General features: G+C 41.1%; 1 protein-coding gene and 1 long non-coding RNA gene across 2 annotated transcripts; one reads left to right on the top strand and one right to left on the bottom strand.

Annotated features, from left to right (window-relative positions):
- Window positions 1-12,085: 12,085 nt before the first annotated feature.
- On the top strand, window positions 12,086-57,019 carry LOC140738302 (uncharacterized). The gene is made up of 3 exons (XR_012101349.1): window positions 12,086-12,277; window positions 51,623-51,716; window positions 56,142-57,019. It is a non-coding gene; the product is annotated as an uncharacterized lncRNA (long non-coding RNA).
- Window positions 57,020-60,536: 3,517 nt separating this feature from the next.
- Window positions 60,537-69,081, bottom strand: lhx5 (LIM homeobox 5). Its single transcript, XM_073065481.1, has 5 exons — window positions 68,554-69,081; window positions 66,581-66,804; window positions 65,577-65,854; window positions 64,710-64,875; window positions 60,537-62,037 (listed from the first exon to the last, which is right to left on the bottom strand). Exons 1-5 carry the CDS (start codon window positions 68,721-68,723, stop codon window positions 61,652-61,654), a joined length of 1,224 nt encoding a protein of 407 aa, XP_072921582.1. The 5' UTR covers window positions 68,724-69,081; the 3' UTR covers window positions 60,537-61,651.
- Window positions 69,082-72,089: the final 3,008 nt, after the last annotated feature.

Genomic DNA, 72,089 nt, shown 5'->3' with positions numbered 1-72,089 from the left:
ACTGCCTTTTGATCACTGGGGTTCACTCTGCTGTCGGAGGGGGAGAGGCTGCCACTGTGCCTGGAGAATGTTTGCCAGGTTTTCTGTGTTTTGGATATGGACCTGTATAGACTTGTTTTCAGTCTTATAGTTCTTTTACATTCCTTGTTCTTCGCCCAGTCTTCCTTGTTTTTTGTGCGGGGGGAGGGGATTTGGGGGACGAAATGCCTGTTCCATTTTTGTTTTTCTTTTGTACAGAAGGGAGGGATTTTGGGTGTTGATGATCAATGCCACTGTGCCTTTCTTTCTTGGCTTTGTGTCTATCTGGAGAATAATAATTTCAGAATTGTATACTTTGATAATAAATGAAGGTTAATTTATTGTTACAAATAACAATTTATACATTCACATTGATGTAACAGACTTCAATTTAATGATGCACAGTATCTAAATATTACAATTACTTCTGCTCTGATAAAGGGATATCATTAATAATACATCATTATTATGAAGCATCCAGTCTCCGTGCATCAGTTAATATCCCTTATATTTTAAAAAAATTATAAAGTAAGAGAAAACACAATTTGTATATGAAGAAATTTGTTGACATTAAAAATGTTTCAGGAATGAACTTTTTCTCAAGATATGTTGCATCTTCAGCATTAATAGTTTTAACATGTGACAACTTTACCAAAAAATGCGTTACATCAATGTGAATTTACAAATTGTTATTATGGTTCAAACATTCATTTATTATCAAAGCAACGAAGGAGATTGAAACATCAAGGTGAATACGGAAGGTAAGCGTCAGCTGCCTGCCTTTTGATCACTCTGCTATCGGAGAGGGGAGACTGCCTTTTGATCACTGGGGTTCACTCTGCTATTGGAGAGGGGAGACTGCCTTTTGGTCGCTCTGCTATCAGAGAGGGGAGACTGCCTTTTGATCACTCTGCTATCGGAGAGGGGAGACTGCCTTTTGATTGCTGGTGGGATCACGGCTGGTATGGAAACACCAATGTCTTTGAGTGAAAAATTCTACAAAAGGCAGTGGATTCAGCCTGGTACATCATTGGCACAACCCTCCTAACTATGAGCACATCTACATGAAACGCTGTTACAGGAAAGCAGCATCCATCATCAGCAATCCCCACTACCCAGGTCATGCTCTCTTCTGGCTGCTGCCATCAGGCAGAAGGTACAAGAGTCTCAGGACTCGCACCATCAGGTTCAAAAACAGTTACTACCCCCTAACCTCTTGAACAAAAGGGGAAAACTACACATTTGCCCATCCATTGAGATATTCCCACAACCAATGATCTCACTTTAAGGACTCTCTATCTCATGCTCTCATTATTTATTGCTATTTATTTATATTTGCATTTGCACGATTTGTTGTCTTCTGCACTCTGGTTGATCTTTCACTGATTCTATTATGGTTACTATTGTACAGATATGCTGAGTATCCCCACAGGAAAATTAATCTCAGGGTTGTATATGGTGACCTGTATGTAATTTGATAATAAAATTTACTTTGAAGTATGATGGCTATGAATAATTGAAGGGTTAGTCTTTATCACAGGGACCCTCAGAAACTGCCATTAAATAAAACTGAACGACCATTTCTAATTATTGAAGCGCTACTTTTACATAGTTGTGTTATGCCTGAAAATGATTTGTTTGCTTCCTGTGAAAGAAAGAAGTTTTAAACATTCTTTTTCTTAAGATTTAACCCGTTTTGTATATTGAGCCACCAAAAACAATTTTTTTAAAAAGTTCACATTTTACGAGGAATGCTCCAGTCTAATTTAGCACCAGTACTTTTTTGTCTGTCATTTGACATCATATTTTAAGACAAGACAAAGAAGGAAAGCACTGGTGGAAAGTGTGTTCTTGAGCAATCTTGGTAAAGGTGAAGATTTAAGCAACTTTATTCTTAAGCATGTAATGCAAATTCATCATAACAACAGCGAAGGGTTTTTGTGTGTGAAAGTTGACAGTCTCCTTGGAAGAATTAAAAGCAATTTGCCTTTTTTTCAGCGGTGTATATGAAGTAAAGACAAAGCTCAGTCTTACACAAATGAAGACAGGAACAGATGTTTGCTAATTAAAGGTGTCCAGGTAATGACAGTGAATGTTCAGGTACAGAGCCCCAGCTGTCAGAATGAAAGGGTTTCTTTTGCTCTTGAGTTTCCCTTCTCGAGCACAGATCTGTGGAGACAGATACTTGATCAGTTTATGCCATATGTTGAGATATTTATGCATCTGAATTATTCAGGGAAATAATTACCCAAGCTTAATGTTTTGCAGAAAGTGGTGGGTAGAGTTTAGTGCTTCTTTTAATGGGTCATGAAACTTTCCTGTAGAAAAGCAGCATCCATCATCAAAGATTTTCACCACCCAGGCCATGCTGTTTTCTCACTGCTGCCGTCAGGTAGAAGGTATAAGAGTCTCAGGACTTGCAACACTGGGCTGAAGAATGTTACTACCCCCCAAACATCAAGCTCCTGAATAAAAGGGGTTACCCACACTCATTCTACTTCTGGTGTTCCCACAACCGACTGTCTCACTTTAAGGACTCCTTGTCTCATTATTACATGCTCATTATTTATTGCTACTTATTTGCAATGGCACGGTTTGTTGTTGATTGATCCTCTTGACTGTTACTGTCCTATACATTTGCTAAGTATGCCCATAGAAAAAGAATCTCCAGGTTGTATGTGGTGACATGTAAAAACTCTGATAATAAATTTTACTTTTTGAACTATGAATACAATTTAACAAAGACTTCATATTGCTGTGTGAACTTTTCACTGAGATATGTTTCTTATTTCCAGATTTGAATGTTTTTTCCTACCACAAAGTATTATTCGAAATGCACTTGTGAATTTTGCACATTTTAATAAAATGGGTATAAATAGGAACTACTTTGTAAGTATTGCCAAACACTATCAAAAAAGGAATTACCACTCATTTTATTGTGGGCCCAACATTAAGTAACATCATCATTTTGCACTTTGATAACAATCTTGTTGCCATCAACTGAAACAATATCGCCACCTACAGGTTCAAGGATGAAATTCTGACTCTAAATCATAGAAACATAGAAAATAGGTGCAGGAGTAGGCCATTTGGCCCTTCGATCCTGCACTGCCATTCAGTATGATCATGGCTGATCATCCAACTCAGAACCCTGTACTTGCTTTCTCTCCATACCCCCTGATCCCTTTGGCCACAAGGGCCGTATCTGACTTCCTCTTAAATATAGCCAATGAACCGGCCTCAAAAGAATTCCACAGATTCACCACTCTCTGTGCGAAGAAGTTTTTCCTCATCTCGGCCCTAAAAGGCTTCCCCTTTATCTTTAAACTGCGACCCCTCGTTCTGGACTTCCCCAACGTCAGAAACAATCTTCCTGCATCTAGCCTGTCCAATCCCTTTAGAATTTTATACGTTTCAATAAGATCCCCCCTCAATCTTCTAAATTCCAGTGAGTATAAGCCTAGTCGATCCAGCCTTTCTTCATATGAAAGTCCTGCCATCCCAGGAATCAATCTGGTGAACCTTCTTTGTGCTCCCTCTATGCCATCAGTTCATAATCCATCATAAACATTTAATCTTGGATTCAAATTTCCTGAAGATATGTCTGTGACTAATTATGAAGCACAGGTGCTTTTTCTTAGAAAGTTTTCAAGCCTGCTTAGCTACAGCAATGACGACCTCTTCTAAATTTGCCAAGCAATGTAATTAGTTGGGAAGTTTTTCAACATGATGCTTTCCAAAATTGATTTTATTGGAGTAAATCAGATTAGTGTTCATGTCTGAGTGAAATTGTGCCAATTGACTGGGCACTCATGTCACTGTCCTTGTTAGCACAACTGACATTCTTAATTCTTGAAACAAGAGTGAGCTTTATTATTATTATCGATTATCGAGATTCAGTGCTGAATAAGCCTTCGAGCCGCGTCACCCAGCAATCCCCCGATTTAATCCTACTCCCCATGCATTAACAACAGACACCATCCAATGTTCAGACAATTTTATTCCAGATCAATGATAAAGGTAGCACTCGTTGTGACAAACCGTGTCAAATTCCTGCAAGAGTCCCCATCGTCTATTCAGGATCTCCAGTGTTTATTACAGCAGTATTCATTCATAGGCTTCCAAGAAGTTAGCCTTCATCCAATTACTCCCTTTTAAAATGCTTGCTGCCTCTGTACTCAGGCTCCTTGGAGTAAAAAAAAAATCTTGCACTGCTAAGCAGGGAGGAGAGCCTGGGCCATAACTCTAAGGCCCTTTTGAAAAGCCTCAGTGTTAGTTGAAGCAGGAGGTGTTTTAGGCCATTATTGTGATGTCGATCATTGATCTGTACAATTTCTAACAATTCTTTTAAAACTTTTTTTTTTACGAGTAGTCAAAACTGCACAATGCATCACCAGTACCTGTCTATCCACCGTCAAGGGTGTAGTATATACAGAAAGGTGCTGGGAGTAGGCCAGTAACATTGTGAAGGATCCTACCTATCCTGCTCATGGCCTGGTTGGCACACTCTCCTTAGGGATGAGGCTAGTAGCCCCCACTCCAGGACCACCAGACTCAAAAACAGTTACTTATCCCAAGCAGTAAAGCTGATCAACACTTCCACCCAGCAACCCACTGCTCCAGACCCCCAACCACAGCCACTTTAACACTTCCTGTCAGTCACCTTATGTACAGACACTCCTGTGCCTAGCGTCACATAAGAAATAGGAGCCGGAGTCGGCCACCTAGCCCGTCGACCTTGCTCCACCATTCAATAAGACCAGGCTGATCTGCCCATGGACTCATCTCCACCTGCCTGCCTTTTCCCCATAACCCTTAATTCCCCTACTGTGCAAAAATCTATCCAACCTTGTCTTAAGTATATTTACTGAAGTAGCCTCCACTGCTTCATTGGGCAGAGAATTCCACAGATTCACCACCCTCTGGGAGAAGGAGTTCTTCCTCATCTCTGTCGTAAATCTACTCTCCGGAATCTTGAGGCTATGTCCCCTCGTTCTAGTCTCACCTATCAGTAGAAACAACTTTCCTGCCTCTATCGTATCTATCCCTTTCATAATTTTGTATGTTTCTATAAGATCTCCTCATTCTTCTGAATTCCAGTGAGTACAGTCCCAGATGACTCAATCTCTCCTGACAGTCTAACCCCCTCATCTCTGGAATCAACCTGGAGAACCTCCTCTGCACCACCTCCAAAGCCAGTATATCCTTCCTCAAGTAAGAAGACCAGAACTGCAAGCAGTTTACTTTATAGACATACAATCTATCTTTGTGTATAAGCTATCTGATGTATTTATATTTATTGTGTTTTTATTATTATTGTTTTTTTTCTGCTGCATCAGACCCAGAGTGACAATTATTTAATTCTTCTTTCCATGTGTGTACAGTAAGTGACATTAAACTATCTTGAATCTTGAATCTTTATGTTTATGGTAATACTTGGAGCTTCCAACAAGTTGATATTTTTCCTTAAATATCTGTTCCACATACTTTCCTGTATGTTCTACAAAAAACAGTCTGCATTCAAACACTTTGGGAACTGTAACATATACAAACTGATGGGGGATCTCAGCAGGTCAGGCGGCATCTATGGAAGTGAATAAACAGTCGCTGTTTTTGGCTGAGACCCTTCTTCAGGACTGGAAAGGAAGTGGGGGGAGGGGAAGGAGCACACGGTAGAAGGTGATAGGTAAAGTCAGGTAGGTGGGGGAGAGGGATGAAGTAAGAGCTGGGCGATGATAGGTGGAAAAGAACGGGTTTGATAAGAGAGGAGAGTGAACCAGGGGTGAAAAGGAAGGAGGTAATAGGCAGATGAGGATTGGAGGCAAGTGGAGGGCCAGAGTGGGAAAATGAAGAAGAGGGAAGGGGAAGGAAGGGGGAAAAAAACTACCAGAAATTGGAAAAATCCATTTTGCTCCCATGAAACCGTTGGCTCTTTTGTACCTGTTGTATGGGAATGTCCTGGGGTTTTTGGTTTGTGGGGGAAAGTTATCAGTACTCTTACAGAACTAACGGTGGTACAATTACCAATGGACCCCGCTGTACATCTTCTAAATGATGACTCCCACCTTTCCCTTACAGGAAAAACACGTGAAGTCTGGCTGGCAGGCCTGACTGCAGCTAAGAAGATTGTAGTCCAGCGTTGGAAACCTCCTCATGATATTTCAAGTACTCACTGGCTTCAGAGATTTTTGAACATTTCTCACCTGGAATTATGATCAGCAAGAGTAAATGATGCACGACCAAACACAATCTTAATGTGGACAAATTTGATATCTAACTTAAAAGATCATCTGTTAAAATAGGAATGCTCTGTCTGTGTATGCACTACTATTCAGTTGGTTGGTGGAGTGGAGAGGGGTGTGGGGATGAGGATGAGGGGTGGAGAGGAGGGTGGGGATGAGGGTTGGGGGTGGTGGCTGGATTAAACAGTCAAGGTGTAATCGGCAACTGGTTGTATCGAATGTAATTTGTTGGTGTTGCAATAAAAAATAGTGATTAAAAAAAAGAAGTTGGAAAGATCAATGTTCAGGCTATCAGGTTGGAGGCTGCCTAGATGGACCATGAGGTGTTGCTCCTCCAGCCTGAGGCTTGCCTCAACATGGCCAAAGAGGAGGCTTTGGACCAACATGTCAGAAAGGGAATGGGGACCGATATTGAAATGCTTGGCCACTGGGAAATCCTGCTTTTAAAATTTATTTAGCGATAAAAGCTGGAATAGGCACTTCTGGACCTTACAGCTGTGCCGCCCAGCAACCCCTGATTAACCCTAACATAACCACAGGATAATGTACAATGGCCATTTAATCTACTAACTGGCATGTCTTTGGATGGTGGGAGGAAACTGCAGTGCCCGGAGAAAACCCACTCAATCCACGGGGAGAGCGTGCAGACCTCTTTCCAAGGATGCTGGGATTGAACTCTGAACCGTGGATGGAGGATGGAGCGAAAGTGCTTGATAAAATGGTCCCCCAGTCTACATTGGGTTTCATCAGTGTAGAGGAGGCCACATCAGGAGCCCCAGATACACTAGATTGTATTGCAAACCATAAATACAGAATTACACGAGTTTACACATGTCACTACTGTAGATCCATACTGTGGCAATTTTGTAAAATTCTTTTATCTGGATGCTTTGATTTTGATTTCTCCGATTTCCTTCAGTATATCAACTGAAGATTTTGCAATTATCTTGTGGCTGATAATACAGAATCTGAGGCCACAAACCAGGCACGCCCGGGATCCTCTTCAGTTTGCGTATAAGGAGAAGGTGGGAGTGGAGGATGCTATCACGTATTTGCTGCACAAATCCCTCTCTCACCTAGATGGGGTCAGTGGTGCTGTGAGGATTACATTCCTGGACTTCTCTAGTGCCTTTAACACCATCCAGCCCAAGATCTTAAGGCACAAACTAACGGAGATGGGAGTAGACTCTCACATGGTGGCTTGGATAGTGGACTACTTGACAGATAGACCTCAGTATGTGCGGTTGGGAGACTGTAGGTCTGACATGGTGGTCAGCAGCACAGGAGCGCCGCAGGGGACCGTGCTCTCTCCGGTCCTGTTCACCCTGTACACATCAGACTTCCAATATAACTCGGAGTCCTGCCATGTGCAGAAGTTCGCTGATGACACGGCCATAGTGGGGTGTGTCAGGAATGGACAGGAGGAGGAATATAGGAAACTGATACAGGACTTTGTGATATGGTGCAACTCAAACTACCTGCATCTCAATATCACCAAGACCAAGGAGATGGTGGTGGACTTTAGGAGATCTAGGCCTCATATGGAGCCAGTGATCATTAATGGAGAATGTGTGGAGCAGGTTAAGACCTACAAGTATCTGGGAGTACAGTTAGATGAGAAGCTAGACTGGACTGCCAACACAGATGCCTTGTGCAGGAAGGCACAGAGTCGACTGTACTTCCTTAGAAGGTTGGCGTCATTCAATGTCTGTAGTGAGATGCTGAAGATGTTCTATAGGTCAGTTGTGGAGAGCGCCCTCTTCTTTGTGGTGGCGTGTTGGGGAGGCAGCATTAAGAAGAGGGACGCCTCACGTCTTAATAAGCTGGTAAGGAAGGCGGGCTCTGTCGTGGGCAAAGTACTGGAGAGTATAACATCTGTAGCTGAGCGAAGGGCGCTGAGTAGGCTACGGTCAATTATGGAAAACCCTGAACATCCTCTACATAGCACCATCCAGAGACAGAGAAGCAGTTTCAGCGACAGGTTGCTATCGATGCAATGCTCCTCAGACAGGACGAAGAGGTCAATACTCCCCAATGCCATTAGGCTTTACAATTCAACCGCCAGGAGTAAGATATGTTAAAGTGCCGGGGTTGATTGTATTTAATGTATTTAAGTAAACTACTTAAGAACTTTTTAAAAGCTATTATTAATGCTTTTTGAGAGAGTGATTTAGATGCATATCATATTTTTACTGAGTTAAGTATTGTATGTAATTAGTTTTGCTACAACAAGTGTATGGGACATTGGAAAAAATGTTGAATTTCCCCATGGGAATGAATAAAGTATCTATCTATCTATCTATCTATTAATCCAATTCACCATAAAGATCGTTATACAACACAGCCATATTACTGAATGAGAAAATGAACATAGATGGCTTCAGATCAGTGTCCAAAAATATATCAGAATCAGAATCAAGTTTAATATCTCCGGCGTATGTCATGAAATTTGTTAATTTTGCAGCAGCAGTACAATGCAATACATGATAAATATAGGAAAAAATAAATAAGTATATTAAATGGTTAAATTAAAATAAGTAGTGCAAAAACAGAAATAAAGAAGTAATGAGGTAGCGTTGATGGGCTTAATGTCCATTTGGAACTTGGATAGCAGAGGGGGGAAAGCTGTTCCTGCATCTCTGAGTGTGTGCCTTCAGGCTTCAGTACCTCCTTCCTGAATGAGAAGAGAAGAGAATGAGAAGAGCATGCCCTGGGTGGTGGGGGTCCTTAATGATAGACGCTGCCTTCCTGAGGTACCGCTCCTTGAAGATGTCTGGATGCTACAGAGGCTAGTATCCATGACAGAGCTGACTAATTTTACAACTCTCTGCAGTTTACTTTGATCTTGTACAGTAGCCCCACCGCATCCCCACATACAAGACAGTGATGCAGTCAGTCAGAATAATCTCCATGCTACATCTGTAGAAGTTTTCGAGTATTTTATGTGAAAAGCCATATTCCCATATCCCCATATTTCTATTGAAATATAGTCGCTGTCTTGCCTTCTTTATAGCTGCATCAATATGTTGGGACCAGGTTAAATTCCAACATCCAGGAACTTGAAATTACTCACTCTTTCCACTTCTGATCCCTCTACGAAGACTGGTTTGTGTTCCCTCATCTCACCCTTTCTGAAGTCCACAATCAACTCTTTGGTCTCACTGATGTTAAGTGCAAGGTTGTTGCTGTGATTCCACTCAACTAGCTGGTATATCTCACTCCTGTACGCCCTCTCGTCACCATCTGAGATTCTTCCAACAATCATCAGCAAATTTATAGATGGCATTTGAGCTATGCCTAGCCACACAGTCATGGGTATATAGAGAGAGTAGAGCAGTGGGCTAAGCACACATAATGTGTTACAGAGAGAGAGGTTAGACTCTCTTATGGGTAAAACAAGGTTGCCCTTGCCAAAGGGATGCAATATCGTTCTTCATGCACATTGAACTGAAGCTGGAAAGACATTTGATAAAAAGGTAAATATGTGATAGTCCTTTCTGAGGTCTAATACCCCACGATAACATGCAGTAATATTCATTGTCCCTATTAAAATATCCTCTTAATTGAAAAAAAATGTTTTAGTGTATGTGCTGTACTTAAATGTAAGTATAGCTTTAAAAACTGATTGTATCCAGTGGTGATACTTTGATACATTGTTGTATCAGATGCTACCATTTAGATTAGAGTTACTGTTTTCACATAAGGATAGATGTTCTGTCGATAGCTCTCTCTATGTTATTCAAGCAGCAATACAAAAGAGCCTACAGACGCCACGGTATGTAGACATTTGCTGAGCAGCGGAGAGCTAAACACAGGAGTAAATAAGCAGATCTGACAACACAACCTACGTAACGTCAATGGGCAACGCAGCTGGTAACTGGCAGCTGATACCACGATTCAGTTTGGCATTTCCTTAATTCTGAACTGCACACTGAAGTATCTGAACAGTATGCTGTGGCACTTTCAGTTCTGGTGCAATCTTGCAGTTTGCAAAGCAGCTTGATGATCACCATCATTGCTAATCCACTACAGACTTTTTAAAAAGACTGAAAATAATTGGGAAGAGAGCAATGGTGACTATCCCATTTCTTTTTAGAAACAGGTGAACCAATTCTTGGAAGGACTGAAATTATCCCTACCATTGCTTCAATTAAGATGGTCTAGCTGAACAATATATGTGCTGAATTTCTAGACTCCATGAATTGGTAAAATATGTTTATAAATCTACAATTCAATGAAACATAACTTTTCAAAATACTTTAACAAACTACTTCAACCAGCTGACTTATTACTTTTTACCAACAAATCATGGCAACTTCTTTTTCAGTATGTTGGATGACACTACATTTATTGAGTGAATAATATAAAATTTCTAATTAATTCATATTGATGCTCAGCATAATAATGGCCTAAGCAGCAGGAGTCATATCTCAGTTTTCAATTAGTAGCTTCTGTATTAAAAATAAATTTCTACCCACTGTGAGGATAATATTGGAGTCCCCAAAGGTCACATGAATTAGTAATCACATGTGCTCAATATGTATCAATTTCATTCTTTTTACTGAAAAGCATAATTTAGGGCAAGAAGAAAAGGCAATTTATGTTTAGGATGAAATTATATATTGTCGTTGATATGAACTGATGGGAAATAGTTTTCAATGTAAATCCAAGTGCAATTTAGTTCAGAATTGGTTAGTATAGTCATAATGGTCTTCCCCTGTTGTTAAAAGGCACTACAGGAAAATGTGTCAGGACAGTTTCAATCCACACTTCACAAATTGTATGTCTTTGAATGAAAGTTGACATTAAAGCAACAAGCTAAATCTTAAAAGTTGCTACCTTATAGAAACTTACACAACTCACACGGAAGGAAGACTGCTCAGAGTCTTAAGTTAAAAAACATTGTTGTCCTCTCTCTTTGTAGGGGCGGGAGGGGTGGGGTTGAAAAAGCTTCGTCGGCTCGATATGAGTGTGGACCCCGGGGTTCAAAGATCTTCCGTTCTGCCTATGTATTCAGTGTGCTTGAAGAAGAAATCTCTAAAATATTTGCTGAGAAAGCTAAAAATCACGGATTATGAGAGTGCCTTGCTCTTTTCGGTGAAGAGATCTAATCTTTATAATAAGTGATTTAATCGCCCTCAAAATAGAGAAAAATACAAGCCATTTTGGTGTTCACCTAAATTCCAAGATCTCATTCTCACCCAAATCTTGTGTTAATATTTCACCATTTCTTTTCTTTCCACTTAAACTTCCTGCGGTTGAATTTACTTACGATTTCACAGACCGTCGGGCTGAGAATCAAATTCTCGAGAGCTCGGAGTTCGTTTGCCGTGAGTTCCAGATTTGCTGCATGTTATTGCAATGAACAAGCTGTTTCCGTCACCTTCCCAAAAGCTGATGTTGAAAAGTACACTTGCTGCTACATAGCCGCATCAATGTTAAGGTAAAAAAGTCTGCATAAACTTGAGCATGTAAAATTATTCGTGACTCAGACAGGATGAAGAGGTCAATACTCCCCAATGCCATTAGGCTTTACAATTCAACTGCCAGGACTTAAGAACTTTTTTTTTAAAGCTATTATTAATGCTTTTGAATTAGTGATTTAGATGCATATCATATTATTACTGAGTTAAGTATTGTATGTAATGAGTTTTTGCTACAACAAGTGTATGGGACATTGGAAAAAATGTTGAATTTCCCCATGGGGATGAATAAAGTATCTATCTATCTATCTATCTATCTATCATCCGTCCCGCGAGTATTTCCTGCAGCTTTACCGTCTTCCAGGAGGTGGCGGCACGGAGCTGCTGCGCATTAGCGTTTGTCTCCCATCGAAAAACAAACGTGTCCCTTGGAAAGACTCTGCTGGTGTCGGGGTGACGACTGAAGGTTCCCCTGGGGCTCTTGGGCCGAGATCCGGCTTCTGGGACCGGCGGCGTGGATCTTGGAGCTGTCAGGGGCGGGCGAAGTGGTGGAACGGTGTCGCACGGCAGCCCCGAAGAGGGTGAGGGGTAAAGGTAGATGAGTGTCCATTCTTAGGGACAGATATGAAATGGGGGGTGGGGGGGGGGAGAGAGAGACTGATGAAATGGGGCAATGTAGAGAGAAAAGAAGGGGCTAAGAGGGAAAGTGTGAAGAGAGAGTGAGCAGAAAAGGAGGGGAACAAAATGAGGCATTTAAGAGAGCAGATGAAGGAATAAGGTGGGAGTGACAAATGGTAGGGACGCCGGAACAGGATTTAAGTAAGATTGTTTGTGTCCGTATGTTTGGTGAGGATGTGCTCTTGCGCACGCGTCTATGTCTGTATACAGTGTATGTGTGTGCCATTGCCAAGTCTGTGTGGCAATGCCTTGTCTCCACGGGTCTTGGGCTTCCCAGCCACTCGACCAAGGCCTCTCTTGTCAAGACTACGTGACAGCTGGTGTATTCCAGCGACCGAGCGTTTTGAGAATTCACCCACGGGCAACGTCCTCTCTCCGATTCAATCCCACGGCCAAAGGGAAGATAAACCATAAACTTCTACGCTACCCAAATGAGTCAATATGACGCATTTTCCCAGGCTGTAATATATTCAAAGAGCAAATGTCGTTAATTCCTGTTTAATCTTCGTTGAAGAGGATACGAAGGTTGGATTTACTCGTGTTTTTTTCTCATGTTCTCGCAGCGTCTAACTGAAGATCGTTAGGTATTAATATTGAAGTAGTAAAATGGATTCAACAGTGGCTGGATGGGAGATGCCAGAGAGTAGTGGTGGATAACTGTTTGTCAGGTTGGAGGCCGGTGACTAGTGGTGTGCCTCAGGGATCTGTAGTAGGTGCAATGTTGCTTGTCATATACATTAATGATCTGGATGATGGGGTGGTAAATTGGATTAGTAAGTATGCAGGTGATACTAAGGTAGGTGGCGTTGTGGATAATGAAGTAGGTTTTCAAAGTTTGCAGAGAGATTTAGGCCAGTTAGAAGAGTGGGCTAAACGATGGCAGATGGAGTTTAATGCTGATAAGTGTGAAGTGCTACATTTTGGTAGGAATAATCCAAATAGGACATACATGGTAAATGGTAGGGCATTGAAGAATGCAGTAGAACAGAGTGATCTAGGAATAATGGTGCATAGTTCCCTGAGGGTGGAATCTCATGTGGATAGGGTGGTGAAGAAAGCTTTTGGTATGTTGGCCTTTATAAATCAGAGCATTGAGTATAGGAGCTGGGATGTAATGTTAAAATTGTACAAGGCATTGGTAAGGCCGAATTTGGAGTATTGTGTACAGTTCTGGTGTCCGAATTATAGGAAAGATGTCAACAAAATAGAGAGAGTACAGAGAAGATTTACTAGAATGTTACCTGGGTTTCAGCACCTAAGTTACAGGGAAAGGTTGAACAAGTTAGGTCTTTATTCTTTGGAGCGTAGAAGGTTGAGGAGGGACTTGATAGAGGTATTTAAAATTATGAGGGGGATAGATAGAGTTGACGTGGATAGGCTTTTTCCATTGAGAGTAGGGGAGATTCAAACAAGAGGACATGAGTTGAGATTTAGGGGGCAATAGTTTAAGGGTAACACGAGGGTGAATTTTTTTACTCAGAAATTGGTAGCTGTGTGGAACGAGCTTCCAGTAGAAGTGGTAGAGGCAGGTTCGGTATTGTCATTTAAAGTAAAATTGGATAGGTATATGGACAGGAAAGGAATGGAGGGTTATGGGCTGAGTGTGGGTCAGTGGGACTAGGTGAGAGTAAGCATTCGGCACGGACTAGAAGGGCCGAGATGGCCTGTTTTTGTGCTGTAATTGTTATATGGTTTGATGCACCATCAATAACTCTCTGAGACGTGAGGCGAGATATAGGCTTTTATTGGCTGGAAGAAAGAACAAGCAGCAATTGACCACCATACTACATCCTGGAGACTGAGGGCAGGGCCCAGGCTCCAATCACCTTTATACCGGGGTCTGTGGGAGGAGCCACAGTCAGTGGGAGGAGCCACAGGAGCAGTCAGCAGGGGGGGGCGTGTCCAGACAGGTATATGTAGTTCACCACATGGTTATAAGATAGCGAAAGTACGCTCCCAATGTCTTAAATTCTGTGTCCTTTATGTTTCTTTTGCAGTTATTAATGACATTTAATTTTATACATATTACCATTAAGATAATAACAGGTAAAACAATATTCCAGTCATTATTATAACATAATTGAGCCCTAGAACACAGGCAAATCTTCATCCTAATTCCATATGTTTCTCTAATCTTATTTGGAAATCACAAAGATGCTCACAGGCTCATAGACTACTGATCGGACAGAAGGCCATTCAGCCCATCGTGCCCCATGCTATTTCACCTCTCGGCCTTGGAATAGCAAAACATATGGAAGTCTGCCTTTTGTCAATTACAGCCCAGCGTTCAACGCCATCACCCCCTCAACAAGCTCCAAAACTTACACCTCCGTACCTCCCTCTGCCTCTGGATCCTCAGCTTCCTCAGTGGGAGGCTGCAGTCAGTGCTGATCGGAAATAACGTCTCCTTGCTGACAATTAACTCAGCTGCATCTCAAGCAAGCACACTTAGCCCACTACTCTACCTTCTCGATGCTCTGTGTGGCTAGGTACAATCCAAACTCTATCTCTAAATCTGCCAATGACACCACTGTTTTAGTTAAATCACAGATAGTGACAAAGAGCAGTACGGTAAGTTCACTGGTTGATTGGCATCACAACAGCCACTGCACACTCACCACCAGCAAGACCAAGTAATTGATTGTGGAGTTCAGGAAGGAGCAGTTAGAAGAACACTCACCAGTCCTTATTGAAGGATCAGTGGTGGAAAGGATGAGCAGCTTCAAGTTCCTGGTTGTCAACAGTTCAGAAGATCTGTCTTGGACTCAACAGTCATGATACAGTCATGAAGAAGGCACACCAGCAGCTCCTCTTTGTTAGGAGATTTGGTATGTCTCCAAAGTCCCTTGAAATTTTCCACAGATCTGTGGTGGAGTGCAATCTTACAGCTTCAATGGACAGAGCCACAAGAGGCTGCAGAGAGCTATAGAATCAGCCATCTCCATCACGGGTACAGCCTTTCCTACTAGCATGAATATCTTCAAGAAGTAGAACATCAAGAAGGAGACGCCCACCACTAAGGACCCCTACCATCTGGGACTTGCCCTCTTCTTGTTACAACCATCGGGAGGAGGTGCTGGAGCCTGAAGACCAACACTCAGTTTTTCAGAAACAGCTTCTTCTCCTCTGCCACCAGAATTCTGAAAGGTCCATGACCCATGCACACTAGTTATTTCATTTATTTTCACTATTTGCAGCTGTACAGGGCCCTGGTGAGACCCCACCTGGAGTATTGTGTGCAGTTTTGGTCTCCAAATTTGAGGAAGGACATTCTTGCTATTGAGGGAGTGCAGCGTAGGTTCACAAGGTTAATTCCCGGAATGGCGGGACTGTCATATGTTGAAAGATTGGAGCGACTGGGCTTGTATACACTGGAATTTAGAAGGGTGAGAGGGGATCTGATTGAGATATATAAGATTATGAAGGGATTGGACACGCTGGAGGCAGGAAGCATGTTCCCGCTGATGGGTGAGTCCAGAACTAGAGGCCACAGTTTAAGAATAAGGGGTAGGCCATTTAGAACAGAGATGCGGAAAAACTTTTTCACCCAGAGAGTGGTGGATATGTGGAATGCTCTGCCCCAGAAGGCAGTGGAGGCCAAGTCTCTGGATGCATTCAAGAGAGAGTTAGATAGAGCTCTTATAGATAGCGGGGTCAAGGGATATGGGGAGAGGGCAGGAACGGGGTACATCAGCCATGATCACAGTGAATGGTGGTGCTGGCTAGAAGGGCCGAATGGCCTACTCCTGCACCTACGGTCTATTGTCTATTGCTTATTTATTTACTTGCATTACTTACTGTAATTTTATGTCTTTTACTGCACTGACCATAAGCCAATAGACATAATTACAGAATTAGACCACTTGGCTATCAAGTCTTCACCATTCCATCATGGCTGATTTATTTTCCCTCTCAACTCCATTCTCCTGACTTCCCCCTATAACCTTTCATGCCCTGACTAATCAAGAACCTATCAAACTCTGCTTTAAATACACTCAATGACTTGGCCTTCATAGCCGTGTGTGGTGATAAATTCCACAGATTCACCATTCTCTGGCTAAAAAACTCCTCCTCATTTCTGTAACAAAGGGATATCCTTCTATTCCGAGGCTGTGCCCTCTGGTCCTAGGCTCTCTGCCGAATAGAAATATCCTCTCCACGTTCACTCTATATGCACCTTTCAATATTTGGTAGGTTTCAATGAGATTTCCCTCCTCTTTCATGTAAACTCCAGTGAGTGCAGGTCCTGAACTATCAAACTCTCCTAATATGTTAACACTTTCATTTCTGTGACTCCTTTGGCTCCAAAAATTTTTTTTTTAAAATTTCACATAATTTAAGTCAATGGTAATCATCTTGATTCTGCTTTTGACCCTACCAGAGCAAATCACTGGTTCTTCTTCAAAGCCTTTTCTCTATGACCTTGTGATTTTTTTTCTTCACCATATATTTATCCAATTCACTCTCGAACTCTTCCTCCGTCACATCTGCTGGCTGTGCATTCCAAATCCAATCAAATGCTACGTATAAGATTACCTTCAAATTACTCTTAATTTTTTTTCTTTTATACCTCTGGCCTCCAACCCATAACCACTCCATCAAGAACGGAACGTACAGCCTACTGCCACCCACCCTGTCCGGCCTCTCGTTATTTTATATACATCACTAAAGAAAACATTCTCAGTCTTTAAACTTAAGCTAGTCCCTCGGTCCCAGAACCTTACTTGTCAGTCTTTTCTGGACTGTCAGTGGTGCCTCTACATCTTTCCTGTAAGGTTATTCAGTCTTTGATAAAGACAATATAAAAGAAACAATATGTAAGTTGCTGGAATGAAGAAGAGAAAACAATAGACCTGGCGATATTTGTGTAAGAGAAACAGGCTTAACATTTCAGTTTGATAGATCTTCATCAGAGCTTTGTTTCTTTCCCACTGTTATCACCACAGTCACAGCATTCTACCTCACAGCCAATTTGACAAACTCTTCTCCAGTAGCTCTTTTCCCTCCGCTGGCTCTAAAAGTCCTCTACATTGACCCAAGACCCTAGGAAGCTTAAGGCATCCGGTCAAAGGAAACTTCTGGCTGATCACCACATTCACCTCTTTTGAATGATAAATCCCTTGAATATCCCAAATGCCAGTAAGGTCTCACACTGGAGAAAGTTTCTCCCTGCCTCGGCTGTTAATAAATCATAGAACTTCGAGCACAGGAACAGGCCCTTGTGCACACAATGCGGTGATGAACCAATTAAATTAGTAATCTTGAGAAACAACAAGGGGGAAATTCCAGTTAACCTCATCCTGCCCAGGCCACCTGATTGGCCTACCACCCAGTCCTCGTGGAGTTGAAGTCCTGTCTTCACACAGAGAACAGTCTCTATAATGCTGTGTGGAACTAACAAAATACTAATCAAGGCAGATTCTGACCAGTCCAGAGGCTCAACACTGGACGTCCATCCTTCACTCTACCCTTGACTTTAAGTGAGAAGACTAATACTAATTGATTGAGCATAGCAGAAGGTCACACCAGGAGTGGTACCTGCATTAATTAAAATTAAGGTGCTAAGAGTATGGTTCACCACAGGAGTACAAGCTAACCAGCAGAAGCAACAGCAGGCTTATTGGCTGAGCACAGCGATCCAACAGGCAGTGGGTCCAATCAAGGCTGTACTAGCCTTCCACATCAATTCGTGAATGTGCAATTAAACTTCAAATGGGAGAACAAGAGTTCAGAAGACGAGGCTGAGGTGTTTTAGCCATCTTCATTCATGAATGGCGATTACGTGCTCTCCTCCTGAAGATAGAAGGCAACCTCGTTCATTGCACATAACATCAGGAGAGTCTGAGATAAGGAAAAGGCATAACACCAGCTCAGTTTTAGTGCTTGTGAATTGTGCCCTGGCACTGGACTCTCCCCAGCCATGCTGTTCTAGTACAGTTACAGCTCTCTCTTCTATGTGATACTGAGGAGACTGGCTATGTATGTTTGCTCATAAACATCAGCCGATTGTCGCCTGTCTGTTTAGTTTCCGTTGTCAGCAACATAATGGAAGGTGCGGCCAACAAATTGCTCATCACCTTTGGATTCCATTAGCATCTTCCCATCCTTGGTCCAAAGCAGAATGTAACAGTTGTAATTCTGTTGTCACTCCCACTGCTTCAAGTCAGAAACTGTTTTGATGTGCATATTCCTTTTCATTCTCCCCCTCCCCACTGTATCTTGTATGAGGGGTGGCAAACCTTTTTGAGACTGTGTGCCCAAATTGGTGATAATCTAAATTTGAAGAGAGATTATCATTGATTAGTGAATTAGTAACAATAATTATGCACTTTGTAAGGAAAAAGGATGTTATGTTGCATATTTACGTGTATTTATTATTTTACTATTAATAAAACAGAGACAGATTGAAATAAATGAAGCATTTTAGAAAATCTATTCAAAATTATTAATTGTTTTAAAAGACAGTTGAAAATAGTATTATTATTGTAACTGCTTACTATCCAAATACTGATGCGGACTGCAGTTCTGCAAGGATTTCAAAACATATCACTCAAAGTCACCTGTTCTCACAACTATCCAGATGGCAACAAGCCGGAGTGAGACATTTCTTGTGAAAACATCTCACAGCTCTGGGGTTGTAAAAATATCGTTTGCTGCTTCAGTTGGCAGTAAAGATAATCTTTTATGTATCCTTAATTATGGGTGAGGTTTAAAGAACCAAGGGGAAAGCACTGCATACCGCGTGCCAACAAAATGTTTTTTGCATGTGCCATCTTAGGCACATGTGCCACAGGTTTGCCACCCTTGAAATGATCCTGCCTCTAATATTTCCCAATATTGTTCAAAGATCATTGGCATGAGCAGCTAAAGGTGACAGACTGACTGATCTCCTTGCCACAAAGTCCTACTTCTATTCCTGATGAATTACAGGTAATATTGAGTAGTGAACATTGCCGGACCTCTCAGCTCTCTTCTGCTTCTGTGCTGTATTGCTTTATAACCCCATGGCCTTCTGTCTGCTCACACAGAACACTGGCAATGAGCCGTTCCCGATACTTGCCTTCTGAAGAGAAGGTCGAGAGTGTGAAAGAACCTTCGTTTTTACAAAACATAGAGCTGAACTTTTAAGGTGAAATATTTCACAGGAAATGGCAAAATGTTAAACGTAAAATTGTTTTCAGTTTGTTTTATTTCAAATCTGAGATTTTTGATTATGAAGATAATGAATTACCAAACAAAAGGATATTTTTATTAAAGTTGTAGTGCAAATTTAGTAGTTAATGTTAATTATAATTTCAGTATTTGTAAACAAAGATGTTGCCATCTGCTCACATTTAAGTTGATGATTTTACATGATGCCAAGGACTGAAATCTTTACTCCATTGAATTTAATGTGTATGTATATGGAAGTAGTTATGCCATACACACAGGAGGAACAGCGATACCACCTTAAGTCTAGACAGGCCCAGTATACTTCATTCATTTATTATTTTGCTTATTCGAATGTACTCAAACTTCACTGGTAACTTCTGGCAATTGCAGTCTTTCTATGACAAGGCAGTGAAATTAAATCTCTTCTATGGTTAAATATACCGGGTACTATAATTATCTTAGCAACATGTACAACACGCTAGAGAAACTCAGCAGGTCGGGCAGCATCCGTGGAAACGAACGGTCAATGTTTCGAGCCAAGACCCTTCATCAGGACTGAAGAGGGAGGGGGCAGGGGCCCTATAAAGAAGGTGGGAAGAGGGTGGGAAGGAGAAGGCTGGTAGGTTCCAGGTGAAAAACCAGTAAGAGGAAAGATCAAGGGGTGGGGGAGGGGAAGCAGGGAGGGGATAGGCAGGAAATGTGAAGAAGGAATGTAAGGGGAAAGCACTATGGGTAGTAGAAGGAGGCGGAACCATGAGAGGTGATAGGCAGCTGGAGGAGGAGGCAGAGTGAAACTGGGATGGGGGAAGGGAGGGGGAGGGAATTACTGGAAGTTGGAGAATTCGATGTTCATACCAAGGGGCTGGAGACTACCCAGACGGTATATGAGGTGTTGCCTCTCCAACCTGAGTTTGGCCTCATCATGGCAGTAGAGGAGGCCATGTATGGACATATCCGAATGGGAATGTGAAGCAGAGTTGAAGTGGGTGGCAACCGGGAGATTCTGTCTGTTGTAGTGGACGGAGCGGAGGTGCTCGATGAAGTGATCCCCCAATCTGCGTTGGGTCTCGCTGATGTAGAGGAGGCCGCACCGGGAGCACCGGATGCAATAGATTACCTCAGCAGACTCACAAGTGAAGTGTTGCCTCACCTGGAAGGACTGTTTGGGGCCCTGAATGGTGGTAAGAGAGGAGGTGTAGGGACAGGACACTTATGCTTGCAGGGATAAGTGCCAGGTGGGAGATCCGTGGGGAGGGATGTGTGGACCAGGGAGTCGCAGATTGGGGGATCGCTTCGTCGAGCACCTCCACTCCATCCACTACAACAGACAGGATCTCCCAGTTGCCATCCACTTCAACTCTGATTCACATTCCCATTCGGATATGTCCATACATGGTCTCCTCTACTGCCATGATGAGGCCAAACTCAGGTTGGAGGAGCAACACCTCATATATCGTCTGGGTAGTCTCCAGCTCCTTGGTATGAACATCGAATTCTCCAACTTCCAGTAATTCCCTCCCCCTCCCTTCCACCATCTCAGTTTCATTCTGCCTCCTCCTCCAGCTGCCTATCACCTCTTTCATGGTTCCGCCTCCTTCTACTACCCATAGTGCTTTCCCCTTACATTCCTTCTTCACATTTCCTGCCTATCCCCTCCCTGCTTCCCCTCCCCCACCCCTTGATCTTTCCCCTTACTGGTTTTTCACCTGGCACCTACCAGCCTTCTCCTTCCCACCCTCCCCCCCCCACCTTCTTTATAGGGCCCCTGCCCCCTCCCTCTTCAGTCCTGACGAAGGGTCTCGGCCCGAAACGTTGACTGCTCGTTTCCACGGATGCTGCCCGACCTGCTGAGTTCCTCCAGCGTTTTGTACGTATTGCTTTGATCCCAGCATCTGCAGTGTACTTTGTGTCTATAATTATCTTAGTTACCTCTGGTTTCATTGACTCGCTTTTGAGATCCTTGGTATCTTGTGCTTATTTATTCGTTCTTAGCTGTGTAGTGAAATCATTGAGCCAAGTCAATATGAGCCAGTCAATGAGCCCAACTTCAGAAAATGTTGCTTCTGTTGTGCAAGGAAATGTGGAGAGAATGCCAAACCATTTTGCATATAGAAAATACATTGCCAAATTTGCTCATCATTTCAACTTTTCTATTTGCCTTACATCAGATTTCAGATTTTTATTTGAATTGAATTTATTACTTACATCCTTCACACACGAGTAAAAATCTTTACATTATGGCTCTCTTCAAATGTGCAATATCCAATTATAGTAATTTATAATAAATATTATGCACAACAGAACAGCCAATATAACATAGAAATACAGTTGCATCAGCATGAATTAATCAGTCTGATGGCCTGGTGGAAGAAGCTGTCCTGGAGCCTGTTGGTCCTGGCTTTTATGCTGCAGTACTGATTCCCAGATGGTAGCAGTTGGAACTGTTTGTGGTTGAGGTGACTCGGGTCCCCAATGATCCTTTCGGCTCTTTTTACACACCTGTCTCTGTAAATGTCCTGAATAGTGGGAAGTTCACATCTACAGATGCGCTGGGCTGTCCGCACCACTTGTAGAGTCCTGCGATTAGGGGAGGTACAGTTCCCATACCAGGCAGTGATGCAGCCAGTCAGGATAATCTCAATTGTGCCCCTGCAGAAAGTCCTTAGTACTGTATTTGGGTACTCATGCTGAACTTCTTCAACTATCTAAGGTGAAAGAGGCACTGTTGTGCCTTTTTCACCACACAGTCGGTATGTACAGACCAGATTCTATTTTTACATTCCTCTTATCTGGGGAACCTGAAATACAGATGTGAGACTGCCAAATCTAAGAATTTAGAAAGTTGGACACAGATAAGAGGAAGGATGTTATGTTATTACACTTGGTAACTTTTGGCAATCTTTTCAGCAACAAAGCAGTGAAATTAATTCTCTTCTGTGGTTAAATGTACTATAAATATCCTAGTTCCCAATGGGTTTCATTGACTCTCTTTCGGCAAGTGAATAATCTACAACAAGTTGCTCCGAAGTTTTGGAGCCCGTGCCCTTGTCCTGCCTGATGATATTGCAGCATGTGATTATCTTCCCATTGCACTCTGTGCTCCCTCACCCCATTGCTATTTCACCTCCCATTCCATATTAGACTTTGTTCCAGATCTAGACGGCTTGTACAGTACATGGAACAGAGCGGCATACAATGAATAATTGTTTTTAATTTCCAGCACTGTTCTGCCCTTTTATGTTGTTCCTTTATCTTGTCATTCATTTCCAATGAGCCTCCTGTGAAACTGAATGTACTTTCCTCGCAGATGTCACTCTCGTATTATTCTTGTTCTGGCTTTTCAATATACTCCAACACGTCGCAGCGACTCCTCCTCATCACTGAATATTATTTATCCTGTGCATCTTTTTCTAATAACAATTTCTCTGTTGCCAAGTCTGTCCTCCTATCAGCCGGCCCGTTTATTTACAGCAGCCAATTTCTGACCTGCATTCCCATATCTTCTAATACATTGAAATAATAGCATTTAATCAGAATTTTAATTAGTGTAATATAAATAATACTGTATGCTTCTAGTATTTTGCTGCTGTTCCCTATACTTTCCCCCTATTAACCTGTTAGTCTTTAAGATGATCTTCCTCTTCTAAGAAGAGAAAAATAAATCCTTTTCTCATTCTTAACTCCAACATTTAAGAAAACAAATCTATGATTGTGGCTAACTGTTGGAAGGTCCTTTGATCTCAGTCTGAGATGAAAAAGGATATAAAATAACACGGGGGTGAAAGTTCCTCGAGCAAACAGTCATGAAATTCTTTGACAGATTTCAGAAGTCTCAATTCTTGAAGATCCTGTTCAAAGGCAAAGTGACTGATCAGGGAAAGAATTTTTAATTTTGGATTATTCCATGACTGTACAGATGAAACAAGGTAAATTTGATCACAATTGCTGTGCTCTGTTCATTGGCCACTTAGGGATAGGTTATTCTCGGATTCAAAGCAACATTTCGTCCCACAGGCACAGGTTTTAGTTTTGATCAATAGAGGGCGCTATTGTTACATCCCTGGGTCCTGCTATTATGCCACTAGGTACAAGGCCTTTGAGTCAACTCTCATTAAAAACGTATTAAATTTCAGATGGCACCTTCAGAATTTGTAGTGCACATTTGTTTACCTCTAGAATTCCATGATCTGGAGACTTGATAGCTCAGCGCCTGATTTCTAAATGAAACTGAAAACAAAAAAAAATCAATTTCTAAACATAATGTCACCTCAGAGGACAATGTATGCAATGAATATTTTTATCATTTGTCTGCACATGCATCAGGTACAAGCACCTAAGGAATGGAGAGCATGCAAGAGTGGTATTAGTTCAATGGACGACTGATGTCTTCCCTGCCAGCTACTTGGAATTACCTACCACCCATTGTGGTCGGTCCACAGGATATCAGGTCGGAACAGCAGAGACTAGGAGAGAGGACTGTGAAACAGGGACAGACAGTTCTACCTACTTTCCAAAAGGGCTAATCAATCGCTTGCAGATTTGCTGCTGAATCATGTAGAACAGAGCTCACTGGGCTCAGTCCTCTACACTTCGGAAGTGCAGACCGATGGACGTTTGAGAGCATTTTAGAAGTGAAGCTGTCTTTTTGTGTCAGAAGCAGAGGCTACTTTGGCTGTGATCTCACCAGATTTCCAACAGCACCCTGGGGTGGTGCAGGCTGGAGGAGGAAGGGTGCATCAGTCTGGTCAAGTGGACCTGTCCTTCAAGAGGCTTCGGGGCATTGGAATCTTGCCTTGACCTGCTCAGGGAGCCATGCAACTGTAAGATTTTTAAGCCAGTGATTATGGAGATCTGTTATCCTTTAAACAAGAGCCCCACAGCATGGAACCTCTCTGCCATTGTGGGGACAAAGGTGATTGTTGCAATGAACTCCTAGTCTAGTTCATTCTAGACAACCATGAATAGCATAAACCGTCCTCTATTCCCCTTAACTGGAGAATATCAACAGCATAAGACCATTAGATCTAGGAGCAGAACTAGGCCACGTGGTCCATTGATTCTGCTCAGCCGCTTGAGCATAGCTTGATTTTTGTTCAACCCCATCCTCCTGCCTTCTCCCTGTAACCTTTAACCCCTTTACTAATCAAGAACTTATCAACCTCTGACTTACGCTCAGCGGCCACTTTATTAGGTACAGGACTGGAACCCAGTGTGGCCTTCTGCTGCTGTCGCACATCCATTCAAAGTTCAACGTGTTGTACATTCAAAGATACTCTTCTGCATGCCACTGTTGTAACGTGTGGCTATTTGAGTTACTGTCGCCTTCCAGTCAGCTTGAACCAGTCTGGCCATCCTCCTCTGATCTCTCTCACTAACAAGGCATTTTCACCCACAGAACTGCCACTCACTGGATGTTTTTTTTCTGGGGGTTTTTTGCATCATTCTCTGTAAACTCTGGAGCCTGTTATGCATGAAAATCTCAAGGGCTCAGCAGTTTCTGAGATACTCAAACCACCACATCTGGCACCAACACTCTTTCCACGGTAAAAGTCACTTAAGTCACATTTCTTCCTCATTTGAGTAACAACTGGACCTCTTGACCATGTCTGCATGCTTTTATGCATCAAGTTGCGGCCACATGATTGGTTGATTTGATGTTTGCATTAACGAGCAGATGTAGAGCTGTCCCTAATGAAGTAGCCCCTGAGTGTATATACACTCCAATGTGCTCTCCGTCAATGAATCCCATACATTAATCACCCTCTTGCTGAAGAAATTCTGAAGCTATGCCCTCAGATCCTTGGCTGCCTTAATAACCCAAACATTCTCCCATTTCCACTCTATCCAGCTTTTATCCAGGCCACTCTTCTGGTTTCTGGGCTCCTGAAAAGTCAAGGGATGGAAAATTACACCCGTGTGAAGCTCTGCATTGTGGATGTCAACCACTTGGAAAACACACAGAGTGTTGGAGGAACTCGGCAGGCCAGGCAGCATCTATGGAAGAGAAGTTAGCAGTCAACATTTTGGGCCAAGACCCTTCATCAGGACTTAGTTTGCTTGAGACCGTCGACTTAAATCCAATTACAGCTGCAGCGGGTAGTCCCCCTGTCCTCGGCTCCTCAGTGCAATGTGGACTTCTGTCCTGTGGAGGAGAAATACAGTCACAACCTCGCTACCATGGTCTTGCTACCATGAGGATACATCTCTCACCCAATGCACAACAGCAAGAAGAAAGGAAGAGTTGGAAGGGGAAGAAAAGGAGTAACAGACAGCGGATTAGAAAGGGCCTCTCTGGAAGCGGGTCAGGCTACACCTTATAGCCCTGAGATTGAACAGTGGACTCCACTCTAGTTCACTGCATAAACAGAGAGGCAGACCTTGCCCAAAGATGACATGCCCTTGTCACCATTCAGGCTTGGAATGATGAATAACGAGTTAATGTTGTTCTACTCAAATGCTTGGCAATAACTTAATTACTGTGGCTGGAAGAAAGTAGTGAAGGCTTGGTCTTCTTCAACATGCTTCTCAACCACTTACTTTACAAAAGCGCTGCACTTTCCACAAGTTTTCCACCATTATAAGAACCTTTACCTACATTTCAGACCTCTTCAGAACCCCATCTTACTTCCTTGTCCAATATTATGATGATGATTACTAAATTAATACCACTTACTTCAGCTGCTCTGAATGAGAGGAGTTTATCATCTCTGCTACAAAATTCTTACTATCACCTTCACATGATCCCTTCTAATTCTTTCCTTCTGGTCCTCAACTTCTCTAGTCCCATTTCAGAGCTAAGATTAAGGACTTGTATCCATTAAAGGCCATTGCAACACCAGTCTATATTACCCATTTCTTTGCATCCTGAATGACTCCAGGTCTTTCAATGCGTCTTCTATGGATTCCCCTCCACATCCCACATGGCAGGGTCATCACCATAACAATTCCATTCCCTCCATTCTGCCCCTTCTGTCAGAACCAGGATAGGACCCCTCTTGCCTTTGCTACCCCTCACCAGCCCTTGAATTCCACAGGTTATCCTCCCCGATTTCTGACACCTCTAACATGATTTCTTCATCTGAACATCCTCAACTCCCCTCCGCCAACACCAGTGTGGAGGGACAGTTCTCCTGTGGCTATTCTGGTTCACTCTTCCATTGCCACCAATTCATACTCCCATTCTCATGGTAATGCAGGCAAATGTGGTGGTTGTCACGTGAATAAAATTACCAGAGAGAAGTAACTGGTAGATATGAGACACAGCAGGCATTCAGAGGACGAGGTCCACTCAACCCAACAACACATGGCATTTTATATGCTAAAGATCAAAGGGCAATTCTATATTTACAATATATCTACAATGTTTGCTTTGAATTACGTGCATCTTTCACACCCCCTTCTTTGCACCCACGCTACAGACACCCAAATGAATATTATCTGTAGTTCACGGCTTTTAGGAGCCCATTGTTCAGAGCTGCGTTTCAAACTTAATCTACAGTCCATATTCAGATCTGAAGACTGGTGGCTGAAGTTAATGCTTTGCTATACACCTTAAGTTCAGAACACGTTCTAATAGTAGAAATGGATACAGACCGTTCACTTGTGCAACTCTAGGACATGTAAAACAGACAGGAGTTCTTTACTCTTTCCAGATGAAACACTAATTTACTCGTGTATTAAGTTTAGTAAGTGATTTCCCCTTGGCTGGGGAGACTACACACAGACATGTGGAACGAGCCTGAAGCTGAGTGTTATTGTGTGTCTCCATTCCGCCTCTGCCTCCTGCAGCATCCCCGTAAATCTCAGCGTAAACTCTGCCACCACACCTCATCTTCTCAGTAGATACATTAGAGCTTTCCAGACTCAACAGTTCAACAAATTCAGATAACTGGCATATGCAGCACGTTTCGCAGATTTATATCACTGCTTCACTGCAGTTAATCAATCATTCTGCATTTCTACCTGCTGCTTTGCCTCGCTGCCCCTTTATTCATTTACTTTCTGCTGCACTCTACTGCTGACCTTTTATTTACTCTCTCTTTCCCACCCCCTTCCTTTGCATTTTAAAATCTGTTTATCTGCAGCTATTCCCAATTCTGAGGAAATGTCCTTGGCCATAAGGGGTCTTTCCACAAAGTCAATCTGATTTGCCACTCCCAATTTTATTACAACAAGCTGCTGCATTGAATCACCCTAAACTTACACTAATTTGCAATTTATACCAACTCCAGACATGTTGCTTTGCATAATACCCCTTCCCTGCATAAAATTGGCATCAGAAACTCACTGAGGCCTCCTCCCCATCACAGGGGAAAACCCTGGCTCTTGTCATCTAAAGGGACTAAGCTATCACTTTGGTCCAAATGTATCAGACAGTATTTGAAAAGGAGGAATATCCTTCCCTTTCTATGGTTTTGCTCTTTGGCCCCATAACTGTAACATGGGATTTGCTCACCACTAGAGGCTCCCTCACTACCTGGCACACCCCATCCATGAATGACAACGACTAGCTCGAAGCCTAATCCCCTGTGTGATGTAAGTTGCTCTATTCCTGATCATCTCAGAATTTCCTTTGCACCAATCGTGAAAGATTCAATTGAGCAAATCAGTACATCAAACATCTTACCCAAGCTATCAAGGCCAAAATCACACTGTCACCGACTAATGCTCCTTCCTGCATCGTTCGACTCTCTTCAGTGTGTCAGAACCTCTCCTACAGCCCCACGTGGTTGCAGCCAAACTAGATTGTAAGAAGGGGGATAAGAGATGAGCGAACTACAGTCCTCAATCATATCAGGTCCCTTGCTTGCCATTGGTTCTGCAGACCGACTCCCTAAGTTCATCATAGCACGGTAGCGTAGCAGTTAGCACAACGGTTTACAGTACAGAAGACCCAGGTTCAATTCCCACCGCTGCCCTGGAAGGAGTTTGTACTTTCGCCCCGTGACTGGATGGGTTTCCTCCCAGAGTCCGAAGACATATTGGTCGGTAGGTTAATTGTTCGTTGTAAATTGCCCCATGTTTAGGCTGGGATTAAATTGCGGGGGGGGGGGGGAGTAGGAGGAGCACTAGAGGGAAGTGCTGGGCAGGTCATGAGATAAGGTGAGAGAGAGAAACAGGAATGGCAAATGGGGAACAGGGTGGGGGGGTGGGGGTTGGAAATTACTGGCAGTTCAAAAATTCAATATTCATGCCATCAGGTTGGAGGCTACCCAGACGGAATATAAGACTTTGCTCCTCCAACCTGAGTATCGCCTCATTGCAGCAGTAAAGGAGGCCACGGGCAGACATGTTGGAATAGGAATGGGAAGTAGAATTGAAACGGGTGGCCTCTGGGAGATCCCACTTTTTGTGACAGGTGGAGAGAAGGTGCTCGGCGAAGCAATCTCCCAATCTACATCGGGTCTCACCGATATGCAGAAGGCCACACTGGGAGCACCGGATACAGTCACTGACCCTAACGGACTCGCAGGTGAAGTGTCGCCTCACCTGGAAGGACCGCATGTGTCCCTGAACGGTAGTGAAGAAGGAGGTGTAGGCGCAGGTGTGGCACTTGTTCCGCTTGCAAGGGTAAGTACCAGGAGGGAGAACATTGGGGAGGGACAAGTGGACACGGTAGTCACGTAGGGAGAGATCCCTGAAAAAGCTGGTGGGGGGGGGGGGGGGAAGTGGAGGGAAAGATGTGCTTGGTGGTTGGATCCCATTGGAGATGGCGGAAGTTATGGAGAATCATGTGGGAAACCTATCCCTGGTGTGGTGGCAGGAGGATGAAGCCCCTTTCTTTGAAGAAGGAGGTCATCCCAGTAGTTCTGGAATGAAAAGCCTCATCCTGAGAGCAGGTGTAGCAAAGACAGAGGAACTGAGCGAAGGGCATGGCATTTTTGCAAATGACAGGGTGGGAAGAGGTATAGTCCAGATAGTTGTGAGAGTCAGTGGGTTTATGAAAGATTCCAGAGATGGAGACAGAGAGATCGAGAAAGGCGAGGGAGATTTTGGAGAAGGACCAAGTAAACTGGAGGGCAGGGTGGAAGTTGGAGGCAAAGCTGATGAAGTTAACAAGCTCAGCATGAGTTCAAGAAGCAGCACCAATACAGTCATCGATGTAGCGTAGGAAAAATTGGGGAGCAACCAACAGGCAGGCAGAGCTGGGACGTCTGTGAGCACCCAGGGATATACCTATGGTCTGAAGGATGTGGGAGGAGTCGAAGAAGAAATTATTGAGGGTGAGGACCAGTTCTGTCAGATGGAGGAGAGTTGTGGTGGAGGAGAACTGGTTGGGTCTGTTGTCCAGAAGGAAGCAGAGAGCTTTGAGGCCCTCCTGGTGGGGAAATGGAGGAGTATAAGGGATGGCCATCCATTGTAAAAATGAGATGACTGGGGCCAGGGAACTTAAAGTCATTGAAAAGATCAAGAGCGTGTGAAGTGTCATGGATGTAGGTAGGTAGGGCCTGAACCAGGGGGATTAAACAGAGTGAAGGTATGCAGTTCGGTGGGACAGGAACAATCATAAACAATAGGTCTACCTGGACAGACAGGTTTATTGATCGTGGGTAGAAGGTGGAAAGGGGAGGTGCGTGGTAAGGGAACTATGAGTTTGGTGGCAGTGGAAGGAACACCCCCAGAGTTTTTTAAAATATTATTTATTTATTAAATTCTAGAAATTACAAAGAATAAATGTGATAAAATAGTAAGAAAAAATATTAACCCTCCCCCCTCCCCTTAACCCTTATCTAAAGAAAGAAGAAAAAAAGAGAAAAGAAAGATTGCCTGGATATCGGAGGATCTCCACATGCTCCGTGGAGTTCAAAATAATTTTGATATTTATTTTTACTTTCCCCAATTACTATAATTTTATCTTCAAAGGACCTATGTATTTAATCCTATCTTTTGTAAGTATGGGAACCAAATTTTCAAAAATATATCATATTCATTTCTTAGATTATACATAATTTTTTCAAGTGGAATACAACTATGTATTTCATTATTCCAACGATCCATAGTTAAATTTAAATCAGATTTCCAAGTAACTGCGATAACTTTTTTGGCTACTGCCAATGCAATTTTAATAAATTTTTTCTGATACTTATTCAATTTAAATTTCATTATTGTCCCTTCAATGTCTCCTAATAAAAATAATAGTGGACTATGTGGGAGTTGTACTCCAATAATTTGTTCCAAAAAAAGTCTTAAATTAATCCAAAATGATTGAATTTTAAAACAAGACCAAGTAGAATGTAAAAAAGTACCAATTTCTTGATTACATCGAAAACATTGGTCAGACATATTTGAATTTAATCTATTTATTTTCTGTGGTATATATAATTGATGTAAAAAATTATATTGTATTAATCCAAGTCGAACATTTATTGTATTTCTCATACTATCAGAACATAATCTTGACCAGTTTTTTCCATCAATTTTAACATTCAGATCAGATTCCTATTTTTGTCTTGATTTATGAATTCCTAATTTAATTGTCTGCTTTTGAATCAAATTATACATACAAGATGTAAATTTTTTAATTTTTCCTTTCTGAATTAATATTTCTATTTCACTAGGTTTTGGCATCAACATTGTTTGTCCCAGCTTTTCTCGTAAGTAGGCTTTTAATTGAAAATAACAGAAAAGAGTGTTATTTAATATTTTATATTTGTTTTTTAATTGATCAAACAACATCAATATACCTCCTTCAAAACAGTCACCTATATATTTAATCCCTTTTTGAAACCAATTATGTAAAAGTTTATTATCCATTGTAAAAGGAATAAGCCTATTTTGAATTAAAGTCCTTTTTGCTAGTAAAGATTTCTTTATCTCATCGTCCATATTTACCTTATTCCATAAATCAATCAAATGTCTTAATATAGGAGATTCTTTTTTTTCCCGTATCCATTTGGATTCTCATTTATATATAAAATCTTCTGGTATATTTTCTCCTATCCTATCTAATTCTATTCTAATCCATGCCGGTTTTTCTTCATCAAAAAAAGACGCAATAAATCTAAGTTGATTTGCTTTATAATAATTCTTAAAATTTGGAAGTTGTAACCCTCCTAAATCAAATTTACATGTCAATTTTTCCAATGATATTCTTGACATCTTTCCTTTCCAAAGAAATTTCCTTACATATTTATTCAGTTCTTGTAATTGTATTGGTAAAGTTTGAAATAAATATTGCAATCTAGGAAATATATTCATTTTTACAGCATTAACTCTGCCTATTAATGTTATTGGTAACATCATCCATTTATCAAGATCCTCTTTTATTTTTTTTAATAATGGCAAATAATTTTGTTTATATAAATTTTTTACATCATTATTAACTGTAATACCTAAATATTTTATCCCATTTATTGACCATCGAAACTGAGTTGCTAATCGACATTGATTATAATTTCCTTTGGTAAGGGGTAGAATTTCACTTTTATCCCAATTTATTTAATAGCCTGATACTTGCCCATATTTTTCCAATCTAAAAGATAATCTTTGCAAAGATTGCAATGGGTTTGTTAAATAAATCAAAACATCATCAGCAAATAAGTTAATCTTATATTCTTCTTGATTAACTCTAAAGCCCCCAATATCTGAATCTGTTCTAATTAATTCAGCTAATGGTTCTATTGCCAATACAAATAAAGCAGGTGATAATGGGCAGCCTTGTCTAGTTGACCTCGTTAAACAAAATGGTGTTGAAATCTGACCATTTGTAACTACTTTAGCTTGAGGATTAGTATTTAAAATTTTAATCCATTGTATAAAAGATTTTCCTAATTCATATTTTTCCAATACCTTAAATAAAAATCCCATTCCAATCTATCAAATGCTTTTTCTGCATCCAAAGCAACTGCCACACTCAATTCCTCTCTTTTTTGTGCCAAATGAATTATACTAAGTAACTGGGTTATATTATCCATTGATTGTCTATTTTTAATAAAACCTGTTTGGTCCATATGTATTAATTTTGGTAAATATTTAGATATTCTATTAGATAAAATTTTTGCTAGCATTTTATAATCTGTATTCAACAAAGAAATAGGCCTATATGATGTTGGTTTTAAAGGATCGCTATCTTTTTTTGGCAGTACAGTTATGATCGCTGTTAAAAAAGATTGTGGGAGTTTAGGCATTCTTTCCACTTGGTATATTAATTCCATAAAAGGAGGAATTAATAAATCTTTAATTTTTTTATAAAACTCAGGAGGAAAACCATCTTCTCCTGGGGATTTATTACTCTGAAGTGATCCTAAAAACATCCCCAGAGTTGATAAGGTTAGTGATGGTGCGGGAGAGCCTGGTGCTCCTTTGTGGGGTCCTGCTTCTTAAAGACTCTTTTAATAGTGTTTGCAATTCTGTTAGGAAAATTATTAACACATCCCTTGAAACTGGAGTTTTCCAGATGCCTTCAAAATTATGGCTGTCAACCCCTTACTTAAAAAGCCAACCCTTGATAGTGAGGCAGCAGCTTGCTGCAGACCTATATCAAACCTTCCCTTCCTAGGCAAGATTCTTGAGAAAGTCATTTTCAACCAACTTAGTAACTTTCTGAATGAGAAAAATATTCTACAAAAGTTTCAGTCAGGTTTCATAGCGAACCACAGCACAGAGATTGCACTTATCCAAATTGTCAATGACTTTAGGCTCAGCGCTAATGGCAACAATTTCTCAGTTCTAATTTTTTAGATCTAAGAGCTGCTTCAGACACAATTGACCACAACATTTTCCGAGATCGATTTGAGAACCGGCTTGGCCTCTCTGGTAGTGTCCTTAATTGGTTTCACTCATATATGTTAGAGAATTTTTTTTTGTCTGTCTTGGAGACCAGTTTTCTAAGAGATACGATGTAGCTTTTGGTGATGCTCACAGAAGCTGCCTTGGTTCCCTACTCTCCCTGGTATACATGTTCCCCTTAGGAGACATCATTAGCAAGCATAACCTTCATTTCCATAGTCATGCAGATGATACACAATTGCTCGGTTGAGCCTGATGATGACAAAATACTCTATCTTCTCTGACTTCTGGTCTGGCTGCAGTAAACAAATGGATGAGCAATAATTCCCTAAAACTAAATGAAGATAAAACTGAAATACTTTTGGTTGGTTCCAGAGCCAGAAGAGGTAAACTTCTTGATAAACGTGGGAACTTGGCTCCCCTTGCAAAATCAAAAAAAAACTAGCCTGATTATTACCCTTGATTCAGATTTGTATTTTAAATCCCACATAAAGAATGTGACCAGAGCAGCATTTCTACATTTAAGAAATATTACAGAGATCACTTAATGATGCTGAAAAACTAATTTAGATCTTTATATTGAATAGACTAGATTACTGCAATGCACTTTTACTGGCCTTTACTTTTAAAGCACTCTATTGACAAACTTCAACTCAGTCCGATTGCCACTGCTGGACTTTTAACCAAAACCAGAATAAGGGAACATGTCACACCCACACTAGCTACTCTGAATTGGCTTCCTGTATCTTTGAGAATTGATTTTAAAGTTCTCTTACTTGTTTTACAAACTTGTAATGGCCTGGGACCAGAGTACCCCATAGACTCATTTTCGTTTTGTAATAGTTCTCGGGTCTTCTTCCACCATTCTCTTAAATTTAAACAATCTCTTTCCAAAGATACAGTAATTGGCAGTTTGGCTGAACTACACTCCTAAACTGTGGAATTCAATACCTAAAACTGTAAGGGATGCCAACTCAGTTGACACATATAAACACTGCTCAAAGCCTACAGTACTTATTTAACCTTGCTTTTAAATAAACATCTTTTTATCCTTTATTTTCACATTATTTAATTTTAATCTTTTTATTTTATTTTCGCATTTGTACATTTACCCCATTGGAAAACACTTTGAACGACATCATCTGTATGAAAAGTGCTCTATAAATAATATTATTCTTATTATTGTTGAACAGCTGCAAGTGTGTATTGAGTGCGAGATGTGTGTGATATACTGTGATGCGAAACATGTGACTGTGTGCTGGTACATTTAAATGTTTAAGTAGGAGTGCCGATTGCAAAGGATTAGTATTGATATTGGCATTGATCCATGCAAGCTCTTCCCTGGCCACCTCTTCCATAACAGCCTTGGTGGCTTCCTGCCTTCCTGAGTGTGTGGGGTGTGCGTCATCTCCCTGACTACGATATTGAGGTCTGGTTCAGTTAGGCAAGATGCCCACTCTTGGGTCAGTGCCAGTCTCTAAGATGCACAGTGACTAAATGCCTCCTAAGTGCTTGCCCTTCCAGTGATTTCACTTGGTAAACTGGCACGCGTCCCCTAGCTGCATGTTTTCACTGGAAGTTCAATTTCTAAGACTACAAAAAACCAACATTCTGACTGAACAGACTGTCCAACTAACTTAATGCTCGATCCATTGCAAAGTACACTCAGTGGCCACTTTATTGGGTACCTACTGAAGTGGCCACTCAGTGTATGTTCATGGTCTCCTGCTACTGTCGCCCATCCACTTCCAGGTTCCACGTGTTGTGCTTTCAGAGATGCTCTTCTGCACGCCACTGTTGTAACGTGTGGCTATTTGAGTTACTGTCATCTTCCTGTCGGCTTGAACCAGTTTGGCCATTCTCCTCTGACCTCCCTCCATTGACAAGGCACTTTCACCCACAGAACTAACACCCACCGAATGTTTTTTTCCCCAGCCCATTTTCTGTTAAATTCTAGAGAGTGTTGTGCAGGTGTATAGGCGTACCTAATAAAAGGCCACTCAGTGTAAGAGGACCAGTCAGCCCAGTGAGTCTCTGTGACTCTCCGATGACTCAAAGGGATGAATTCTGTGCAACCATTTGTCCTTTCGCCTTTTGCTTGATATTATTTTCTTTATTAGCCAGATTTCTTTTCTTATGGAATGGTTCTATTTTTGATTCTAACTGGTTTCACAGCTGTCCATACAACTAAATTACAGCCCAATAGGAATCCTATCCGGTGATGCAGAGGATTTTGCCTCATTTGTTACAGCCTCGAACTGGCAACCTGCTGGGATCAGACTCGGTGTCTGCATTTGGAAAACACCCAGCAATGGGCCAGGATGCCTGCTTCTGTGGCCAAAGAGCAGAGAGATAAGGCTGTTGCCGATGCAGTCCTTGGCAGCATGGTTTCCCACTGCTGGGGGTCTGGAGCAGCCAGCAAAATCCTTTAAAATGTTGTGAATTTTGTATTGGCTCATGTGCTCGGAGTAATTGTTCGGTCTGTGAAAGGCTGGATTTGGCTTGTAGACCATTTAAAATGTAAGCATCTCTTCCCCCTCCTAATATCTGGTGTTCTCTGGCTTTGCTGGTAGGAGATGTTGAGTGACATCATTAGTGTGTAATGTGTTCTGTTGCTACCTGTGATGGGAGGTCCCAGCAGTGGAAAGGAGACTGGCTTAGCTTCAGCCCATCACCCCTATTGGGGCATAGGCTGCTCGTCAGAGTCCGCTGTCCTGGGCCAGTCTTTCAAGTTATCCGAAGTGTAGTCCAACTTCTCCTTCCTCTCTCAGGGCTGAGGTCTTTAGAACTTCTGATGGCTTTTATGTAGCACTGGGTTCTTACAGGATGGGGTTGCTAGCCCCATGCCCAACCCTCCTCCTTTCGCAGCTGGGCTTGGGACCATCTTTAGCAGAATTGGGGGGGGGGAGGAGATGGGAGGACCATTCTAATGATATCATGCTCTCAAAATAATTTACCTTTTTATTTATTATTGGCATAATTTGACCTATTTTGCACATTGGATGTTTGTATCGATTTTCAAAAACTTAATTGCATTTCTTTATTTTCCTGTAAACACCTGAAACTTAAGGTAGTATATGATGACATATACATACTTTGTTAATAAATTTATTTTGAACTTTGATTCCTCATTCCATATGCTAGAATTCTTCCATAATTTCCTGGCAAAGTAAATATTCAACATGGCATTTCAGTGAAGTATCTGTTCCTAACTTTCTGGGGAAAAATCATATGCATGGTGAAATTGTGGAGTGAACTGGGGTGTTTGACTAACTCAACACAAGAACAACGAACCTTTATATCCTCTATAACGTTAAAAAGTGAAACAAATCTGAAATGTAAAACGACGGAGAGACTGGGTGACGTTTCAAGAAGTTGAATAATAATGAATATCTGTAACTGGTGGATGAAGGGCATACTAATCTCATTTAAAATCTTATTTTTTAATCACTTACCTTGATGAAATATCACTTAATTGTAAAGTTATTCAATTACATGGTATTCAATCAGAAATTAATAATGTACCTATATACTGTAATAAATATGAGAGAGTCTGCAGATGCTGGAAGTCCAACACATACACAGAACGCTGAAAGAACTCAGCAGGTCGGGCAGCATCTATGGATATAGATAGACAGGTGATGTTACGGGCCGAGACACTTCCCCAGGACTGGAAAGGAAAGGGGAAGATGCCAGAATAAAAAAGGTAGGGTTGAAAGGGAAGGAGGCTAGCTAGAAGGGGATAGAGCCAGGTGGGTGGGAGAGGTAAAGGACTGGAGAAGAAAGAAACTGAGAGGAGAGGAGAGTGGACCATAGGAGAAAGCGAAGGAGAAGGGGACCCAGGGGGAAGTACTAGATGGGCAAGAAGAGGTAAAAACTCAGAATGAGGAATGGGTGGGGGGGGGGGGTAGAGATTTGATCATAATGAGAAATCGATATTCATGCCATCAGGTTGGAGGCTACCCAGAATGTATAAAATAAATGCAACATTATATGTCTTTCCATTTTAATAGACAAATGATTCTAGGACTTGCATCTTTTGGAGTTAAGATTATAAGCCAATTATTATTCATAGCCAAGATTTGGCAATCCTGGCAAGATTACCATTTGTTGTACCTCTTGGTTTCCCTGTGAAGATGGACCTTTGTCTTAATCTGCAATTATTTTGATACAACTGACCACTTCAGTGCATGTCACTACAGAGAGTAGTTACACGCTTGAAGTGACAGCCAGGTTATCTCAAATGAAGAGAGTAGATTTCTGTCTTATAAAGTGAAATTTTTAATGATTAACTAAAATTGTTAAAATCATTGTAGAGTCTGGAAGGCTGTAACATGCTCAATGAGGTGTAGTCCTAGTCCTCAAGCTTATATTGAGCTTTGCTGGAACAATGCCAGAGGTATGAACAGAGTACCTATTGTGAACTAGAATCAGATGCTGGCAAATGCATTTTTATGCCCAAATAAGATGAGAAATTAAGTATTACATTTAGAGGTCTAAACTGGTATAAAGTTTCCATGGTGTAAAGTTGTGGAGGGATAAGGTGTGGTTCAGTTTTGTAATATTCCTGGCTCTGAGACTTGTGCACTCTATCAGGCTGGTATTCCAGTACCATCCTCTGCAGGCATTAAGCTGTTGGAGATGCCATCTTTCAGATAACAGATCTTGCCAAGCACCATCTGCTTTCTCAGGTGGAGATACAAGATCACCCAACAAACTTCCAGACGTGAGCAATGAAGATATTGCTGGTGTGGTGGCCAATATTTACCTCTCGGTCATTGCCGCTCGGCGAAAGGCGAATCAATCCCCATCACGCTGCTGTTTCTGAAAGTTTGCTCTGTGCAAATGGGTTGCCATATTTCCCAGGCTACGTCAGTGACTGCACTTCAAATGGACTTCACTGGCTGTAAAGCCCTTTCAGATGTCAAGAATGGTGCCGCAAAAATATCGGTCCTTTCTATGTCAAGCCCTTCGGCCAAATGCACTTAGTAAGAGTCAGAGAAAAACAGGTTCTGTCAAACTGGTGTAAAACGTATAAGATTGTATCTATTAGCAAGCTAAGACAGGTAGGGTTTCCTGACCATGCTGCATAATGGTAGGATAACAGCGGCCCTGATCTTCAATTTAATGGACGGCACATTCACTTCATTCTGCAGGTTCTTACCCATTGAACTGGGCAGAGTCACAGGAGTCCCAGTGCACACCGGTGCAGCCTTCCACTCCAACCAAGTGCCAGTCCCGACACTCCTGCTGAGTGCCGGCAGACTCCAGCAGGGCACCACAGACTTGCTGGGGATTTCCCTGCACCTAGACTTTGAAATCTGCCTGCTGAGCTGTCGCCTGTTTGGACCTGGCGCTCATCCACTGGACCCATTGAAACGGCTGCCACAGCACAGCAGGTAGAAGAGAATTTCCTTTATATTTAATTTGACTGACTTAAATCTGTGTGGAGGCTTTTAATTTTGTGTTGTGTTTCTAGACATTAAAAATATTTTTGTGATACCTGAATGTTTTTGGATGTCTGCGTATTAAAGAAATAAACACCCGAAAACACGTCCAAGCTGACATTGATAAAGCTTCAATGTCGGTGACAGCTTTGGCAGACAATGAGCCCGGGGCAGAGCCCTCACCAGCTGTCCGCCATTCTGGGCACGGCACCTGATACACAGCCTCAGAGATGCCCCGTGCGGCTCCAGGCCTTGCTGGACAGCAGGCACTGGCTTCCCACAGAGGCCTGCGCCCAGGAGGATACTGTAAGAGAAAGGATGCTCCAGGGGTAGGCCTGACAGCTTGCCATTCAGTGGAAGAAGCATTAATGACACTTCAGAAATATCACGTTGAAAGAAAACTGGAAAATCATGCATCTCATGTCAAACTGAAGGTGTAGGCTTCAGTGAGGCTGAACTATTAGTTATTTTCATTATGGAGTTTCCAGCAGCAAGGTGTGTAACTGGCTGCATTTTAGTTTCAGCGGGTGCTAAAGTGTTTCCAGTGAGGCATCTGATAAGCTGGAAGTAATCCTACTTGACGGATAGGACGTTCCAGGGCCATTATTGGAGGAATTGCTCCATTCTCCTTAAATCACTGAGAATGCATCTGCAGAGAACTGTGAATATGACAACTGCCGTGTCGACCTAGGTTTTGGCATCCTCCCATGGGTCACCGTGAGTAGAAACGTGGCAGGGAGGTGATCTGCGCCGAATCTCACAGTAGATTTTGGATCTCTGAGAGACGTGACTACTGAGGTAACGGAGGTTTCCAAGTTCCTCCAATGTCTGAATCTCAATAGTGATTGGTGATGTTTTACCATTACATTTCCTTCTCTCTTGCCAGTATCCATCCTTGTGGCTTCATAGGGATTGCAGAGACCCTGTTTATATCATGTACGTTATAGAGTGAGCTGGTAGTGTAGTGTTTAGCAGAACAGTATTACCGCACTGTCTGTAAGGAGTGTAGGCTTATGGTCTGCTGTTCTGTAGCTCATCCACTTCAAGGTTCAATATGTTGTCATTCAGAGATGCTCTTCTGCACACCACTGTTGTAACACATGGTTATTTGAGTTACTGCCCCCTTCCTGTCAGCTTGAACCAGTCTGGCCATTCTCCTCTGACCTCCACTTTCACCCACGGAACCACCCTCACTGCATGTTTTTAATTTTGCACCATTCTCTGTAAAAACTCTAGAGGCTGTTGTGCATGAAAATCGCAGGAGATCAATAGCTCAAACCACTCCTCCCGGCACCAACAATCATTTCACGGACAAAGTCACTTTTCTTCCCCATTCTGATGTTTGGACTGAACAACAACTGAACCTCCTGACCACGTCTATATGCTTTTATGCATTGAGTTGCTGCCACATGATTGACTGATTAGATATTTGCATTAACGAACAGTTGTATAGGTGTATAAAGTGGCCACTAAGTGTTTATGTTCTCCCCTGACTGCATACGTTTCTAAATGGGTGCTTCAGTTTCCCCCCACATTCCAAAGACATACAGGTTTATAGATTAATTGGTCACATGGAATTAATTGGCCGGTGTGGACTCATTGGGCCGGAAGGGCCTACTGAAGGGCTGTACCTTTAAACAAATAAAATTTAAAAATACACCACTTCTTGGATGTTGCATGTCAACACTGGGATATAGTGCAGGTGAAAGAAATTCCAGCCCCTTTAAATCCAGCTGTTGGGGGCTGAGTGCTGACATGTGCATTGTACGAGTTATTGTCTAGAAACCTTGCAGAAGCTGTAATGAATCCATCCCAGGTGTTACACCAATTCTACTTAGCAACGACAGAGAAACCACAGGTGACTCCTGGGCAACAGGGATTATCCATGATAATTTGGCTGATGGCTCCAGTGTAATATCAAAACATTTGCTTATTCACCCAGTGGAACCATGTTCTCACAAAAAACGTAAAGGAGCAGACTGTAGCAGTGACTCAACTACCTGGATTGTTCTGGAGCAACCCTGCTCTCTCTGGACAGATGTTGCCACTAGCTCTATGCTGTGGGCAGGGGGGAGGAAAGCGGGTGGGGAGGAAGGAAAAAGACTGCACAGGACACCCTCTGTTGCCCAGCACTCCACGAACAACTCAGTTGAATGTAGACCATAAACCCAAAGCAAATTCTTCATTCGCCAATCTTTTCACATCTTAATTTCCCTCTGCTCCTACTTGGCCACAGTGCAAAAATAAAGGTCAGTACAAAATAAACAGGCAAAGCCAAGGTTATAAGGGGAAGCATGCCTTAATGTAGAGCAACATCAGCTAATCACCAGCATTCAGTTCTTCAATGCTGAACCGTTGTGTGCCTTTGGATGCCTTGGTGGATCGATGCAGTGCTGCAGCATCCATGATGACTTTCACTGAAGGAGACTGCAGATGGCCCTGTAGGCGGGACCTTCTGCAGCTCTAGGCTTGCTGAGCATCAAGTTGGTCTGCATGTCCTTGGCATGAACACTGGCGAGTCTGGGCTGACCGCCACCAGCAAGAGACTGACGAATTGACAAGTGGTGTGATTATATAAAGAGGACAATGACTTTCTGTCAAAGTCCAAAAGCTCAAAGTTCAAAATAAATTTATTATCAAAGTATGTATATGTCACCATATTCTACCTTGAGAATCATTTTCTTACAGGCATTTAGAGTAGAAGAGAGAAATACAATAAAGTCAATGAAAACTACGCACAAAGGAAGACTGACAAAGAACCAAGGTGCAATAGTAGACAAACAAAAATGAAATAAGTGAATAATATTGAGAACGTGAGTTGTAGACTGCTTGAAAGTGTGTCCTTATGTTGTGGGATAGTGTGGGACCTCCTTCCTGATGAAGGAGCAAGAAGACATGGCCCGAATGGTGGGAGTCCTTGAGGACGGTGGGAGGAGGGCAGGGTGTTGCAATGCTTCACCACTCAGTAAAGCTCTTTGTACACAGGCACCCAGAGATGTGGAGGCAGCTCCTAGACCTAAGTGACGCCATTGTCTGCTCAAAGGAAGGTAAACCACTGGCTGGAGGATGCTGGATAATGATTAAGCTCTCATGTGCTGATGAGGTTTGTGCCATTTTCAAACCAGAAGAATGGGCTCCAGGCTCTGTGAGTAGGCTGGCATCAGATTCCTCTGTGCTTCTTAACATTGCACACGAGTTTCTGGCTGTCCTTCCCAGGTAGCACTCATTCATCACAGCCACGTATCACACTTGTGTCGACTACCCTATCAACATCCTCATCTGAGTCCTCTGGAACTGAACTAATGCCCGAGCTCACCCTCCGAAAGCAGGCAGCTGGGGTGCCCGGACCACAGAGCACTTTGTGCCCAACTGCACGAAGATGTGTCTTCGTTTTCTCCCTAGCCGCCTATGCAAACTTTGGCTGGCCACACTGTGGGGTTGTGGTGAGAGGTGATGGTAGTGAGGAGGAGTCATCAACCTGTAAAAGAGAAGCAAATGCATGACAAGTGGGAAGTGGGATTTCTGGAGGGGGATTAATGTGGGCACATCATCATTTATTATTTCAGCTCCTCCACTGGCCAGTGTCTGAGCAGCAACTGTTTCAGTTATGCTGTACATCACCTCCGCTCATACTTGAAGGTAACATGGCTTACACTTCCCTGTTGTCGGTTGTTGAAATAGTCTTGGCATGTTATAGCAGAATATTTCATTGATCATACACAGTGCCACCATAAGACATAGGAACAGAATTAGGCCATTCAGCCCATCAATTCTGCCCCACCATTCCATCATGGCTGATCCCAGATCCCACTCAACCCCGTACACCTGCCTTCTCGCCATGTCCCTTGTCGCCCTGTCAATCAGGAAACTATCAACTTCTGCCTTTAATATACCCGTGGACTTTGCCTCCACCGCAGTCTGTGGCAGAACATTCCACAGATTCACCACAGTCTGGCTAAACAAAAATTCTCCTTACCTCTGATCTGAAAGGTCACCCCTCAGTTTTGAGGCTGTGCCCTCTAGTCCTGGATACCCCCACCATAGGAAACATCCTTTCCACATCCACCCTTTCTAGTGTAATGTAGTATGCTACAGTATACCATAGTGGGGAGTGGGATTAAATGTTAATTGGGGTGGATGGGGTCCAGTAATATCGCCTACTTTAACATCTGCTTCTTTGGTAGTGAAGCTGCAGTTGTCCAGGCAGGTAGGAAATATTTCATCATGGACTTGACTTCTGCCTGGTGGATTCTGAGAGTCGGGGGGGGGGGCTGGGGGGGGTAAATTCACTCACCAAAGGCAGCCTGCCGCCCCTTATAGCTCCGGGTATCCAGGGCTGCTCCAGTTAACTGCCTGTTCAGGGAACATACCTAATGTTATTATAGAAGGAATATCATTTGATGAAGCAGGTGAGGTGGGTTGCTGGGGAGATGGGTATTGACATAAGCGGCAAAATACTGAACTGAAGATCTTCTCGTTGATAGGAAACCCCATTTTGAGATGCTCCATTATATATTTTCCCGCAGTATTTTTTAAATCAACTGCTGCAAATACAGGACATTTCAAAGTTCAAAGTAAATAATATTGTTGATATATGTCACCGTATACTATCCTGGGGTTCATTTTCTTGCAGGCATTCACAAGAACAAAGAAATACAATAGAATCAATTAAAAACTACACACAAAAGCTGACAACCAATGTGCAAGGGAAGATTTACTGCACAAATACAATAATAATAAATTAATTAATAAATAATATTGAGAACATATAGAGTCATTGAAAGTGAGTCCAGAGTTTATCCATAAGGTTCCTGTACCTTTTTCCCGATACCCTTGAATAAGTGTGAAAGGTCTTGTAGAAAGGTTTAAATGGTCGTGTTTATGATAAACTCTGCTCTGAGAACTTCGGGTGAATCAGGAGTCACAGATATTGTCCGCGTTTGTTGGAGAAGTTGGTTAGATTGGGGATACATTAGGATTTTCGCCCGCCGGTGCTTTACAGCTGTCAGTCGGACGAGAGGTGGGTAGACCAGGCGGCTGTTAAAAAGCCAGGAGAGAAAGCAGGTTCTGCCGTGTTGTGGAACACCTTACCATAACCGGGTGTTTGCTTTGTCTCCCCTGGCAATAGCCTTATCCCAATATTGTAGCAGATAAGAACTGTGTAAACTTACCGATAATGCGGGTCACGTGCGGCCGAGCCCAGATTGCAACCTCTCCATCCCAGAATTCCCGATTTCAAAGTTGATGGTAAGGCTCGATGGGTAGAGAGACCCGCTGCATCGTTTAAATCGGGACGCCTGCTCTTAAATATTCCAGTACTAATAATTGGGGACCCCGCTAAAAAGTAAGGTTTGGTCTCATTCTGAAGCTTCGGCCGGATTGTTCTGAAGGGATCGGCCCTTTTAATGAACACTTTGACTAACTAGTTGACGAGCGTGGTTCTCATTGGCAATCATTCACATCAATAACCATAACATTCACCTTTATAAAAATCACAGTCCTAATGCTTTATATGAGGGACCTCATTCCGAACTAATTCTATACAGCTATTCACTTGTTCCGCCGTACGCCGTTGTAAATAGGAATAACAGAGTGCGGCTCCCCGCATTACAGGTCCTCCTTGGTTAAGCTCGCTCTCGGGGAGAGGGAGACCCGTTTCATTTTCTTTGGTTGTTTGCCGGAGCCGCCTACGGGAGAAGTCATTTTCGCTCATTGTCTCCGGTGAGAAATGCGAGCGCCTTTACAGGTGTTTAATAGCGACAGCCGCCCCTATGTATATATTAACGGCCCTGTTGATACCTGCAATGCAAACAACACTGTCCCTCCCTGAACACCGAGAGCGTGTGTGTTGATCATTAGATCCAGCCAGGGGATAGATCCGGAGGAGAGAATTCTTCTCAAGCAGGGATTTAAATTTCAACTCTGTCCTGCAAGTCCTCGAAATATCTGCGTTCTTCCGATTCGCGCCACGTGAACGTCACCAATAATCATGCCCAGAGCTTCTCTGGCCCTTGAGCTTTGCAAGTGCCTAAAGTTCTCCACATTTTCCCTTTCCAGCTTGAAGAAGCTCATTGCAATCCACCTCTTCCGGCAAACTTTTGGTTAGAATTTATATTTCCTATGCAGCTTGGTATCAGAAGTTTCATGATAGCCCACCTCGCGACCTTTCTGCGCTTTTAAAGTGTTGTGAAAAATTAAGCGGCTGCTGGTATCATTACAAAATATTCAACGAACAAAGCCCAGTATCATCGAAAGTTGACGAAGAATGCGTATGTCATTCGCATACTTACTTAGCATTTTACAGAATAAGTGATTTAGGACTTGCATTAATATTTCTTCCGCTTCCCTGTGGATAAATAATGTAACAAAAGGAATGGCCAGAGAAGGAAAGGATCATCAAACGTTCCGCTTCTAATTGTGCCATTACCCACTTGAGGACGGTGATGATTAAATAAGAACCTCTAGATTAAGGAAAGCGTGGGTCTTCCAAATACATTTTGGTGCTCCGGGTTTAAATATTAGAGCAATTAATCCAGCTATGTGCGACAAGAGGTTTAAAGCATGCCCAACGCTTGCAGTAGGTAACTCAACGCAAGAAGGAAGAGGGATTCCATTTCATTAGCACAAGAGACTCTGCTGGAAATCTGAAGTAACACACACAGAAAGATGGAGGATCTCTGCAGGTCAGGCAGCATCTACGGAAGAGAATAAAACAGTTTCCGCGGTTTAGGTGAAATTGACCATTTAGTTCAATCCGAGTAAAAGACCAACCCCCAGGAGAGTCTCATTCTATCAGAGTTCTTTGAGGCATCTACGAATATTCTAACTTGAGCTGTAAGTATTGGAAGTTTCTGATACTTGGACATGTACTATGTTTGCAACGGGGAACAATATGTATTAGCAAATGAGTATCGGCCTCCAACATTTTAAATCGTTGGACTGGCTTGGATAGGTGAAAATGCAGAAAGAAGTGTTTGCTTTTTTTGCAAGTCAAGTAAACAGTAAAATCACACTTTAGTAAAATCATACTTTACTAGTGTTTTATTCTTAAATTTAATGACTCAGTTACCACAGAAACTGTTATTTCCTGCCACCTTCTATCTGGCTTCTTTCATCGTGCGTGAAGCAACGAGTAAACCAGTGACCATTAGTAAAAAGAAACCATGGAAACGCCTGATTGTTTATTTGGGGTACTGTATCGTACAATGACGTCATCTAATTAATATGCAGGACCTTCAGTTGACTCTGGGAAGAATACCTGCGTAGTGTTTACTATTTGGGATATGAGCAGAAAATATACAATATATTAAAAGTTTGATTTCCGATTTATTGCTTGTCGTGTGCTTAACACCAGCTACTGTGGACGAATTGGTTAAACAGTTGAAAAATTCATCACCAGACCGTCTTAAATCCTATTTTCCCCGACAATCGATTTTCTAGATTCGGAAGAAACACGCCGGTTAATTGACAATCTTGAATTTCCATTCTAGAGTTCAGCTGCCATTCTAGAATGTCCATCTAGAGTTACGTTCCATTGAAACACATTTCTGGAATACCACTCCTGCTGCCAATAAATTGCAGGGATGTGAACAACTATATCTACTGAATTTCTAGTAAATATCAAATATTTAATTTAAGACATTGAACTTCATATGATAAAACTGCAGAGGTAAATTGAGCTATATTTGTATACATTAGTAATGGAGGAATCTGACATCCTCTCATAGAGTTCTGTAACGATGTGGCCATTCCTGCTTCCTGGAGGTGTTTGCATCTAATGAACTTTTAAAAATTAGTTATAGTTTTAATGAAGGAATTGCATGGATGTGGGGAATAGAATTTCTGCAAACCCAGTTCCTACATTTAGATCACTACATGTGGATGGGAAGTAAAACTCTCCCTCTTCTTTTCTACCACCATACCGCAGCGACATGCATTTCACAACTTCTGCAGAAGTCTATCTCTTGGAATTAGACTCCCCATTCGGGCAAATACATGGTCAGTTTGTGTTATAGGCCAAAGGACATTCAAACCTGGATTGGAGCTGCCAAAATATAATTTACAATTGACCTCATCAATGGGAAAGATTACCATCTCACTTTTACAAAGAGTAAGGGTGAAAGATGTTCCAATCTATTGCATCACCTATTTACCAAATTTATTAATTTAATTATTCATGGTGAATGAGAAAAATCTGGAGTTTGCCCTCAAAGGGAAATTAATCTAAGAGGCTATAAAGTCAATAGCTTTTGGTTATTCAGATAGTTAACCTGAGGTTTACAGTATGGCAGTCATTCATATCGTTTTTTTTAGGGAAGACTCAAGTCTGAACAAATGCAAATATTTATACAATATGTTTGTGAAGTGAATAGGAATATGATTTATTTCATATTGCAATTTCTTGGCGGGAATATGTCTTCTATAACACAAAAGATGCTGCGACTGTGCCGTGTATCTGAGGAGATGCTGGAATTCTACTTTAGGGAAAGAGCTTTCTGTGTTCACTGGGCCAAACTGCACAACTTAGAAAATAGCCTTAGGGTTATTTTGGATGCCAGGCATAACAAATGACAAGTATCACTGTCATGATGTATGAAAGACACAATGCTTTTTGAAGTGGGTAATGCATTGCTCTGGTATTCAGTACTAGTTGTTGACCCATACAGAGCCAATGCATTCTCTTGGCTCAAAAGTTCACAAGTTTGTTTTTCATGGTATTAATGTCTCTGATATGATATGTACATACTTGGCTGAGTACTGCACTGAGCCCACTGTTGAAAAGAATTATCTTCATGTTTGTGTGACACAAACATTACCATTAGCCTGTGTAGATTATCAGACGGTACTTCTTTGCTATTTTGGTCTTAGTGTTGTCAGCTGACAATTTTGAAAAGCTGATCTTTCAGATGAGAATCATTGAAGGTTCATGAGAGCACGAGTAGAACAATGAAATGATTTATTATGAAAAATGTCTCATTTAAAGAAAATGCAGGTAGATCTATTGTTTTACTGTTTTATTCCTCACTATTTTGAATATAAAAACAGCATACTGATTCTGAATGGGACTTCATTATATCGTCATATGGAAAAGGTACTGTTTTTACTGAAACAGGACTATGATTATAGCCAAAACCATAAAAGTAGCAAACAAAATCCTGAAAATCAGTAGAGATTAAGATAATTATTTTACGAAAAACAAAAGGCAACTTAGACAATGTTGGAGTTTGTGGTTTTACAGCCAAGTTCACCTCATTATAACCATTCTTCATGTGGAGTATTCTTTCTTGAGATGATATTCAAAAGCATCAAAAATACAGATACACAAATAATAAACACACACACACACAAACACACACGGTTATTGAATACAAATATTATCCAAATTCATTTCAATTCTAAAATCCAACTATTAAATCCAAAATTCAAATATCATACTGTATATTTTGCTATTTAATGTAACAACCACCTCTGGATTGTTTAATGTCATTCTTTAATGTCATTTCCAGTACACAAGTGTAAAGGAGAATGAAATAACTGTTACTCAGGATCAGATGCAGTCGGAAAAAAAACACAATAGGAGAAAGAACACAGTAAATATGTAAGATAGCTTATAAATATAGATGACTATGTACAACATTTGTACATAAAGTGATGCTAGGCACAGGAGTTTTGGAACATAAGGTGACTGACAGCATTTGGATAATTTTCCCTGATGAAGGATTTGATTTTGGGATTTGGATTAGCTATAGTACCTTTTATTTAGTAATCATTGGCCTTTACATCCACCAAACCTAATTAAAAATGAACTTTACACTGAGAATTATTTTGGTTGGCCATCATCTGTGAAGTAAGTTCTTGCTTTAAGTGTTTGCAGACAGTGACCTAACTATGCTGAAGAAAAACTCATTGAACTAGTTTACTATGGGTCAATATGATTATTTCTGGGTTTCTTGACAATTAGCAGTGCTGACTTTTTAATGATCTTCAAAAAGTGTAGCTATGTTTTCATGATCCATCAAAGCTTTGTAATGCAAAGTGGTTGTGGAACACCAGATAAAGAGCAAAAGACAAGCAGCTGTAGTGACTCAGAGTGTCAGCTTGCATCTGTAAAGGCAAATGGGCAATCAATGTTTTGGGTCAAGACTCTTTGTATGGACTTCCAGCAGTCTAGATGAAGGGCCTTGACCTGAAACATTGACTATATATATATTTCCTCTACAAACATTGCCTGACCTACCTGAGTTCCTCCAGAAGCTCATTTGCTCCATATTCCAGCATCTGCAGTCTCTTGTGTCATCAAAGGACTAAATATCTATAAACTCTCTTCCATAGTTTATTTCGTGTTATAATTTGTAAGCTTGCTTCTCACTACTGTAGTCCTTGCTATGAGACAAGTACTCAGGAGATGTATTGCTGGACTTTACCTGAACAATATGTCAAATATAATTGACTTTAGCACCCACAGGTTTATTGTCTCTCGCTAACATAGCACACATTGAAGGTCAGAATTTCATAAACTCCATTACTATGAACCCAATTTTAGCTACTTATGAAGAAAGACTATGTAATTTCTTAGATGCTGAAGTTATATCTTTTTAAGTAATGTTTGATTTGTGCCATTTGTGATTCCATTCTGTACTTTGATCAAACTTTAGCTGAAGAATGCCTTGCCAAAATGTCTAGGTTTGCCATTGGCTGATATGATTATGTGTGCCCTGTCATAACTTTTTTGAAACCATATCTCAAATTCATTTTTCTTAAACATACTTCAACTCATCATTTAGTTACATTCAAGTTAAAAAGAAGAATAAAAGTGCATTCCACTCCAACTGATGACCTCCTCCTTGAACAAGTAATAATTTTCTAGCCATCTGGAATTACAAACAAAAGGTTTGCGAGTCACCACCCCAGGAAATTTTATTTCTATTGAACTCAAAGGTCATAGAGAGCAGTAAATAGTTCATTAGTTTGCATGATGCATTGGTCTACCAAGAATATTACATCAAATATTGTCATTAATTCTCAAACTGAGAAGTTTATTTTCTGTCATCACAGATGCTGATTGACCTAATGATTACTCTTCCATTTTGTTTTATTTTGGATTTCTAGCAATTATAGTTATTTCTCTTTTGCGTTATTGTTTAGTTCACTACTACTTCCTTCCAGCAATGTTACCATGAAGCTTTGCTCTTCTCACTGTTGGTATTTTACCTTGTTTACCTTCACTGGTTTTTGTGCTTTTGTCCCTTTTTTTCTGTAACTTAAGCACTCTTTTATGTCTAACTTTAAAGGTTTCAGTCTGCATCTATTTCCACATTCATTACCTGACTTGCTAAGTACTTACAGTATTTTCTGTTTTCATTTCAGATTTCCAGCATTTGAAAAACATTGCTTTTGGCTTATTCGCTTTCCCTTACTCAATGAGCGACATGCTTAAGTTATTAAATAGACAATAGTAATTAATGCAACAACAACTTGCCTTTACATAGAACCATTGACATGCCCAAATGCTCCAGTCCCATTACTTGAGAAATGTCACAAGAATATTAGGTCAGGTGACTAAATATCCAGCCAAAGAAGCAGAGGCTAAAAGAGTATCTCAAGGTAAAAGGGGCAGGAAGGATTTAGGGAGAACTAAGTTTAGGACTCAAACCAAGGTGGCACCATACAGGGTTGAGTATGTAATGCTGGAAACACAAGAGGTTTGGAAATTGGGAAGCACAGAAATCACAAAAAGTGTATAGAACAGAAGAACATTACATTGATTGGGATGGATTTGAAAACAAGAGAGAAAATTGTAAACATTAATGTTACTAAAGAGCTGAATTAATCTATGGCTATGTTATCATGGATTGAATTCAAGGCCTGAATTCAGTGATTTTGCCTGACTGGTCTTCATGCATCTGGTCTTCTTGTCACTGGAGAAACTGAGCACAGGCTGGGTGATTACTTTGTAAAGTGAGAGTGTTGAGTTTGAAGGAGAGATGTTGAATATTCTACTGCCTGCCACATTACAGTACTATGCAATAGTCTCAGGCACCCTCAATACATATATGTGCCAAGACTTCTGCACAGTATTGTACATCTCCATTCCACTCCCACACTGACTATCATTATATGTGGTTTGCCACAATGATGCCCAATGCTATCTTGAAGAACAACACCACATTTTTTTTTGTTTGGACATGTAGCGTTCATCTGAACTCAATTCTACACTCTCTAACTTCAAGGAACTTGCTGTCATAAATTGGTAGTTTGTGATATTGCCTTAGTTTTCCTCTCCATTAGTACACTCTATCTGACAGCCCTGCCATGAACAACACATGACACAAACACAAAGGCATAATTGCTACCTAACAGCCAACTTGAACTCATCTGACCGGGTCTCATCCTGTCACAGATATTCCCCTTGTCATTTCCATCCTTCCTTTATCTTGCTGTAGCTTTAAACAAACTTCTTTTCATCTTTTTGATTGTTATGATGAAGAGCTTCAACCTAAATAATGAACTCTATTTCTGTGTCCACTAACCGTCTGATCTGCTGAATGTTTCCAGCATTTTCTGTTTGTGTTCCTGTTGAGATGTTAACATTCCCTAAAATAGTAATGTTGAAAAATTAAATAAGAAAACATACATGATACTTCTTAAGGGCAATTATGTTATCTGGGGCAATGATTTACAATGACCAAATACATGAAATTTACTTCTTATTGAATGAGCACTGAACTTGTATAATAGTATTATGTACTGTGATTGTGTTTAAAGTTAGCTGCATTGGTTGATGACATCGGAATATCAACATTTTATTTTTTAACTATAAGTACATAATTGTTTGGGAGCTTCTATCCTGTGATTCTGTCCTAATTTCAAGAAAAAAAATGCTTGATGATGACCATCCTATTAAACTGTGGAAGACTTCATGTTCTTTGTTTAGGGAGCAACAGAACAATAGGATCCAATGGGAGCAGATATCTCAAAGATTTATGCAGGTTGTCCACTGAATAAACTTGGAGAGTGACTATCAACAAGTAAGTAACACAACTGTTGTAACTTTATTGTGGCCATGGTCAAGTGTTGAAGAATTGTGTTTTTGTAATCCTTTCGACTATTGATGGGAAATATACTGTATCTGGCTAAATAAATATTTACAAAGGGAATCATTGACAACTAATATTCAAAGTTTCAAATATTTACTTGAGATACATTTTTAAATGCAGAGAAAGTAAGTGAGCTTATTTTTTGTGTCTCCTGCTTAACATTTGTCTGTCTTAGTATTAAGTAGGTTTCTTCGCTTACATCTTTGACCTCTTTCTCATTCTTATTCCCTTCTTTCACAAAGACTAATTTTACTTTGCCTCACTGCTTAATTTTCACACAGCACAGAAACCAATTTTTTTTAAAAAAACCTTAAAACGTCCTACATTTCTTTCACTGATAGACACCCTCCTTTCTTCCACCGATGGGCACAGTATCTGCCAAGAACATCCAAATGCAGAGCCTCTGGAAGAAGACATGCTGGGAGTAGGGGGAAAGTGGTGAATGAAAAGAAATACTGCAAGGAACCTTCTTACATCTGTACCTTGTTATTTTATTCTTTATATTTCTATTTCCATGATAAACTGCCACTACTTTCATCAACCACTTAGCCTCTCCTTCCTTTCAGATGCAGCAAGAGACAGAAATTACACTGTAATAGGAAGACAGAGTTGCCTCACAGAAGATGAAGTTTCATACAATTTAATTCTGCTCAGTGGGTGGCATCATGCATGGCTGAGAGTCGGCGCCTGCTTATGGTGGATTGCTGGGCACAGGTGCTCACATAGTGCAGGTATCTGCTCGTTGGAGGATGAGATTGTTTACAGGATCTGTTGCCACAGATTCAAATACTTCTCTTATGGGCTAAACACTTGAAACAAGCTGAATGGAAGCTAAGAAACTATTCTATCTGATATGGAATGAATAGACAGATATTTAAATAAGACAAATGAAGTACCAATCAGGAAAATGGTCTGGGTTGCTTGGATGCTGCCCTACCTGCTTGCACATTATACATTCTATGAATGTTGTTTTAGGCCACATATATCAAATGAGTCAGACTACCCAGATACACAATAAGATAACAGAATTCTGCCTCATGAGTCCTCAGGACTCAAAGCTGCTTGAGGTCAGTCACAGCAATCATCTGAAGAGTCTTCACAAGCAACTTGGCAGCCTTCTCTCCTCCAGGAAAATATTTGTGGAAGCTTTGAGGACAGAAAAATCAGCAACCAAGGCAGGACTGGATTGTTTCAGACCTGTAATCCTGAAGTATTTTTGTAAAGTGACAATCACAGACAGAATAGAGATAGTAAAGATTTCCAGGATTTGGTTTGGTGTTACTACAAAGAATCCGGGAAAAGTAGCATTCGACGATCACAAATAGTTAGGATGTGAAAGCAAGACCCAATAGATCAGCATGAAGATTCGTCAGGCTGGACTAAAGGGAATCATTTTGATGCTGGTGGTAATAAAGATTTCAGGACTGTTTTCTTACTGAAAGGTAGAGGAATAATTCACTTGAGTTGCTTTAGAAATGTTCGAAACATCAAAGGACTGAAGGATGAGCTTTCTTCTCTTTCTGCTCCTGCTGGTGGCACAGGTGAAGGTAAGGTCCAGTGTCCCAATATGGCAAAGCTATGCAGCAAGTAACTGCACAATTGGATACAAAGATAGGGCTCTGTGCAATGTCTCAAGCAAGAGAGGCAATGCTAGAGCATACAGTCTGCTTGATGATATACTGTGCATGCCACCTCTGGTGCCTGGTTGTTGACAGTTGATGTGAGCTATTTTTGATGGGAATTCTCCTTGACACCCAGAAACCAGGTTGCATCCTGATAGCCTGGTTATCATTAGGAGACACTGAGGACTGATGTAACAAGGTGCAGCACGCTTGAATCACGACAGCTGCTGTAAAATCAGGCACAGGTTTAATGACCTGATTATATTCTCATCCCACAGTGCCAGCAGAGTTTAGTAATTGCTCCTCATAACTGCCTTTTGGAAAAATGATTTCCCTTACACGGTGAGAATTGGTAGTTTCCTAATCACAGCAAACAGGTGATCTTGCTACAGCATCCTAGAAAATCCCTTTAGGACAAGTGCCCAAGACATTAACAAACAGTGTCTTCCATTCCTTGGTTTGAGACTGGAGGTGAGCCTGCAGCTGATGGCTCACACAGGTATTATATCATTGGGTAAACAATGGAGCCTGACATGTTGCTCTTCTGTGAAATGAAGGTCCAAGCAGAACTTCCTGTTGACTTTGCTTTGGGCATGGCTGCCTTTCTCATACCATGTCTTTCTCTCCCAGCTGCATCTCTTGGTGGCACTCATCACTCTACACCACTCTACTCAATCTTCCTGACTGCAGCACCCCCTACCCCCACCCTTGGCAGACTTAGTGGAACATTTGTAGCATTGATAAAAATGTTGGGAAGGAAAACAGTTCCACCCCAGTATTAGAAAAATTGTTGTTAGTCAAAGTCACAATTCAGTTGTTAGAAATAAGATAAGCAGCAATAAATAGTCAGATAAATCACCTGTGCAAAGAGTCAGACCAACAGTAACTATGAATTAGCTCCCTAAACAGCCCTGCCCGTAGAACTTTGTTGCTTATTAATTCTATGATCTGCTGAGTAAGTTTATCACAAGGCAGTTCAAATTCTCAGCAAACCCATTTCACCTAATGGTCCAAGAACAAGGGAGGAATCTATTCTAAATTGATAACAGAGTCTCTCAACATTAGTTTGGTGTTCTCTCTGCATAATTATGAAAAAAAAACTGATTGAGTATTGTGGTGAGGTGTGAGCTTCGTCATTATGCAGAATGAGTTCCTAAGTCAACTGCCATATTAGTCCCAACTCCTTTCATCTTATGTGAGGTATTGTCAAGGTGGTCCAGTTTTCTTTCCAGACACTGTTGATTTTATATTAACAGATACTAAATAAATAAGAACTTAATGACATATAATCAACCAACATTTGATTATCAATTTGAGACTGATACGGTGAGGGTTCTTCAGAGATGCTAGGTGTGATTTAATCTTATTTAACTGCCCAATATTCCATCTATTCTCTACTTTACAAACAAGAATTTAAGTTCTAATCATAAATCTATACTTCTAAAATAAAACTGTATGTTACACTTTTCTTCAGTTGTGCTGATTTCAGATTGCATCCCAAACTTCAAACTAAAAAAGGGCTCACATAAGCTCTGTGGCTTTATTTACACTGCACCTTTAGCATGAATACAGTGATTTAGGTGTAGGGTTGAGGAAAGTGGATACTTAACTCTGACCACAATTCAGATGTGATCATCAAGAGGCAGAATGCCAAGCAGCAAGAAATTCTTCAAGGTGTAAATCCTGGATTGGTGTTTACATGACTTGCAGATCTTGTTCCCTTTCAAAGAAAGATTTTCTGTACAAAGGAATATAAATACAGAATTCTGCTTCTCTCTGCTACCTTTTCATTGTTTGCAAATGTTATGAAAATAACTCAAATGCTTACAAAGTAAAAACAGAAAATGCTGGACTCAACAGATCAGACTGCATCTGAGGAAAGAAAATAGATGTTAACATTTCAGCTCAAAATGATGAAGACTCTTTGAAACGTTAACTCTGTTTCTCCTTTCACATACTGTATGCTCCCTGATTTGCAGAGTGTTTCCAGCAATATCTGTTTGTTTTGAATTTACTGCATCCATGATGTTTTGATTTACATCCAATGTTCACAAAGTGTCCGGGAATGTTTTAATGGATGACAACACAGTTTTTATTCCATAGCTCACATTGAATAGGCACTTAAATTATATCAGAATAGACTCACACTTGCTTATTATATGGACAAGCTCCTCGTTAAAATAGCGCTGGCACATCAAAATAGTAACATTGGGTGTTATTATTCTTAGTTGAACTTCCTCAGAGAGAGGGTGCCAGAGAGACCAAGGAGGATTGATCAAGAGAAGTTGCTCATCAGTTTTGATTATTGAATCTCAAACCTTGCTAGCATGACATCCTTGGGTTGGGCTTTTCTGTCAGAGATTTCTACGGTATACAGAAACAGATAATTACCACCATTCAATTAGCTCTAGACTTTCGTCCAATTTAATCATCCAAAGGTAAACATGGAAGAAACTCCATACACGTGCCCTATCAATTCAAATAACATGGGGCAACTTTAACGCTTCCTGCATTAAACTTTGTCGACAAAGTAAACCAACTGGAGAAAATTCGCAATCTCAATTTAGGATTTAGGCTCCAAACTGTTATGGGTTTGGCTAAGATGGATAATGCGAGGTTTATCAAGAAGTATGGTAAAATTGCTGGTGAAGGAAAAGATGAACAAGTGCATTTAAGCATGAGAAATTAAACCTAATTTAGCCTAATCACAATGATCTTTTTTTATCCCCTCAAGGTGGCTGGAAAGAAATGGTACTTTGAGGAAGAATCATATTTGCTGGGATCCTGTACTTATATGTTGCGGTTATTTCGGGCCATGGGAGCTGTCCGTGGTCCTGCACGGTACATCCGAGGGAGACACGACATGCAATCTCTCAGAAGGTTATGATGTTCCCAGCGTAGCCTTGCTGGCCATAGTCTACCGTCCACGACTGAGTTTGGATTAAGTAAAGCACTGTATGTGAAACAAGCAATAACATATTTATTAATGCTGCGGGCACGGTGATACATAATATTTCTTTAAGTTTGATCTGAAAACAAAATCGGTTGTGCCTATAGGTTTCATAAAACATAACTGCAGTAATCATAAAATACATAACTTATTGCTGCATATTTCACCGTGTATTTATTGGTTAAAGCTTTCGGCTTCTAAAATTGTCTTAATTTCCACTTTTACAATTCTGCCAATTAATATTTTGAATTAATTGTCAAGACGGAAAGGAACTGATATGTTTTTTCGAACGCTGCTTGCTTTTACTGCCAATGACTACCGTCTTAATGTTATATATCATCCAACAATACAATAAACTATCAATTCCCGTGGCGTTGTTTAATTTATCACCACTGCGATTTGCTTTATTAAGGAACTCATAATAAATTGGATTTCTCTCTTTTGCATTTTCCATTAAGTCATTTTAGCTGCATATTTGCATATAATATAAACACTTTTGAAAGCAAGTTTCTTTTCGCAGCTTATATCGACGTGAATAAATTGAAAAACTCGTTTAATTGTTAGTGGGTCAAACTATTCAATGGAGAAACTTATTCTCCAACCTAGTAAAACATTTAATTTATTAAAGAAATAGATTGTGCTGTTAATTTCTGGGTTATAATTTTAAATTCATGTTATAAAAATGAACTTTATAAAAAAATGAGAAGATTCTCATTCCGAGAATTAAATTCCCACAGTATTGACTAAATACTATATAAGTGAGAGAATTACTCTCGTTGAAGTGCCCGGGCTGTCCGGTTATCCAAGCATTAACTTTCTGAGTTAACAATTACCAGTGATTAATGGGGACTCTGGTATTTGCTTCACCATGAAATCCGCCATAATTACATGATTTATTATCCACAGTACTTTGTGCTGACCTGCACGGATCGAATCAATCAACATATAGCAAACACCCCAAACAAACAGGAAATGGTTTATCCCACTACTGAATTAGCTCCTCCATACTGTGACCATCCAATAGACCACGGTTGGGCCAGTGGTACATACTTCGCAAAACTTATCACGAACCCACTTCTAAAGACGGTGGAGTCGACCCTTGCAGCAATGAACACAAATTACTCTAACAAAAAGGACCTATATATCCTTGTTACGCTAATCATGCGTGGCATATACAGCAGAAAAAAAGTAAAAATTAAGACTGCTTATATCTCCCGTACCAACCCACCAAGGACGCGATGACCCATGTAAATATAGAATTCACGGTAACATTTGCTACTAACATTACAATATGAAGCTTTTGAAAAATATTACTGTAAATAGCTAAGTCACCAACGCCTTTCATGACGGAGCCGGCATGATATCACTATTCGTCTTGTTTACCATTCCTGAAGATACAAACGCATCACAGGTAGGCAATTACAAAGTAATTCTCTGCAAACCAAAGAGGTCCCTTTTCTAAGCGGCCAAATCTCAACAGTATCAGATGGGTTGTGTGAAAAACAACTTCCCATATATCTAACAGATGCAATAAATAATTCGGAAACGCAGAGCACAAACGGGCTGCAGTATAACATTCTTCTGTAACCAAAAGCTAGTCATGTTTAAGCCTATTTATGCAGTACATTCAACAAAGGAAAACTTTTTTTTAAGAGGAAGGGTGGGGTCTCAAATTCGAGTTCAGACTGCAGGTACTTTTAAGGGAAGGCCAGAAACGTAATTACAGAACTCCAACCAAGAGGGGGATAATTTTATTTGCTATAAATTTCAATATAGTTCTATCAACGGCCCAGGAGTACAGATATTGGGGAATTTAAACCAGCCTTTAGGCATTACAGATGACCTTTTTTGGATTTGCATTTGATTAATGCATAGTGGTGTACCAGCTGCAACACAACACACAAGCGACTGATGCAGGTTCAGGTGAGTACCTCCACCGAGTTAAGACTCCAGCTTACAATATAAATTGCAAAGAAAAAAAGCTGTAATGCTATTAATATCGGCAAATACTTTTGTTTCTCCCTATCTCATTTGCTTTTCTAGTCCAAGTGGGTACCAACGTTCAGGTACCTGCGGAAAAAAAATCCACACAAAAGCCCTGTATGTCTTTTCTGATGAATTTTGCTGGCCAGCTACCCGGGAGATTCATTCCTGAGAAAGAACCCATAAATCAAGAGGCAGCTCCCTATTGTATGCTACATCTTATGCAAAAAGGTGTTTCCAGTCAGTGCCAAAGGCTGCAAAATCCTATTACAACTGAGGTCATTAATTATAGAAAGTCGACAAAACTGAATCCTGCTATTTTTCACCGAAAGCTTAAAACGGCGCCTCTTCAAAACACGCGCAAGCGCAGTTGCAGTTACTGTACAAACACTTACACAAAGTCCTCACCGATACGGACATACATATAGTGTATAAAAATGTACAAATGTATGCATTATGCGCACAGTGTACACAGCAAAGACGTATTACACTGTGCGTGAACTAAAGCACACTCGTGTATCGTTTATCTCCTGCACTCTCTCTCTATCTCACACACACAGGCTTACTCACATACCCCCCTTTACCAACCCCACTCTGCCACATGAAACAAATACAGGCAAGCTGTTATTGCGGTTTTAAATCAATGAAAGCAGTCAAGGTCATACCAAATGGAGAAGAATTTCTTTGGAACTATCTGCATGAGTTTGCGGAACCGTGCTGAGCACCTGGTGAGCGGTTTAAACCTAGGAGAGGTACCGTAGACATAACTTCAAATCGGTATTAAAAGGCATGCACACGGGGGTGTCCTGAAAGTGGACTCCGTTTCAGAGAGATGTCACCAGTTTGAAAATCAAACTAGAAACAATAACGCTTGTCTCAACGTTTGCTTTTACTTGCATTTTAGTTTATATATATCTGGAATTTATTCTGCACCCTTTCACATTTACATATATCTTTGTAGTTTTAACAGTTAATAATGTGAAAGAAATTGTAGGTGTTTCCCTTCAGCCCAAAACATGATCATATCATTCATGTCGCTCTACCAAGGCGTCCAATTATGGACATGTCCTTGACTACATGGTGTAAAAGGATTTGCATAAATTTACTAATTAAAGTTAAGGGGAACTGTTGACTTATTGAGATACCTAAGCAGCCAACAGAAATTAGTCATTAAAAAGGTTGGAGTTTCCTCTGTAAACTTGGGGTCAAACCATTCATGCGACACTTGTATAATGTACATTTAAGTCATTAGTCTTCATAAAACTTATCGCGTATTTCCTTTTCATACACACCATTGGGGTTCATTTGATTGATGGCTCATTGATGATAAACCCAACACAGCTTAAACGCTTACAATGAATGCGTCCAACTGGAAACTGGATTGCAAAGATTCTGAAGGAAATTACACTAAAATATTAAATATACGTCATGTGAAGAAATATCAGTAAAAACGATTATGTTAATGGTGACAACAAGGCGCTGTTGGCAGTTGGCCTCTGAACTGCATTTTTAAATTAAACAGGCGTTTTATTCTTCACTGTGACTAAAAATTACATTCACAATGGGCAGTCATATTATTTCAGTTCTTAATACTATTAGTTGTATATCACGTCAGAGAAATTCCCTTTATAGTAGGATAGATCTGAGAGAAACGCCGATAAGATCGGAAGAAAAAAACTTGTAGCAGTCACTTCATCATTTAATTATTTCTCACGAGAGACCCTTTACCCGCGTTGTTTAAAACTCTTACTGGGGGCGATGCTTTAATTAACCGATAATTCTGCCCTCTACCACCTTTCAACGTGTACTTTATTTTTAAATCAAGTTAGGTTATCAAAAAAAAGTGTTTCGGCTATGCTGATTGAATGAGATTTAAGGAAATTGCGTTCAATTCCTGAGCTAACCTAACATTTACGACAATTTAGTAATTCGGACAATAGATGCAAGACGAAGCCTTGGAATTAATTTGTTAGAATCGCAGTATATGATTAGCACGGAGAGGAGTTCTTAACCACCTCCAATAGAAAGCTGTTTTTTTTTGGTCAACCCACAGTTCTTAATTTAGCAAACTATCATGAAAACTGAGGTCAAATTGCCATCAATTTATAAAAGTCAGCAGCAATATCATTTCTCATTCATATTAAGGCATATAGGTATAAAACCTTTTCAATGTCCATAAAGTTATGCAATACTGAATTATTGTGCATTCTCGTTTATTGCATTTTAATAACGTATGCAATGAAATAATGAGATGGAATCGAGGGCTCTCTTGCTCTCTGTTGGGATGGAGCAATATTGTAAAATAGCAACTTAGCAGAATATATCTTCTGGAGTTTAATGCCATTTTATAATCAATGCCAACTGAACCATATCCAGCAACATTGTGTACTTAAGCCACATATTATAAGGATAGCTGTTTTTATACATCAAGTCTACCTGTGTTTAATTTCTAATCATTGCATACTTTAGACGTCTAGACCAAAATGACAACACCATTATCTATTCTGGCCGGCAGAAACGAACCCCATTTGCTCCATGCTATGTCGAGCCCCTTCTTTTCTGGATAACACATACTTATCACTAATCTTATCATCCCAATGCACTTTTTAGCACAGTTGTTCATAATGAAACACTCCCGAAATAAAGGTTTCTATTCACTCTTTGTAAAAAAAAGGGATATTTATTCAGGTTTTACTTTTTAACATCAATGGGGACAACTTTACAGTTAATTAAAGAAATTTAAAAAATGTCCCGCGGGAATGTCTGGAGTGGTGGGGTGGGAACTAACTATACCCAAAGCACTAAAAGTGATTGTCATCATCGATGCCAGGTTCTTTTCCTATGACTGATGGAATCATGGATTGTCAGATGATGGCGGGTGGAAACTAAAACGCATTTATTCACATTAACAACAGAATCAGTAACTATTAATACCCAGTGCCTTCTCCCCACTTACTGCGGAGCGGCGCCGCCATTGCTCCAGTAGGCGGCAGAGGCCGCTTTTCTCCCAGAGTTTACTGCGCATGTCGGGCGTACCGCCGTCTCTACGGCACCGAGTACGCGTGCGCAACACCAACTTCCTCCCCTCTTGCTTTGAGGTCACTTGCAACGAGATGGTGTCGCTGACTTGGCAGTCGGTCACTTCATCTCTGCCTCTGCGGGGTTGGGCGAGGGAAGGCAGGGTGGGAAAGGGAGAGGGGAAGGGATCGTCCCATAGAGCAGCAAGTTCAGTAACCTAATGCCAGAGTGGGGCGGGTCTCCCCACTGGTTCGGGAGGTGAGCCGCGTGGATTCACAGTGGGCTGCGCCGAGTTACCAGACCGCCGTCTCGTTCATCTCCTGACTTGGATGTGATAGCGGCCCGCTGTAACCACTGTTACTGGACATTGAGAAAGGCGGACTGGGTCCTCCGCTGAACACTTCGCCTGGGAGCGGGTGCAGAGGTCCGGTCATACCTGGCTCAGGGCTCGGGGTGTCGGGGTGGGAAATCATGTCCGTGTACCTTTGGTTTTCGCTGCCACCGATAGTGGGAGGGTGGTGGCCGGAAAGCGGAGGCTCGAGTACTCCGAGTGAGGTTGCTCCAGGTCCTGAGGACTGCATGTAGCCGGAGTCTGCCGGCGAATGTGCTTGAGAGGACGGTGGACCGTGCGGGAAAAAGTCATAATTTGCAGCTGGACCGTAATAGTCTCCTTGATATTCTGCACAAGACGAAAAAGAGAGTAGTTTAGCTTTTACAATGAAATTCCAATTCAAAAACAGCTTATATTCAGGAGTCTTTCTCGCCAGACCACCATAAGAGTAACGTTTAATTGAAAGAATATATAGTGCAGAGGAATATCATTTGAATTTTGCTCAAAGTATTACCAGCAGTTACACTGCAGTGGCTTGACATTGTTGTCTGGTGAGGGCTTTGTTGCACCTCATCCATCAAACCGTCAACTAAATCCCACTCACTGCACTCTCAGGAGTGTGATGTTGACGCTGTAACTTGCAAGTGCGGCTCAAAGAAATATGATACTGACTTTTCTTTAATATAACTTTGGAAAAGCCGTAGTTTTCCGATTTTTGGTCGGCATGCAAAATCCAAGGGCCATTCAAGTGAGGTTTAGTTCATAAACAATTCCTGCGTGGCGTGTTTTGGAATTCCTTGGGGGGAGAAATGCAAGAATTATGGTCTTCCTCATCGGTCTCGTGTTTCTACGCAGCCAGAGCAAAGAGTATTCGTGATTTCATGCTCATTACTTATAATTATCACTTCAGCCAGTTCGTTCCCTCATGGAAACTTCCTCATTACAAAATAAACTTTTGTTCTCATGCTAGAGAAACTGATTGCTAAAGCAAACAGTGTGATAATAGCCGTAAACAGCATTTGTATGAACCATTATAGGAGCAATTACTAATTTAAGTGAACGTCGGAAGATATCAAAATAATAGTAGCCAATGAAATACTTCCTGTATTAAGTTATGCCTAATGTCATATAGAACTGTATTCGTTCACGTGACCTCGCTGTCCGTTTACCTATAAAATCTATTTTGTGCACAAACCCGTAAAATCTGATAAAATGTATTCCAAAATAATAAACGTTGATATAATGCATAATTACTAAGCGAAACCTGTTGGTATTTTCACTCTGCTGTTATTCGCAGAGCTGCGGATTTTTAAAATACTTTACAAGCTTGTTTAAAGGTTTATAAACAAATCAAGGAAAATAGTAAGGTTTGTATTTTATAGTGGTTAATATTTTACACGTGATTTGAATCTAGCAAAAGAAATTATTCCTTATGTATACCTACTAGACATTATTGCAGTAACGTTTTCATCCTACCTGAAGCGTTCGTAACATTTACACCATTAAGCAAAAGGTGGCGAATATGATTCCGTATTCTAGGATCAAATTCTGATCCATAAAGTTGAGTAACCCAGTAACGTAGAGTATCTAACCTCCGGTTCACTAAAAACAGCGTCGCCGGTGACGCATGGACAAATCAGAAGGCGCTGTTTCTTTGTTGCTGCTACAGTTTGGTCTGATATTCCGCAACATTACATCGGAGTTATAACGCAACTCATAGAAAATAACAGCGCCTGTTCCAAATAATGTGTCGTGATTTATGGAAGTATCAATAAAACATTATTGCTATGATTTGTGAACTTGGACAGCTCCTTCCGTTCTATCTATTACAAAGCAACGATAACTTGTTGCATTAACAGCGCTATCGCATCACAACTGTACGTATATTAATATCCTAATATTTAATAGAGCCAGACATATTTGGGAATTTATTTCGTATATAAGAAAGGCGTACTTGGGATAAAACGACTAGGTTCCCTTGGCCATGAATTGTGAAGCGATAATTTGGTGAAGATGCTGTTTTAAATCTGGAAGCAGAAGGCTGCAGCAAACAGCAAAGAGCAGAGTCGCGGCGCTCTGCAAGTGACCCTCCATATGCTCGAAGAGTTCGAGGTAATTGGAACAAATCCTGGGTGAATAACCGACAAAAGACTGCAGCTGTAGCTTTGTTCGCAGAAACACAAGAGAAAGTGCAGGCTGAATGGGTTAGGCTTCTCTTCAAAAAGACAGCTTCATCACAATGCATTGCTTTATCGGGCGCAACTTGGCCAGCGTCGGAGCGGAATCTCTTACGGGGGGGGGGGGGGGGATTAAAGAGCTCAACAGGCTGCGATCATTCACTCAATGCCCGTGCAGATGCCATAAACCGAATGGGAAAGTCATAGCAACCGAACACCTTAGGTCGGATCCTACGAAGGTGCAGAACGTAAACCAGGCGGCTTTCAAATGAACACTTGGCTTACATCTAGAATGGGCGGACTGCTCGCCAAAATGAACGCATTGTTGAACCGTTTCAGCGAAACGTTTAGATTATTTTCGGGCCTCACTAAAATAATTCCTGCTGAAGGGAGTTTGGACGTGACACAAACAGATGACTCACGCAACGCAACATGATTAACGCACATCCGAGCTGTCCTTCCGCCAAAGTGAAGTGAGAATTATTTTTAAGACTTTGGAAACTACTATTCTTTGCAGGAGGACATTCTCTTCTTGTAAAGTGGGACGGTTGCACAGGAAAAATAATTTCGTGAGATGAACCAGCCCAATATTCAGAAAAGTGTCTCATCTAATAAAAATAACAGGACCCTGCTTTGCAGCCGAGGTACAAAAGGTCTGTCCAACATGCTAAGGGTTGACGTTCTAGTTACTAAAAAAGTAGGGGACGTGCAGTCTGCTGGCAACTTTGCCTCCCTCTCTCGGCATATCCTGAGAAGGTAAACCTACAGAGTCGAGAACCGTGCACGCACTGCGTCGTTAAAACGTAGCCATTCTGTCTTGGAAGTCGAATGTTATGAAAGTACCTCCATAATAATTGTAGGGAGCAGACCCCATCATTTCCGATTCGTCCAAGCGCCCTCCCAAAGGGCGCATGCGCCTGGGACTTCGGAAGAAAGCGTGCCGCCGCGCGCCCAGTGCACTCAACTGCTTCATCCTCCTCTCTTTCGATCTTCTGTTCTGAAACCAGACCTGGCAACAAAAAAAAACAATGGCCCGTTCTTTAAGGGAAATACAGCAGTGCATCTAATCACATCTAGCCATTTGAACATTGCATTATCGGGCAAATAAGTTCAAGAAATTGCGTCATCTCTGTTAATTAAAACAATGCGATGCGGTGTGCGAAGAACATGCCTTTAATGCAGAAGGCTGGAAAAAAAAGTTCCGTGCTTTTCATAAACAATAAAGCTTAATAGTTCGAGAATGAAGGGTTATGGCATAATGCTGCACGTTGGTGGTTAAATGGAAATTGATTTAATCAGGAGCAATCTGAGGAGGCGTCAACTGTAAATGTTATGGGTACAGACAAAGCACCGGGCTGATTACGGGAACGTAGCCCAGGCATTAAATAATAGCAAAGCGTCTGTATAGTGCCCACACTCTCCCGACCGTGCCCCGGCACTCGGGACGGCCCGTCGTACATTCAACGTTCAACACGAATTCTTGAAAACCACCTGTGTGTCACGTGTCCATTCGGAATATTTGTATCTTAATTTAATGTAGAAGTAAATAAGAATATCTGTGTGTACAAATAAAAATAGAACGTGAAATATTCGTCTTCATTTCATTTTCCCTTAAAACACAAGGACTAGTAGGGGGGAAAAAATCGGAGTGATGGCGACGCTGACTGGATATATTAAATCCGGGACGATAAAGCAACAATGAGCTGATACCTGAATAACCCGCATGTTGAGGCCTGTTTCCTGAGCAAGTTGCTCGCGTATGTGTCGCGTAGGCTTCGGGGTAGCGGCGAAGGCGGCTTTTAATGTTTCTAACTGTTTGGCTTTAATCGTGGTCCGTGGTCCTCTCCGCTTGGTGCCCGTGCTCTGCTCCTCGTTCTCATTATTCTGCGTCTCTTTGTCCGACGAGGTGGAATTGTCCGTTTCTTTTGTGTCGTCTATATTCTGATCCTGGATATCAGGCGATAAACTCCGATCTGTGCACGAAGATACTGAAAGGTATAACCGCCTTTTATTAATCTGTCAGAAACAGGATTCAGGGAAAACTAGTATTGACACCATCCCACCAACAACTATTTGAAAATACCTGCCAGATATTATTAAAGAGAAATTACTTCTCATAAAAACAAACCAGCATTTAAAATCATTGGCAGAATTTTAAACATACTTCCAATAAATTATATATCGTTACGATTTCCCGAAACACCTATTTAAAGTTTTGAATTTCTAGTTTCAGGCTATAAGCTCTTTAATTCTATCACTCAATGTTAATAGGGGTTATCTTATTTTATTTTGATGTAATCTAGCTGGAGTTTAACAATTCTAACAAAATCTACGGCAAACGGTTAAAATTTTGTCGTATTTGTATAGTGGTCTGATTTTCAATCACATTGAAAACCAGATTAAAAATCCGGGGAGATAATTCAGATGAGTGCTAATTTGAATGTGATAAATTATATCAACATCTTCTTGTATGTCGTCTTCCAGAGATCAAACCCGCGGGATGTGGTCAGACTGAGTGGGGGAAATTGAAAGAAATGACAAGGAAGTTGTACGAAGTTTTTACTGCACAGGGTCTGAATGAGGGGGAATGGTTTAGAACGTTTTGAATTAGCGACACCCCATAAGGAAGAAACGTGACAACAATAAAAAAAACATCCGCCCTCCGCAAGCAGTAATGGGCTTTATTTAACACCCGGACTGTCTTCAGGCCTTACCTGAATTTAAATTTGTGTCTTTCAAGCTGCTGGTGTTCAGATAGTCTTCTTTGCAAACAAATTTGTTTTCGTCAATGATATATAGTTCTTCTCCCGTCGACAGTTGTTTGTTACAAACCATACACGTAAAACAGTTTAGGTGAAACACTTTATTTCTTGCTTTTCTTACGAGGTCGCTGGGAGAAATGCCTTGATAACATCCCGCACATTTTGTACCAAACCGTCTGTAAACAGAAATGGGCACCATGTAAACATAAACCACCTCCATCGTCAAATAAGCCTTTATCATCTCATTGAGAAAACTGCAATTAAGACGGTCACGAGGACCCTATAATTATAGACAGTTCTCTGAGTCTGACTGAACAGTTTTGCTTCGGGGAAACAAGTAAAGTACCTTCCGCGAGGCGCTAATTCCACTTATGGTATTAAGAGTTGCGAGGAGACTCGAAGGAAGCTCGCATCTATATTTAAATCCGCATACCCTTCGTTGCTTGATCATTGCTACGGATGTATCTTTCTGCTTTTAATAATGAAAGACTGAATTTGAATTTTGAATATATGTTAATATCATGAATAATTAATTAGAGCGGAAGAAAACCGATAGCAATCTATAAGTGAGAAGAGAGCCTGAAGTATGCTATAATAAAAGCAAGTTTGAAAATCACGGCAAAAATATTACCTTTGAATTTCACAAGAGCGCTGTAACGCACGGATACGCATATATACTCACAGTCTATAAAAAGAATGAAAGAATGCTTCCGAACATTTTCGAACGCTGCTTAAATTGAGTGTTTAAGATTCTTCGTAAACAACTACTACTTTAATATGACTGGCTTTGGCTCGGAAAATTACGGAAGATTCCGGGACAGGGAGGTGGGGATGAAGCCAAAATCTCCCAACCTCAGTCGCTCTAAATCTAGACCACCAAAAGTCATGCATCGCCCGACACAATCCCCATAATTATTTCCGTGCATTCAATACCACAGCTGCCGTGCAGACCGATTTTGGTGACAATGACGTTGATTTAGTAAAAGAATTAGAGATCATAAGTCATCTTTGTCTTATCCGCGGGGTGTAATTGGTTCATCTGCAGCTTAACAGAGTCATTAAATACGTTTAAGTGTTGCTACATTAGGCACCTTAAAAGAATTGTCAAATTGCTGAATAGTTTGTATTTAGAACGATTCAGAAAGGGGAAGGTCCAATTCTTCCCATTTAAATGAACCTTCGTTAGGCCCTGCACACACGTGCTATTTCTAGCCACCTGCAGTTTATATTCAGTGTTTAAACAATACAAAACTTCGTTATCTCCTTCACGATGAAAATAAGAATATACCTTTTGAATCTGAATGACAGCTCTTGGCAGTTGCTCCTCTGCTAACACTTCCTCAATCCTTTAAAAGTTTTTAAACTTTGGGGAGGGGCGGGCTGGGGTGGGGGTTTGGGGAGGAGAGAAGATCATGTACCATTTCGATAATGAAACGGTCACACGATAGTTTCTATATGCTTGATGTCTCCGTTTAAATATCTTCCGTGTAGGACGTGTGTGTATTAGAAGGGGCGCGGAAATCTGACTAGACCCGGAAACAATTAGAGCTAGTTATACTAATTATGAGATAGCTTGGAAATAATTGTTGCGGGTGTCTATGTAAATTGTAAATTGCAGTATACATTTCCACATCAAAATCGTTTAGGCTTCTTCGTGCAGCATCTATTCATCATGAAAGTTATGGGCCTTTTCTAAATCCTGCTGTAGGCCTCTAAGAAACAAAATCAAAACGTTGTGTTACTTTTATTATTTGAGTTATTTAAACTTAGCTCCACAAATATTCTACGTAAACGAATAAACAGAACAATCCGACAACATTCATCAGTCCGCTGCGCTTCATATTATGACATAAACTACACAGGCTGATTATCCTAAAATAAAGCCTAGTCGCTTTAGAATGCGAACGGAAGTTCATTCAACTCACCTGAAGAAATCGTTTTTACAGTAAAGCTTCCCTTCCCTGGAAAAGCATTTTTCAGTCAAGTTGCACTTGCATTCACAACACTGGACGCACTTGATGTGCCAGGCTCTGTCCAGCACGTTGAGCAGAAACCTATCTAAAATAGGCCTCTCGCAACCAGCACAGTGCACCATCGTGATTTGCTTCAGGGACACAATTTTGCTTTTCCTTTTGGGTGGGGGGGTGTGGGGGAATCGTAACTTCAAGTGTCTGCAGATTGTACTTCAAAACCCAGTTGCTCCCTTCAAGTTCCTCTTGTCAGATTGGCAGCAGCTACTTTCCTTCCTCTGACGAAGCAGTACGCGAGGGGTTCAATTGGTTTACTCCCTGAAGTTCGACGGGGCTCGAAAATGCAAAAAAATAATCCTCTTTTACTTTCAGATGCGCCTGCTAGCAGCTCATCTTGCTTCTTGAAGCTATCCTTACACATTCAGCAATCAACTCAGGTTCATCCTATCTGGGCTGGACGGGACTTTTCTCCGCGCTCATGCTGTCTCCATCATCTTTGTGTACGAAGCTGTAATTCGCGCATCCTTATTCAGATTTGGTGACGTTTGCCGCCACGTACAGGACATGTCGCCCAATCAGAAACATGCTACCATAGAAACGCTTAATTTATAGCATATCTAGATTGAATGCAACATTGTGTCCACACAGAGGAAAACAGCCCATTACCATTGTGGGTGTTGGGTTTTCTAGGTGTCTAATATTTTAAGTAAGAATGTCCTCATATTCCTTTCTTATGATACGAAGATTTTCTTTTTGTCCAAGTAAAGGACGCTGTTTTTGGTAAGTTGTATTTTCTAGGTCGGGTCACTTTTGTAAATAGCATATATCCTCCCCAGTACCAGATTAAGAAAGTAGCTACCCAAATAAAAGCCAATTAAGAGATAAAGGTCTCTTTGCATAATTCTAAACAACAGGATCCATGCTTTTTGTGGGCTGTGCTCTAGAATTCCGGAGCTAAGTACAGTTAACGTTAGGTCTAGCTGCTAGTTTGGGAAAGGATCTCTCCGTCGGTTTCTTTGTAAGGCAACTTTGGCGCTAATGTTACAAATAGCGAAGTAATCGCGCGAGCGAGTGTGCTGTGTCGTAGGCTGCTAATTTATGTATGCATTTGGATAAAATCCAACATGTAAGGACCTTTTAAAACTTCTCTGAAAAGCAAATTGCCTTTTGATTGTTTCCAATCGTCATTATGAGTTTCTATGAAGCACGTTCAATAAGCGCATAGGCGGTTTTTATTCTCAAATATTATGCTCGCTTTGTTACATGTTAAATAAAAAAAACAATCCTAATATAAGAAAACAGCCTTGGATTTTTTTTTAATAACTAAAGTCGTTTCGGGACATTTCACATCCAAGCCTCATCGACTTGCGCTTGAGTTTCTTGGACCGGGTGAGGATAACAATATACGGTACATTTTGGAGAGAGCAGAGATCTTGATATAGAACCTCTTACCTGTTGTCTTGTAGGGCAATTAGAAAGATATACAGGATGGATTAACTTTGTAGACTTAAGTTCACAGTTAAAAGGGTGGGCTGACAAGTGCCTGACAAAGCAACTGCTAATGGGAACAGAATGAAGCTGTTTAATTAGTCATTTCATTTACTGTCTTGGCTTTATCAACTTTACAGGATAACAAACGAAACATGTTGTATTTACTTACAATTACATATTTTACCCATCCTTCAACCTTTCTTCAAAGGGAATAATCGATACGTCCAAGAACTGATTTAAAATTAAAAAGCCAGGGCAACGCTTACACTGGCACCGTGGGGTTTTCAGTAATTAACAGCTTAGGCATTTAGGTTGTTGTGTGACATCTGAAACTTGATCTGTTGCACTTTGCTGCGTAGAACTTCGGTACACAGAAATGACCCAACTCTATGTGGAGGGGGATATAGAGAAAGAAAACTTTTGAAACCCAAATTTAATACTATTGTCGAACACGAGAACTTTTGATTGCACAACAGTGTGCCCATTCTGCTACTTTCTGCATTAGGATGGAACAAAACGGACGTTGTATAACTTGAGGGAATATACTTTCATACTGCAATCGTTGCAGTCATTCTCAGTTTGATCAATGCCGACAGATACTCGGTGTATTCGCCAGTGGCTGGTTGACTTGACTGGTAGCGGCGTGTTACACCTGATTACCGACTAAGCACATGCAATTTACACCGCAGGCGAAGCATGCGGGTCCCATCTCCTCACCCCCAGATTGCACGTTCAAACGAATACGGATGGAGCTGTTCAATAGGGACCGAAAACTAAATGTTAACACGTGTGTACAAATTGGCAAAGAGTTGCTCCTGTCAAACAAACCTTATGTGCTGCAATGCCTTGAGTTATCGGGATTAGAAGTCTGCACCAAAAGAACGTAATGTCCGGTGAAAACGTTAACCTGAATTGGTCAAACCACAAGCCATGGCATGTTATATGCAGTGCACATATTACACATTCCTTCTTGTCTGTCCATCTATCTACCTTTCCATTTTAAAATAATATAGTTCCTAACTAATCTATTTGCAAACTGGCGGATTGGCAGTATCAAACAGATAGATGATTCTTAATAATATCATAACCATCACAATTATTTGAGACAAGATCACGGCATTCTGATGGGCAGTTTTCAAACCGGAATAAATATTTATTAAATGGAGACAATAAGACGGCAGTGCGTTGTAGACTGGAATCATCTACCTTGCATAGCCAAGGAATCGTTTATGCTTATGTTCACATCGTTCAGGGGGGGGAAAACGACCATTTTCATTCTTGTTAATTCATGTGTGGTGGGAAGTGATTATTTTGACATGGAACCCCAAGTCGTTTTCAATCTGCAGTGAAATGAACCCGAGGTCACGTTTCTGTGACGTTTCATAGAAGAACAAAAGTCTGAAAGGGTTAGTTTAGCTGCAAATTCGGTGTGCCTCGTAGATATGTATATTACGAGGCAGGGATTCAGATCTTTTTTTTGGGTCATCCTCGGTAAAGCTAACATGCGCTTTTGAAAAGATTTTTCCCCCCTCTCTCGGTCCAGGCAGTACTGTTTGTGAAAGATCTTTATTTCGCATGTATGAAAGAGCGCAGATATGAAGCCACAAACTCCAGTAATAACTATTTGTATATTTGAGGAGTAGGCTGGCGCTCCAAGAGTCTTAAAAGAGCACGACGTAACAAAAGTCGAATACACAAGCTATCCTAGAGAGAGAAAAATAACTAAGATCAAAATTATACAAAGTAAAAACAAACCGTTGCCTCGGTGCCCTGTTATGATCCAACAAACGAGCGTCTGAGCAACTCAAGGACACTTCTCCGCAACTCCATGAGCAATTTACTATTTTGTCATCCCCCAGTCCTTTATTCTAATGGGAAAAATAATTTATGTTCTCTTAGACCTTTATGCCGTGCCCCGTACTAAAGCCTTGCATAACTTTCTACAACGGCGACGGAAAGCTTCATATTTTCCGGAAACCATGTGTTGTTAATGCTTTGAG

The sequence above is a fragment of the Hemitrygon akajei genome, chromosome 14, assembly GCF_048418815.1.
Source record: "Hemitrygon akajei chromosome 14, sHemAka1.3, whole genome shotgun sequence".
NCBI classification, from domain to species: Eukaryota; Metazoa; Chordata; class Chondrichthyes; order Myliobatiformes; family Dasyatidae; genus Hemitrygon; species Hemitrygon akajei.
The sequence above is the reverse complement of the archived record's forward strand: the minus strand, read 5'-3'. Positions and strand labels throughout refer to the sequence as shown.

Coding starts and splice junctions, on each gene's coding strand:
- lhx5 (XM_073065481.1), bottom strand. CDS start 68,723: ATGGTGCACTGTGCTGGTTGCGAGAGGCCTATTTTAGATAGGTTTCTG. Junction 64,876..65,576: donor TCAACATGCGGGTTATTCAG/GTATCAGCTCAT, acceptor TTTTGTTGCCAG/GTCTGGTTTCAGAACAGAAG. Junction 62,038..64,709: donor TCCCTACAATTATTATGGAG/GTACTTTCATAA, acceptor CGTCTTGTGCAG/AATATCAAGGAGACTATTAC.